This window comes from Eubalaena glacialis, chromosome 4, assembly GCF_028564815.1.
Source record: "Eubalaena glacialis isolate mEubGla1 chromosome 4, mEubGla1.1.hap2.+ XY, whole genome shotgun sequence".
Taxonomy (NCBI): Eukaryota; Metazoa; Chordata; class Mammalia; order Artiodactyla; family Balaenidae; genus Eubalaena; species Eubalaena glacialis.
In genome coordinates, this window is record NC_083719.1 from 176542847 (window position 1) to 176610031 (window position 67185).

At 40.4% G+C, this 67185-nt stretch overlaps 1 protein-coding gene and 1 pseudogene across 1 annotated transcript; both read right to left on the reverse strand.

Moving 5' to 3' along the window:
* Positions 1 to 22937: 22937 nt before the first annotated feature.
* LOC133091242 (zinc finger protein 791-like) lies at positions 22938 to 50294 on the reverse strand. The gene is made up of 6 exons (XM_061190309.1): positions 50209 to 50294; positions 25546 to 25672; positions 25282 to 25342; positions 24677 to 24891; positions 23372 to 24421; positions 22938 to 23122 (listed from the first exon to the last, which is right to left on the reverse strand). Exons 2-6 carry the CDS (start codon positions 25577 to 25579, stop codon positions 22938 to 22940), a joined length of 1545 nt encoding a protein of 514 aa, XP_061046292.1. The 5' UTR covers positions 25580 to 25672; positions 50209 to 50294.
* On the reverse strand, positions 48010 to 60400 carry LOC133090680 (zinc finger protein 709-like; annotated as a pseudogene).
* Between the last annotated feature and the right edge of the window lie 6785 nt (positions 60401 to 67185).

A 67185-nucleotide genomic window follows, 5' to 3' on the forward strand; every position in this document is an offset into this window, starting at 1 on the left:
CATCCCCAGCTTTCCAGGTCTCTGTAGCTTCTCTCGGTACAAAAGTTCCTTCTGTGCTGAGTGTGAGCAGGTAGGACACGTGCAGAGGGGGGCTCCCCAGGAAGAAATTGGGCCTTCAAGTACTTCCCTTTGCAGGCTCAAGGGGGCCTTAGCTTAGAGAAACTGACCTTGGGCTTCTCTTCCCACATAGTTGATCTGGACCACCACTGATACTTTAAATACAGAAACCCAGGGTTTGAACAATACAGAAAAATCATTCAATCCAGTGTTTATGTGTAAAGCATGGAAGGAAACTTTTAGGCAATTTTCTAGTTCAAAAAACCCCCACAAATATCTATTCCTTTCAGAAATTAAATATGTCAGTTAATAATTATTTCTATGCTAAGAAATTGTTTGGAAACTTTGTATGATTTCACTTATATGTGGGATGTAAAAAACAAAACAAACAAAACAGAAACAGATCCATGGATACAGAGAGCAAACTAGTGGTTGCCAGAGGGGACGGGGGTGGGAGATGAGTGAAGTAGGTGAGGGAGATGAAGAGGTACAAACTTACAGTTATAAAATAAGTAAGTCACAGGAATGTAATGTACAGCAGAGGGAATATAGTCGATAATACTAGAATTACTCTATATGATGACAGATGGTCATTAGACTTACCCTGATCATTTTGTAATGCATAAAATATCAAATCTCTATGTTGTAAACCTGAAACCAATATAACATTGTAAGTCAATTATACTTCAATTAAAAAAAGAAAAAGGTGAAAAAAAGAAATTGTTCAGAAAACAATCACATTGAACACACTTCTAGGTGTTACAAGTCTAAGCCCTGATACTGTAATTTGAAATCACCCAAAAGAAATGGGCAGAATTCAGAATGTTCCTACACTGCTAAAGGGGAAAAAAAAAAAAGAAACAAAAATGTAAACAAATGGAATGTAATAATAAAATATTTATTTTTTCTTATCTTCACGACTCTCTTGCTTCTTTGGAAATATTTTATATTTTCTATCAAGATCTATGATTAAATATTTAAATGTTTACTTCAAAACAGAGTTTAAAAAGTGAGTAAGGGGCAAACTCACGCAGGGGCAGTTCTGACCTGGAACTGTGAGGAAAGGACAGATCACCCAGGAAAGTCACCAAAGAGGAACCTCTACCCAAAGGATTCCCATAGAAGGTCTGTGCCCAGGGAGATTCTGGGGACATAGACACTAGGCTTTTAAGCAACATAGTTCCAGGTGGTTAATCTCTGATTTCCTCTCATGTAAAACATCCACAGGCAAAAAATATATCTTTAAAAAGAACCATCCATGGCTCTGTGGAGGAATGATAAACAATACTGCGTACTTCAAAATGCACCACGGAGGACAAATATTAGTAATGAAGCTATGAACTGGAGAGGGGAAGATGGCGTTTGGGAACGTGGGGAAAGATCTGGAAATTTAGGCATTTACTGCCTGCTCTGGGAAGAGCTGGGGTGCAAGAACAGGGTCGTGGATTTGTGACCCTGTTCCTCAAACATTCGGAAAAGTGAGGGGAAGAAGTGTCCCCACACCCCCGCCAGGGAGAAAGGAGGGACTGGGGACCCCACAGACCACAGCTCCACCTATGCATGAAGCCCTGACACCGAGTCCCCGATTGTCCAGTGATCACCCTCCCCGTGGACACCACACAATCTGGAGTAGACACGGCCGCAGCAGTGAGCGGAGAGGCCGCCCTGGGTCCCGACTGCCGTCCGCGCCGCGGGTGGACTCTGGTCTGCAGACTCCGGAGTTGACCGCGGGGAGGCCCGGGTCCCACCACAGCCAGTTCCAACCGGTCCTTCCGCCCCCGTTTTCCCAACTCACCCTTTCCCAGTTTCTCTGGTTCTGCGTTGTCCACCTCACGACTCTCGTGGCAAGTGCAGGTCACAGCAACAGAGGATGCCGCTGAGCCACTTGAGGACTTAAAGGGCAGAAATCAGGCACCCAGGTCGAGGCCCGACTGAAGATCAACAGAGCACGCAGACCACTCGCCCCACGTAGTCATTGGAGCGTCGCCCACACGTCTGTAACCAGTGACTCCCCTGATTGGACAGTTTGCAAGGCCCTGCCCTCCCGTGCCTGAGTGACAGCAAGCGGGAGGTCGGGTCTCAGAGCGGAGCTGGTGCTGACCGTGGGCGGGAACTGTCCCCTCCACTGACACTGCATTGAACCATGAGGCCAAGAAGCCCTCACGGAACTGTGCCACTTCTTCACAAACACGGACACTTACAAGTGATCTCACCATATGTAATAATGAGTCTGGCTCCATTTTGATCTTTGATCATTTCCTGTGGGACCTCAGGGGCACTTGGTTCTGGTGGGAGGGTGAACCCCACAGTCTAGAACAGGCCACTGGGCCTCTCAGATGCTAGGTAACATCATAGTGAATGGCGAAGAGACCTCTTCCAGAACTGTAGCATCTAGAAAGGGACTGAGGGGTAGGGTGCCCCCTCCTGCAGGTAGGCTATGCCAGAGGGCTCAGGTTGCACTCCACCGTCACGTCACGTCTCAAATCTCAGTAGACGTGCTGAGCTCGTGGGGGGCTGTTTCCAGGACCCAAGCCACAACGAGCAGCTGCGTGGAGGGTCAGATGGTCACATCCTAGGACAGCTTATATTTCCAGGAGAGCCTAGTACCTGGTGGAAATTACAGCTTCAATGGCATAAAGTGTGGGCTAAGACGGGGCAGTTTCTTGAATAGAAGTAAAATTGGTAAACAAGGAATATGTTGCCTTCAAACATCATAACAACCTAGGAGATGCTGTGGGTGCTGAAAAGGACGATCTTTCTTCATGGTGTCAGGGAGGGAATTTACCAAATAATTTTTAGAAATTTAACCATGGTGTCAGGACCTCATAGTATGTGTGAGCTAATGGCCCATCCACTTTTCACGAGCTCCCTTTTTCAATATCTGTATGTCCTGAATGAATGTTAAACTTCCTCAAAGAGATGTCATTAATGTAATGTTATACCTCTGCTCATGGAGCCAGGTGGATGCAGGTCAGACTATGCCTGCAGAGACTGTGTGCAGTGGCAATGGTACTGAGGTTACTAGAGGATAACCAGTAAAGGTGTTCATGTCCCTTTAGAGGTGAAGGCTATCCGCAGCTGACAGGCTGTGGAAACAGGCACTGAACAGAAAAGACTTAGCCAACTCCATCCAATCCTGTGACAGCAAGATATTTACCACTTGCTGATTGGATGGAGTTAGTACTTTCCATAATACTGGAAACTAAAAATAGGTGCGTATTCGATGTAACCACAGCCTCAAGTTTGCAGTAATCCATTGTGAGGTGTCATTCATTCTTTCCAGGTTTAAGAATAGGTGAAATTGGCTGTTAAAAGGAGAAGTACCTTTACTTCTCCTTTTAAGAGGGGATAATCACCTCTTCACTAAATAACTTTTGTATAATGTTTTCCAATCCTTCAAGGCTCTGTTTAATTAACCTTGGGCCATGTTACATAATTTACTTGGAGGATAAGGTCTGTGGGGTCCCATTCTGTGAAACCAATTTGGAAGTGGCAAAGACTTAATTTTAATTTTTGAATCATTGGTTCAGAGTTTTCCTATACTTTAGGACAATGCTTGCTATGACCATGAGGAATTTAGGCAAGAGAAGAGCTGGCTGATAGTTAAGGTGAGACATGCCTATTTGTTTCCTATCTTATATTCAGTAATTCCCCTAAGATTATCGGGGGTACCTTCCTTTAATTTAGTAGGATCCCAATATGACTGTAATTTGAGAACTGGTACTGATTAGTTGCATGAAGGTTTGTGAATTAGTGCATTACAGCAGATGGCAAAATTAATTCAGAACGTATGTTGTAGAGGCCCCAGAAACCAAACAGTACCCCTTTATCTTTTTTGTTGTATAAATTCTTTTAGTATATTTTGGATTTCCAATGGGTCAAATTGCAGGCCTTTTCTTTTTTTTTTTTTTTTTTGATTCCCTCTCTCTTGTCTTTCTGTTTTGTTTTTTGTGTCACTGGATATACCTTGGGGGAGGGGTGTCCTCTCTACCCTGGTATTTATATATTTTTCTCCTCTAGAGGGCCTCAAATCAACACCACCTGGATTAGAAGCTTTCCCCGTGACAACTGGTTGCTTTATAGAATTTAAGGACCCCAGGCTTAAGTCAGGTTTGAACTAACCCCTTTGCTGTTCCACAGGGGTGCCATGAGTGTTGTCCCCAATATAACTTGGACTGTCAGGATCTTAGCTGCAGTAGAGGCAGGGGCAGTAGCAGCAGCAGAACTTAAGGGTCCTGGTGAGTCTCTGTTATAAGGAGTATGGACTCAGCCTGCCATCTAATGGCTGCTGTTCCCCTCCCTTCTTTTTCTCATTTTAAATGACAGCAGTTTCGGGAACAAGGACCTGATGGGCCCACCTCTTGCACAGGGTATAGTCCCACTCTCCCACCACCTCCAGGCTACGCTGGGACCAACCCAGCCTCTGTCACAGTTTCTCTCTAACACACAGATATACACTGGCACAGACATCAAGCCAGGATTCCTTCAAGAGCCCCAACCCCATATTCCTGCTCCCAAAGGCTTAGGAATTCTTGAAACTTTCAACACTGGTCAGCTGATCGTAGAACTGAGTCCTGGTGGGGTTAACAGTGGAACAGGACAGCACAGCTCACAGCACGAGCTCCCCAGCACCCAGCAGCCCACAGTGCCGGCCGCCATCAGACAGCAGAGCAGGTGAGCAAGAGAAGACAGACCCACGAGTGGTGGTCGTGTCTGAACATGCCGCTTACGGCACCAACTGTTATGGTTATCTGCAGAGGTGTGGTTCCCATGTTGAGACTGATGCTGGTATATCATACACACACACACACACACACACACAACACACACACACAGAGGGTAGGATGAGGCTTATGACACAACTGGAGTCTCAGAAGAGAGCAGGAACCACCTCTCAAGCAGCTCTGAAATGGCTTCAGCAAGCAAGGAAAGGATCCTGGCCTGGGTTTTTATCATGGCTAGGGGGTGTTAAAGAAAAAATATTCAATGACACTTGTCAAAGAGGGTAAAGCAAATTTTACCCAGAACCACTGGGACAGGTATAGAGATCACAGCGATGGGATTTCACAGGGGGTGAAAAATGAGTTTGGGCTCAACACTGAATACAGTATGGACGAGTGGGAATTCATGGCCAGAGATCAAGGTGGGGATGGAAAATTAAAAGAAATAGTCCGGGGTTAGGGGGTTCTGACTAAAGGGACCTAACAGGATTGTACTGAAGACAGGCCAGGGTGATCACACATCACTTGAGGGGTGGTGAAAGTGGGGGAACGCAATCAGATATGGGGGGGGGTAGGGAGATTCTGGTTCAACTGACAAAGCAGGGTTCTTACTAAAAATGGATCTACAAAGAACTACACAAATAGGCCTAGGAGGTTCAGGAGCCTGTTAATCAGGCTCAAACTTTAATAGTTTGAGCAAGGAAAAAATCTTTGATGCGGGGGGGTGGGGGGGAGGGCAGGGAAAGAGTTCTGCTTGTGCAGTTGGTATCTGAAGCCAGTGCCAGAGGAGGGAGCCCCAGGACTTTCTTAACAGCTTGTCCAGGTGGGGACACAAGGGGAAGAGGGAGAGACGGGGGGGGGGGGGGGGGGGGGGGGGTAAGCTGTCAGCAAACATCAACTCTGCAGATTCCAACTACTCATTACAAAGACAAAGGTGGGCAACAAATATATGCATTCCCAATTGCCTGTTCTTATATAAAAAAACACAGGAGGCTCAATAAATAATCAAAAAGTATATGTTGAGGGTGGCTGGAGTAACAGTGCTGAAGGAGACCAGGGTATGTTGGTGGTGAGTTACAATTCAGAAATAGAATTTCCTATCTTACAGAGTTACTTTGAAATAAACAGAAAAATTTATATATACAATGATTTACTATTTACTAATATTTCTCACCCTTTGTATATAAAAAACCTAATTCTAAGATTTAATTCCTTTAAACACAATTACAAAAGTATAAACCATAAATTTTTCATGAAAGATGAAAAATTTCAAATCTCTGCTAACTAAAACGACAAGGTACATCCTGGTTTATCCTTCCACTCTCTCTCTCATGGGAGTTATTTTTAGGAATAAGTAGAATATTATAATGCAGTAGAGGCTTGGGTTTAGCTCCTTAAACGTAGCAGGATTTTCAAAGATTTACATAAGCTTTGATTAGTTTTCCTCACGTCAATTAAAAAAGGAAATCAGTTGCTTTAGCCTTTTAAATTTCAACGTTCTCTAGGGACATGCCTATACAAACACTGATCTGAAAATCAAATATGTACCTGAAAACTTAAACATTCGTCTCACATCTTGAGGTTCTCTTGCCTAAAAGGAACAAAAATTCTATTTCGTTCCACAATTTTCTTGCCTTGCTGACATCATTTCTCTCAATCAACCTAGATTTTTAAGCCCCCAAAACCAAAAATGTTATTTCTCACACTGGGAATTAATTATATAGTACTAAGGGAAACTAGAGTCAAATGGCTGCACTATTCAATGGATAAAAGAATCCAAAGAAGGAAACACAAATATTGGAATCAGTACAGATAAGTAGCCAGCATCCACAGGACAAAAGGAGCCACATTCAGCAAGTTTAACACACGCTAGTCTCTCCTGGTTGAGACAGAACCGCTGGACCAGGTCAGTCCCTGGTGGAGGAGGGTGGGGGCCACCCGAGCAGCCACAGGAATAAACTCTCTCCCTCCCCTCTCCGGGGAATAATGGAACCACTCCCTTTCTCAGGCTTCCATTCCCACAGTGAGAAAACTCAGCAGGACTCAGTTTAAGGCTGTGACTAAAATAAGCTCCCAAATGCATAAGCTCTAACCCAGGACACAGTGCTTGGAGACACTGACCTCAGGCCTCTGCTCCCAGTCACATTGCTACTGACCACCACTGATATTTTAAATGACACAAACCCAATTTTGAAGAATCCAGCAAAATCATTCAATCTCAGTGTTTATGTGTAAAGGGAGAGAAGAAAACTGTAAGCCATTTTGTTAGTTCAACAAGGAAAACCGTAAGAATCTATTATTTTCAGAAAATAATGATATTAATTATTATTATTTCCATGGCATGTTTTATGAACCATTAATCATACTTGAACACTTCTGGTATTCAAGTTTAAGATTTGGAATTCTATGTGAACTACCCCCCAACCGCCCAAAAAGAACAACCTCAGAATATTACTACACATGCTCAGGGGAGGAAAAAGGAAACAAGAATTTTTAAAACATTCAATATAATACTAGAATATTTTCTTTTTCTGATATTCACCTATTTCTTGCTTCTTTGGAAATATTTTTATACTGTCTTTCAAGCTCTACTGATTACATAAATTTTAAATTTTTGAAAAATTGAGGCTCAAATAAGTGAGTAAAACTTTTCAAAGTAGCAAACCCAAGGAAGGGCAGTGCTGGCAGGTACCTCCACCCAAAGGACATCTGTGCCCAGAAAAGATCCGGGGGAATAGGCACCAGGAGTTCACACACGTAGTTCCACGTGGTTATTTTCTGCTTTCCCTCTCAGGTAAGATATCCAAACACAAAAAATGTCTTGTAAAAAAGAGCCATCCATGACTCCGTGTAAAAATTGTAAACAATATACTGATCCGTTCGAAATGCATCACGGAGAATGAATAGTTGATAGACGCTGTCAATCGGAGAGGGGATGCTGGCGTCTAGGAATGCGGAAAAGATCTGGAAATTTAGACATTTATTCCCAGCCCTAGGGAGAGCTAGGCTTCAAGGACAGGGGTGGGGATTTGAGACACTGTTCCACAAACATTTGGAAAACTCAAGAGAAAACGGCGCCCCCCTGGGGAGAAAGGAGGGACTGGGGACCTCACAGACCACAGCTCCTCCAACGCACGAAGCCGGGACACCCAGTCAGGATTAATCCCTGAAGACCCTCCCCGTGGTCACCGCATAATCTGGAGCAGACGCACCCGCAGCAGTGAGCGGACAGGCCCTGGGGTGCCCGCTGCAGGCCCAGACCCCGCGCTGCGAGCCGGAGGGTACTGCTGCGCTCTGGACCGACTCGGGTCCGCAGACTCGGGAGTTGACCACCGGGAGGCCCGGGTTCCGCCACTGCTCTGTGTCTGTCTGGGAACACCCGGCCCTGCACACTCACCGTTTCTCTATGACCCGGGCAGCGGTGCACGTCATAGCGCGACTGAGGGTCCAGCAGAGACACCTGAGTCCGTTAAGCGTGGGTGAGCCTGGATAATAGCGAGCGCGGAAAGAAGAGTCCACGTGGTTCCGGCGCGTCGCCCCACCCACCTGCCCCTGACGCGCCTGATTAGGCGCAAAACCCAACCCCCTTTCCCAGAGTGACAACAGGGCAGGAGGTCACATGACTGAGCAGAACCAGCTTTTGGCGGTGGGCGGGAACCAGTCCTCTCCAGGGACATTTGCTTTTAAACAAAACTTGTTCTTGGCCCTAGAGGGGCAGCGGTGTCCTCCTGCAGCTCCTTATGAGCGCGGGGCACCTGTGTGCGCAGGGAATTCCAGAGTCAGTTTCCAGATAGAGAGACACCATTGACCAAAGCAAGAGGGGTGCCCAAGTCAGGCCAACTGGGACAAGAGGGTCTGAGGTCCTCGCCGGGTCAGGGGTTGGCATGAGCTGCGAGGCCACTCATGGTACCGTGACTCTTGTTTACAAACACACTTGAAAATGACCTCACCATGTGGCTCCCTTCTGATCTTTGTTAACAGCGTTGAGGCTTCCTTCTCTACTTCCATACATATGGTACTTTAGGTAAAGAATTGCAGAACCTTCCAAGCACTTGGCTCTGGCGGGAAGTTTGAACCCCGCAGCCCTCACCTGGGTGCAGGGACTCGTCTCCGACCAACCGTAAACTATGAGATGTGTTAAATAGAACTCTCAGGTGTACATTTTACACTAAAGGGAAATTTATTTTAGATAGTTTTTGAGTGTGTCCTTGGAGATTTTGAGATTTAAACAGCTATAATATCGCTAAGGCAAGTGAGTTCGTATTTCACCAATATAAGAAAAAAACAATAAAAAGTTATGGAAATGTGGGATGTATCTGAAAACCCTTAATATATTTAACACATTGGTTCAAAACTCTTAATGCATTTATTTATTTGGATAGTTTTGAGATAAAATATACATATCATACACTGCATTCCTTTACTGTGTTCAACAGTTTTCCATATATTCACAGATGTGTGCAATCAGCACCACAATTTTTGAACATTTTTGTTGTCTCAAAAAGAGCCCCTGTAGGGAATTCCCTGGTAGTCCAGTGGTTAAGAATCTGTGCTCCCAATGCAAGGGGCACAGGTTTGATCCCTGGTTGGGGAACTAAGATCCCACATGCCATGTGGTGAGGCCAAAAAAGTATTAAAAAGAAAAAAAAAAAGCCCCTGTACCCTTTAGATATCACTTCCCTGTCTTCCCATCCCCCTGCTCCAAACAACCATCCTAGGCCACTTCTAATCTTTCTGGCTCTGTAGATTTTGAGATTGTTTTGGCTATTTTGGATGCCGTGCAATCCCATATGAATTTTTGAAACAGCTTGCCAATTTCTATAAAGAAGTCACCTGAGATTCTGACAGAAATGGCATTGAACCTGTAGATCATTTTCAAGAGCATTTCCATCTCAAAAATGTTAAGTCTTTCAATGTATGTACACGGGAGGTTATGCCATGTTTTTAGATCTTTATTAATTTCACTCAACAATGTTCTATAGATTTCAGAGCTTTTGTTTTGGTTTCTTTTTTATTAAATTTACTCCTAACTATTTTACTCCCTTTGATGCTTTCGTTAAATTCATTTGTTTTCTTAATTTTATTTTTAGATTGTTTGTTACAACTATGTAGAAATACAATTGATTTTTCCGTATTGATCTTGTATTCTACAACCTTGCCGAACTTGATGATCAATTCTAATTTTTCTTTTTTTTTAGTGGATTCCTTACAACTTTCTATGCACAAGATATGTCATCTGCAAGTAGATATAGTTTTACTTTTTCCTATCCAATTTGGATTAATTTTATTATTGTTTTAATCACAAAATTGTTCTGGGTAAAATCTCCAGGACATTATCAAGTAGAAATCCTTGTTTTCTTCCTGATATTAAGAGGAAAGTACCCAGTCTTCCAACATTAAATATAATCTCAGCTGTGATTTTTTTTTTCATAGATGCTCATTTTCTAATGAAAGAAACTTTCATCCTTACCTGGTTTGCTGAAGGTTTTTACCATGAGAGGGTGTTGGATTATATCAAATACTTTTTATGAGTCTACTGAGATGACCTTGCCATTTTTGCTTATTACTCTATTAATACTTTTTATTGCATTAATTGATTTTGAGATGTTAACCCAACCTAGCATCCTTGCAATTTAGTCACAGTGTATCCTTGTTTTGAGATGTTGCTGGATTCGGTTTTCTAGTATTGGTGATTTTTTAAGGGTGGGGGCATCCATTTTCACAAGTGAAATTAGTCTCTTGATTTTTTTTGTGATACTTTTTCTGGTTTTGGAATCAGAGTAATACTGGTCCCAAAGAATGAGTTTAAAGTGTTGTACACATTCTATTTTGGGGGAGACTTTCTGAAGACTCATATTAAACCTCTGAATGTTTTGGGGAATTCTATGATGAAGCAGTCTGGGTCTGGGTAGTTATTTTGATTAGTAATTCAATCATGTCACATTATAGTTCTAGTCAGATTTTCTATTTTTTATTGAGTTAATTTCAGTAGTTTGTGTATTTTGGGGGATTTTTCCATTTCATCTCAGTTATCTAATTTTTTATTATACAGTTGTTCATTGTATTCCTTTATAATCCTTTTCACTGCTGTAAAGTCATAAGTAATAGTCACACTTTCCGTCTGATCGTAGGAATTTGAGTCTTCCCTCTTTTTCTCTACATTAATCTAGCTAAAGATTTGTCAATTTTATCAATCTTTTCATAGAGTCCTCTTTTGACTTTACTGATTTTCTGTATGATGTTTTTATTCCCTCATTAATTTCTCCTCTAAACGTAATTATTTCCTTCATCTTATTGTTTTGGGTTTGGTTGCTCCTTGTCATGTGTGTAAGATGGAAAGTGAGGTTATTGATTTAAGATCTTCTTTATTAGTATAGGCAATTATACCTATAAGTGTTCCTCTAAGTACTATTTCTGATGCAGCCAGAAACGCTTGTATACTGTGTCCTCAATTCCTCTAACACAAATTATTTTCCTCATTTCTCTATTGATTTCTTCTTTGACACATTAGGAGTGTGTTGTTTAATTTCCTCATAATTTTGAGTTTCCCCAATTTTTCCTAAGTTTGATTTCTAATTTCATTCCATTGTTATCACAGACCATAGATTGTTTTTTTCCAAGTGTTTTAAATTTAATGAAGTTTGTTTTATGTCTTAGCATTTGTTTTACCCTAAAGAAAGTTCCAGGTCCATTTGTGAAGAATACATATACTGTTGTTGTTGGGTGGAATATTCTGTAGATATGTCAGATATATTACACAGTACAAACTAAGAAATGTTTAAATGTTTAGATAATAAGTGAGAAAGGGAAAACAGCACTGGATAACTGGGAGCTGTGTCCCACTCACCAGTAGGCCAAGTCTTATTCTGTTGAAGAGACAAATGTCACATACCTCCACCATCAGACAATGCTATCTGGTGACCGTGATGGATCACAACAAGATCAAGGAAACTCTGTAATCATGTCTCTAAAAATGGTAAAAGCCCTCAGAGTCCAAACCATAAAAATGACCAAACATTCCAAAGGATTATGGTTACTAATCACAGAATTATATTTACCCCCTCACAGCACCCAAAAGAGAGCAACATCTTGCTTCATCAAATATCAACAAAATCACCTAACACCAGTCCAAATTCTATAAGGAGTACTTTTGAGCACCTTTATACTAATACACCCATAGTCATTTATCCCTTACAGTCATGGTTATTACTTCAAGTCAATACACCACTCTCTACAACTATAGGTATGTCTTGCGGTCTTTGGCAAGAGGGTATTGAGACAAACATGATTTAAGGTTTTGGTATTATGAGTGAATGAGAAGTTACTTTTATGACAAAAATTTAAACTACATAAATAAAAAAATTAATTTGCCCTAGTATAATTTCCTGAATTTGTGTGACTTGCTAATATAGATTCAGAATGTATAGACTAAATGGAGTAAATGACAAAGTGGATCTGAAAATACAGGCATATCTTGGAGATACTATGGGTTCAATTCCAGAGCCCAGCAATAAAGTGCTTATCATAATAAAGCAAGTCACACAATTTTTTTTTGTTTCTCAGTGCAGATAAAAGTTATGTTTATACTATACTGTGGTCTATTAAGTATGCAATAGCATTATGTTTTAAAAAAAAACAATGTACATACCTAAATTTAAAGATACTTTATTGCTGGACTTCCCTGGTGGTGCAGTGGTTAAGAATCCACCTGCCAGTGCAGGGGACACAGGTTTGATCCCTGGTCCAGGAAGATCCCACATGCCGCAGAGCAACTAAGCCCATGAACCACAACTACTGAGCCTGCGCTCTAAAGCCCACGTGCCACAACTACTGAGCCCATGTGCCACAACTACTGAAGCCTGCATGCCTAGAGCCATGCTCCACAAGAGAAGCCACAGCAATGAGACAAGCCTGTGCACCGCAACAAAGAGTAGTACCCGCTAGCCGCAACTAGAGAAAGCCCACGCACAGCAACGAAGACCCAACACAGCCAAAAAAAGAAGAAAAAAAAGAGACACACACTTAATGAGACCTCACTAACTGTTATAGAGTCTGGCTCCATTTTAATCTTTGATCCTTGACAGCGTTGAGCCTTCCATCCATCTCTGCCCCTTCCCCACTCATTTGGTACTTAAGAGAAAGAATCCCAGATGTTTGGCTCTGCTGGGAGGTTTGAACCCTGCAGCCCTAGCCCTACCCGGGCCCAAGGACTCTTTTCAGTCAGTCACAGTGCGTGAGATGTGTTCATTAAATTCTCATGTGTACATTTTACATAGGGGAAAATTTATTTTAGATCAGTTTTTGCCTATGTCCTTAGAGAACTTTGAAATGCAAAGGACTAGAATATCTCTAAGGCAATTGATTCCTATTTTCACCGATAAAAAAACAATAAATCATTATGTAAATACGGGATGCACCTGGAAACTCTTCCTTTCCAGCATTATTGAAGTATAACTAATAAAATTGTCTGTATTTAAAGATAACAATGTGACGATTGATATACATATATTGATACTATATCGTATGCTTGAAATTTGCTGAGAGTGGAATAAGCATTCTCAGCAGACACCAAAAAGGTAACTGTGGGAGGAAATTGTTGTGTTAATTAACCTGAAAACTCTAATATGCCTAAGAGACTAAATTGCAACTCCTTTACATTGCAAAGCTCTTTATGCATTTATTTATTTATTTCAACAGCTTTATTGAGAGGTAATGCACCTACTATACACTGCAATTCGTGAATGTGTAAAATTTGCTGTTTTTTTGTATATTTGCAGATATGCCTATTGTCACCACAATTTTTGAACATTTTCATCACCTCACAAAGAAATCCCTCTCCCCTTTAGCTATCACTCCCAATCTTCCCACTGTTAAAAAGAAACAACAGGCCCAAAATGGAGTCACTTGTGCTAAGCCCAAGTAACCAAATCAAAACTAATACCTAACCAAATTGCAGTTTCAACCTCCTTCAGGAATGTAATCCTAACTGGTCAACCTGGAATTTCCTGGTCAACACTAGTGAGGTAATTGGCCTAATAGACTCCTTTTGTGCCCTAAAGGAACATGACTGTGCTTGAAATAATCTTTTTTTTTTTTTTTTTAATGACTTCCTTGTCCACGTCCTCTCTGCCTTTAAAAACCTTTCATTTTTTGTAGCTCTTGGGAGCTCCTTTCTATTTGCTAGAGAGGATGCTGCCTGATTCATAAATTGTTGAATAAGGCCAATCAGATCTTGAAAATTTACTTAGGTGAATTTTTATTATTTAACACCATCTTCCTCAGCCCTGGGCAACCAGCAGTATGAAGTACATTGACATTGTGAAACCAATCTCCAACTATTTTCATCTTGCAAAACTGAAACTCTATATCCATTAGAAAACTCCTCATTAGCCACTTCCCTCAGCCCCAGGCAACAACCACTTTTTCTATGAATTTGACTACTCTATGTCCTCAAACAAATGGAATCATACTGTGTTTGACTATTTTTGACAGGCTACTTTCACTTACAATTACGTCACTGAGATTCAATCATGATGCAGCATTTGTCAGAATTTGCTTTATTCTTAAAGCTGATTTATACTCCATTATATATATGTGCCAAATATTTTTGATCCATTTATCTACTGATGGACACTTGGGTTACTTCCACCTTTTGGCTATAGTAAATAATGCTAATACCTCTATTTGAGTTCCTGTTTTCAATTCTTTTGTGTATAGTTGTCCCAAACTAGAAATAATTTCCAGAAAAGAATCGGGATTATCTTGAAGCAAAAGGACAGCATTATTATTCCTAACGTTTGCAAACCAGGATACACAGTCTGTGTCTCTAAGGGGAAGTACATTGGGGAACGGGGGGATAGGGTGAGAGATTAAAAAAAAAAAAGCCTCAGGAGCTTCCTTGTTGGTGAACACATGGAGATTTGGGGAGACTGGAGCACCTGGAGAGAGCTCCTGGTCCTTTCCCCATACCTTGCCCTATGTATCTCTTCCATCTGGTTGTTCCTGAGTTACTTACATCTTTTTATAATAAATCAGTGATCTAGTAAGTAAAATTTTTAACTAATTAATTAATTAATTTAATTAAAAGTAAAAATAAAAACAAAAACCTCAGAAACCAAAATTGAGAGACTTGTAAGGGGACTGGATGGTCCTTGCAGCCTGACAACAAGTTTTCGATAATTGGCTGTCATCGGAGGTTCTCCTTAGGGGCTCTTCCAGGTAGGATCCTTAGCAGAATCAAGGTCCTTATAGTTTTTGTTTGTGATTTTTCTAAGAACACAGAATACTTGACTGAACCCCAGGTCTGTCAAAACTACCTGGCTTCACTTTATTCTGGGTCCCCGTTAGCAACACTGGTCCACTATTTTCTTTGCTTAGGGAATTTCTCTTATTTTTACTTTTCCTTAGGGGATTTTATGTTACTTTTACAGTACTTACCCATAAGTAGAATGGCAAGATCAGATGGTAACTCAGTACCTAATTTTTTGAGGAACTGCCATGTTGTTTTCCATAACAAAAGTACAATTTATATTCCCAGCAATAGTACACAAGGATTTCAAAGGGTGTTTTCACTTTCTGGATGGTGTCCTTTGAAGCACAAAACTCATTAATTTGATGAAGTTCAAATTACCAATTTTCTTTTTTTATGTAATGCCCTCAATGTCATAGACAACATTTTTTGCCAAATCCAAGTTCAGGAAATTTTTCCTATGTTTTATCTAAGTTTCTTACAGGTTTCCTCTTATGTTAACATCCTTGATCCTTATTGATAAATTACTGTATGTGGTCTGACAAGGGTACAACTTCTTTCTTTTGCATATGGCCATCCAGTTGGCCCAGCACCAATTTATGAAAAGAAATATTCTTTTCCCATTTTCGAAAACTTTGTCAAAGATTAGCTGACCTTAAATGTAGGAGTTTCTTTTTTTTTTAAATTAATTAATTAATTTATTTATTCTTGGCTGCGTTGGGTCTTCGGTGCTGTGTGCGGGCTTTCTCTAGTTGCAGCGAGCGTGGGCTGCTCTTCATTGCGGTGTCCGGGCTTCTCATTGCGGTGGCTTCTCTTGTTGTGGAGCACGGGCTCTAGGCGTGCAGGCTTCAGTAGTTGTGGCTCACAGGCTCAGTAGTTGTGCTCCTGGGCTTTACAGCGCAGGCTCAGTAGTTGTGGCGCACGGGCTTAGTTGCTCCGCGGCATGTGGGATCGTCCCGGACCAGGGCTTGAACCCATGTCCCCTGCATTGGCAGGCGGATTCTTAACCACTGCACCACCAGAGAAGTCCCTGTAGGGGTTTATTTCTCAAATCTCAATCTATACATACATCTCTATATCTATCCTTGTGCAGCCCCACACTACCTTGAGTGCATTTGCTTAAAGTTTTTGAAATCAAGACTTGTTAGTCCTACTACTTTGTTTTTCATTTTCAAGAGTGGCTTGGCTATTCTGGTCCCTTGCAATTCCATATATAAACAACTTGCCAATTTCTTACAAAGATTATAGCTGGCATTACGATAGTTATTACATTGAATCTTCAGATCATTTTGTGGAGTAGTGCCAGTTCAACGATGTTAACTCTTCTGAACCATGAAATTGGGATGTTTTCCCATTTATTTACACTTGTCTTCACTTTTCACCACGTTTTGTAGTTTTAAGAGTACTCACTTTATTTTTTTAAATTTATTTATTTATTTATTTTTGGCTGCGTTGGGTCTCTGTTGCTGTGCGCGGGCTTTTCTCTAGTTGTGGTGAACAGGGGCTACTCTTCGTTGCGGTGCACGGGCTTCTCATTGCGGTGGCTTCTCTTGTTGTGGAGCACGGGCTCTAGGCGCGTGGGCTTCAGTAGTTGCGGCGCATGGGCTCCAGTAGTTGCGACATGTGGGCTCAGCAGTTGCGGCTCGCGAGCTCTAGAGTGCAGGCTCAGTAGTTGTGGCACACGGGCTTAGTTGCTCTGCAGCATGTGGGATCTTCCCGGACCAGGGATCAAACCCATATCCCCTGCATTGGCAGGTGGATTCTCAACCACTGCACCACCAGGGAAGCCCAAGAGTACTCACTTTATATTTTGGGTTTAGCTTGTTCTTTTTCTTGTTCTTTGAGGTATAAATTTCGATCGTTAATTTGGTATCTGTCTTTCTTAATATAGGTGATTATAACTATAAGGTTCACTTTTACTATTTCTTATGCTATATACAACTGTCCTTGTGTATGTCTCTCCTGCCGTGTTTAGGTATCCCTAGAAACTCAATCTTAAGTAGTCTGTGTCTTCAGCTCTCTGTTCTAATCCACTCTTTTTATACTGAGCCCTGTTGGTATGGTAGGAAGGTACTAGTGTGGAAGAATGTTCTCTTGTATTTAAGCCTGTAATGTTTTGGCAGGACAGAATCCCTGGACTATGAACCTCAGAACAGGTTCTTAGTATTCATTCCTTCTCTTTTGTCACAGAGAAAACCTGAAGGGTCAGGCAGTTGTCTGCATGCTCTGTCCCATTTCAGATAAGGTTTTGACAAATTAGTTTTCTTTAAGAGAGAGCCTGAGTTACAGGGAACAGAATGCTTTGTGTACATATCAGAATGGTTTCCCCAGATTCCTGCATGAAGCATGAGGCAGTGTTTTTCCATCGTTCATGATGAGAACCTGGTTGGGCTCTTGCAGAAAAATTGATAAATTTGGGGGAGTTTCCTGAGACTGGACTCCCTAGAGGTTTTATATCTCAAGCTAGTCCAATCTGTGTCTCCAGCAAATTCAAGTTACCAGTTTAAGTGTTCCTAGAGGTTGCTGACTCCAGTTGCTTCACCTCCGGGTGACAATTCTATTTGTCTGTCTCTGATATGGGGAGCATTGTTTGCCATGTAACCTCAACTTTCTCATGACTCTAAGAACAGGTGTTGCTTTCCAGGTTGTTCAGCTTCTTGTCTTGTTGTAAACATAATGATCACTCAGAGCTCTTTACATATCAGAGCAGAACCATCCACTCAGTTGTGTTGCTCTGTATGTTTCCCTTATAAGACTACACCAATTCACTTATTCATTCCTCTGCTGGTGACCATGTTGGTGGTTTCAAAGTTTTTATTCTGTGATCATGCTTGGATCCTGTATTTGAATTTCTTTCCTCACTTCTGAAAATTCCCTATCCTGAATGTTTGTCACCCTGAAGACAATTTCCATGAGTTACCTTCCATTTTATCATTGCCCTTTTGAGGGCAGGATCAACCCCATACCTAAAACAGGATCAGATGTCAACACTAATGTTGTCATGTGCATCAGTAGAAAGATATTTATTACTCAAAGGTACTTTCTAACAAGAGTAGGGCAAAGGTAGCTGGTTCAGAAGGCTTGTGCAAAGAATGGCTTGGCACTTTAATGTGTGTACAAGTGGAGGCTGCAAGTTTTCAAGGTTTGACCCTTCTACCTGCTGACACAAAAAGAAAAGGAGCGTGTGTCACCCTTCCTAACTTAGTTATCCATTGTAGGCCAGACAGGTGAGCAGGTACCCAAAGCCTTAAGAGTGAAATATCAAAAATGAGTTCAGTCCTTTATTAAAGTTCACTTCTGAGGTTTATAGATGTAATGATGCCACATCTCATTTAAATGAATTTGAATATTAATTGAAAAGCCACGTGACACAAGCAACACATAAATAAGATGATGAAGCTTTGAAACAACATTGGAATCTTGTTATCCCCGGGTATTTTGAGGGATCCAGGAAAGTGTGTCAGTATGGTTCTGGAATTCTGTTCAAATATTTCAATAACGTTGTTGTTGTTTATTTTAATTTGCTGTCTCATTTGTGTTACTGGTGGCACCTTGCCAGTGTATTCCACCCACATGCAGCAAGCAGCCCTCCTAAGGGAACAGAACTCTCCCTCCCTGGCTCATAAATAGTGCAAAGCCAAGTGGTCATCAGCTACCATGTCCGCTAGAGAGTTGTCCTTCATGGAAAACACCTGAGGCATTAGCTGACTACTACATGCATTTTGAAAGTTTTTGACATTTCTTGATTGGCATTAATGATATGTTTGTTGAATGACATCATGTGTGCCCAGGTCAGTGCCAGGGGCTCCAACGACAATGAGTCTGTGATTGTAAACTGTAGGAAAAGAGGACATTTGTGTTGGATGGGCCAGAGGGGTTTGAAGGAGGGTGCCCAAAATGAAACACTGACATGTAGGTTACCCAGTCTATGGATGATGTTAGGAGGAAGAACTGGGAGTGGGATACATGTGGTGGCCAGGATGTACTATGACAATAAACCAAAGACCTGTAGGAGTGGCCAGAAATGTCACTGACAGAATGTCTAGTATAGAAAGGCTCTACTCGTAAGATAACAGTAAGCCTGATGACCAGAACAAAGTAACTGGCCCCAAAGACTGTGGATTAAATCTGAATAATGCCCTGAACAGCAGGAAGACCTATGTATAGAAGAAAGCAAGCTTTAAGTAAGCCATTAGGACATCCTATGAGGGTTGTAGACTGGGGTCCTGAGACTGCCACTGAATGCCTTTTTCAACAGCCTGGTTTTTCAGAATTGAGTGGATATCAATAATTTCTACCGTGTGTCAGTAAGTGATTGCATTTTGGTTTCAGAAGGGTTATGTGTGATAGTATAATTTTTGTATATAAGTATCTACCAAGGTTAGAGCATAGCAAGTAGCCAGTAGAGGGGGTGAAGGGCCCTACAAAGTCTGATTGCCATCAGCTGTAGGGACCCCTTCCTTGGTCAGGAAGCTATGTCTATTGAGTTTATTACCAATGGTGTGTTTGTTCACATCAGATGCCTCGGTCAGTCACTAAGGCAGCCATGGCAGAGAAGGGAAGTCCCATGAATATTGCCTAACATTGAGGTTAGAGGTCTCTAAGTGGTTACGGATTGTGGGGGCTCACAGGACCAAGGTTAATACCATCAGATCCCAGGTGAGGGTGTGCCCAGAAGTCAATTTATCGCTCTGAACACTGAGCCTCTGCAGACTGAGGTTTAATATATGCACAGAGTAAGGACTGGCATTGATTTGGACTTGGATATTGTGAGGTGTTACTCTCAGACTTCTTAATGCCAAAAGGGGCACCCTTGGATAAGGAGCTGTGATTGGTGGTTGAGGCACCTAGATCATTGGCAGTGGCCAAAGGATCTGTAACAATGTACAGATGAGTTCCATTCTTGGCTGGGGAATTCTCTATTGCTAGCATGATTGCCTGGAGTTTGACTAATCCATCTAATGCTTGGGTCCAATCTCTCATCCCAGATGGCCTGTTTGATTTAGGGACAGAACACAGCATCTCTGCAGTGGACCCCATCAGGTGTGGTGGCAGCACACTGTATATAAAGTATGTGGACTCCCTGGTCTCTCCTGGGATCCCAAGTGACTCCTCAAGTGGCCATGTGTCCAGAAAGAAGTGACCTACTCCAGAACAAAAGACATTAACTGGGGGGGAACACAGCTCCTTCAGCAAGTGGGATGTGACAGAGGGGCCAATTTTTGCTTTATGCTGCAAGTACCAATGCCTTTTTAACGAGGAAGACTCTGGTTAGCAAAACTGAGGGGTCCTACATTCATGACCCAAGGCAAAATGGGAAATTGGCTGTGGAGGCTCAACTCTGGCCATGGGAGGACCTCCATTTACAGAACAACTCTGTCAGCTGCCAGCAGAGCTGTTCTAATTGTGTGCAGTAACAGTTGAGGAGACTAGTTTCTGGTACAAGAATGCCTTGGATAACTTGTGTCCACCATGGGTGGTTTAGAGACACCTGGATGCATAAACAGAGGCTGCTAAAGCCTTTATGGTAAATGGGTGTGGGGAGGGAGACGATAATGGAGTAACTGTTACTCAAATTCCAGAGCATATGATTCCCCATTCAAACTCAGTAAAAATTGAAGTAGTGTGTGAACAAGCAAGCAAACATATTTTACAAATATGAGACAGCCGGGATTACTGTGGCCGATGGAATGTGCCCATAACATAGGTTCTGCCAACTGTTTCTATTGCCCTCTCAACTCACAGTCACTGGTGTTGCCTCAGGAAATTTTCCAGAGTGGGATATGCATGAATTTCTAAAGATGTTTCCATGTAAGCAGGCACAGAGTAGGCTTGAGAGCTGGAAATAGTCTACAGATGGTGATGGGAGGAAATGATGTGATTTACACGAACGAGGATGTCCCCAGGTAGATCCCACTTGGGATACACCATTAGGTTTCAGAACCACAGTATTCCTGATATGAGGAAGGGGCTTGTTCTCACATGGAAAACATGGGTCAAGGCAGACACTACCCAATGCAGCAGAGAAACAAACCCCCATGTCGATCTCTTTGGCTGCACCCTTCTGAATGTCATGGTGAATCAGGAAAACATACTCACTAGCACTATTAATGGCATAAGGTGTTTCCTATACAAATTAGACATTATAAAGATATAATCTACAGAAGATGGTAATCAGACAATACTCCCAACGATGAAACATGAATTACTTTCCAAGTGGACATAAAAGGCCTTACAGAAAAATTCAAACTCTGATGGATTTTGATGTGGAACTTGTGAAGACATCAGGGGGAAACTAGACTTCTAAGAAAATGGAAATCAAATATTTGTTGGTGGTGTTGGGGATACTCTTAACTACAGGGGCACAGAATCTGGGAAATAAGCTGCAAGACATTGTCCTCAAACCTCTTATTCATCTGTCTCTCTCCCAGTGTGGTGGCTCCAAAATCTGAAGAATACCCTCTTTGCATCTGCCTTTCAATCCAACTCAGGTAATGCAACTGATGACTTCTAACACAGAGTCACAAAGGAGATGAATTCTGGTAAATCTAGCTCCTAACATTACTCACAGGCGATGTATCTCCAACTCTATAGATTTTTTGTCCTATCACAAGTCTCTCTTCTTTTTTTTTTAAATTTAATTTTATTTTTATTTGTTTATTTTTGGCTGGGTTGAGCCTTCGTTGCTGCGTGCGGGCTTTCTGTAGTTGCGGAAAGCAGGGGCTACTCTTCGTTGCGGTGCGCGGGCTTCTCATTGCGGTGGCTTCTCTTGTTGCAGAGCATGGGCTCTAGGTGTGCGGGCTTCAGTAGTTGCGGCACATGGGCCCAGTAGTTGTGGCTCGTGGGCTCTAGAGCGCAGGCTCAGTAGTTGTGGCGCACAGGCTTAGTTGCTCCACAGCATGTGGGATCTTCCCGGACCAGGAATCGAACCCATGTCCCCTGCATTGGCAGGCAGATTCTCAACCACTGCGTCACCAGGGAAGCCCCCCCCCCTTTTTCAGTATTTAGCTGAAATTTGGCTAAATTTGGCTGCTCCAGGTCTTAGTTGCGGCACACGGGACCTAGTTCCCTGACCAGGGATTGAACCTGGGTCCTCTGCATTGGGAGCACGGAGTCTTAACCACTGGACCACCAGGTAAGTCCCATAAGTTTCTCTTCTTAATTCAAATTCTATTCACCAACTACCAGTCAGAAGGAAAGACAAAAAGCAAAGAGGAAAATCATAATTTACGTAAAAGTATACTCTTTGACAACCTTTCCGTACATAAAAATTTATTCCAAGTGTTTAATAGAATGGAAAACTGAAAAAGGCTCCTATACCCATCACCCCCCAAAAAGGATCTTTCTCAGTAAAAAAAGTGCAATATATATAATAGATTAGGGGTATACGGGAACTGCCACCCAAGGCCAGTAGGATAATACCAAACTGCCATTTTCAATGACCCTTTAACAGAGAATGAATAGAATATTATAAAAATTTAAGCCTTCCTGCATATTAGAAATACATTTTAATTCACCCATGGATCCAACAGACTTCAAAACGGAAAGAGAAAAAAAATCATTTGATTAAACTTAAAATCACTACCTTTAAACCTTATGTACTATTGTTGAAAAACAACTTACAGAAAACACATTAATATTATTTTTGAAATTAGTAGAAATCCTATGTCCAAGGATACACTTTAAGAAAGATCCTTGCTAAACACAGCATATTTAAAAACTTTTAAAACAAGTCTTTCATACTGAAGGTTTTCTGGAACATTAGGCATGGATTACTTTCCATCAAGTTATCTCATGTTACATTTATACTTCTTCATAGGCGTTTTCACGTCTAAGGATGTGGGCCAATTGAAGTGTTTCCCAAGCTGTTTACAAACAAGAGGTTTTATCTAGTGAACCTTTTCATGCCTTCATAAATTACTGTGATAAAAAAAGGCTTTCCCACATTCTTCACATTTATATGGTTTCTCTCCAGTGTGCAGTCTCATATGCCGTCGAATGCTTGACAGAGAAATGTAGGCTTTCCCACATTCCTGACATTGATAGGGTTTCTCTCCAGTGTGAGTTCTTTCATGCACTTGAACATAGGTGGAACTGAATGTTTTCCCACATATTTTACATTCATAGGGGTTTTCTCCAGTGTGGGTTCTTTCATGATTTTGAAGAGAACTGTGAGTACTAAATGCTTTAGAACATGTTTTACACACATACGGTTTCTCTCTAGTGTGAGTCCTTTCATGTCTTTGAGAAGAACTGGTAACAAACAATGCTTTCCCATATTGCTTAAATTCATAGGGCTTTTCTCCAGTGTGATTTCTTTCATGATTTTGTAAACCTTTTTGAGAACTAAAACTTAAACCACATTGTTTACATTGATAGGGTTTCTCTCCAGTGTGACTCCATTCATGGATTTTAAGAGAACTGGGATTAATGAACACTTTCTCACATTCTTTACATTTATAAGGTCCATCTCTAGTGTGTGTTATCATGTGATATTGGAAGGTTTTGTACCATGTATAGGTTTTCCCACATATTTTACACTCATAGGGTTTTTCTCCAGTATGGGTTCTTTCATGCATTTGGAAACCTTTTTGAGAACTAAAACTTTTACCACATTGTTTACATTGATAGGGTTTCTCCCCAGTGTGACTCTTTTCATGTATTTTTAGAGAACTAGGATTAAGGAATACTTTCTCACATTCTTCACATTTATAAGGTCCATCTCTAGTATGTGTTATCATGTGATATTGGAAGGTTTTGTGCCAGGTGAAGGCTTTCCCACATTCCTTACACTCATAGGGCTTTTCACCAGTGTGGGTTCTTTCATGATTTCGAAGAGATGTGGCACTACTCAATGCTTTAGAACATGTTTTACACACATATGGTTTCTCTCCAGTGTGATGCCATTTGTGCATTCGGAAGGAACTGAAATAACTGAAGCCTTTACCACACTGCTTACATTCATAGGGTTTCTCTCCTCTGTGACTCCTTTCATGTGCTCGAAAGGTTTGTTTACATCGAAAGGCTTTTCCACACTGTTTACACTGGTAAGGTTTCTCTCCAGTGTGACTCCTTTCATGGGTTCGAAGAGAACTGTGGTATCTGTAGGCTTTCTCACAGTGTTTACATTGATAGGGTTTCTCTCCTGTGTGAATTCTTTCATGTGTTTGAATGCTTTCATGACAACTAAAGGCTTTTCCACACTGTTTACATTCATAGGGTTTCTCTCCAGTGTGAGTTCTTCCATGTACTCGTAAGGAACAGTAATAACTGAAGGCTTTGCCACATTGTTTACATTGATAGGGTTTCTCTCCAGTGTGACTCCTTTCATGTATTTTAAGAGAACTGGGATTAATGAATACCTTCTCACATTCTTTACATTTATAAGGTCCATCTCCACTGTGTGTTATCATGTGTTTTTGAAAGGTTATGAGCCATGTGAAGGCTTTCCCACATGCCTTACACTTATAGGGTTTTTCTCCAGTATGAGTTCTTTCATGTTTTCGAAGACAACTGAGAGTACTCAATGCTTTGGAACATATTTTACATTCATACAGTTTCTCTCCAGTGTGACTTCTTTTGTGCATTAGGAAGGAAGTGAAATGATTAAAGGCTTTACCACAGTGCTTACATTTATATAGCTTGTCACCATATTTTTGACACTTTCCTGGTTCATGTTCAATATGATATTTCATGTGTCTAGTAAGGGATGAACGATCCATGAAGACTTTTCCACATGCACTGCATTCACATGGTTTTAATCCAGTAGTTTTCTTCTTCAGATTGAGAGATGGAATAAGGCTGACGTGTTCTCCACAGGAACTACTGTCTTTACATTCAGAGAGTCTCTCTACCATAGGACTTCTGTGAAAACTGAAAAGCACATTTCTAATGATTTCTTTATTGATCTTATATTTCTTGTATTTATTATGATTTATAGGAATAGTATAGGTTTTCCACCTTGTGTGAACTGTTAGAAATTGAATATACTGAATGTACTGCAATGGGACTTCACCTTTCCTACTATTAAAAGTGATATTCAAATATAGGGTTTATTAATAATATTTGCAAGTGAACTATTTTGCAAACACCTAACATTTATGTCACATTTAAGAAAATGTTTTTGGTAGAAATTTTCTAAGAAGAACCAAATTTGAAGAAGGGGCTATTTGTTTTGTTTGCTGGTTTTTAAAATTTCATAATTTACCAGGATTCTCACTTGAGACAATGCTTTGTATTGTGAGTGTGACATACCTTAGGTTTCCCCCCTGGTTTTTGTACTGATCTCCAATGTCATGATCTTCCCATGTTTTTCCTAAAATGCAGACCCAAAAAATTATTCCAAAATATTAGAAATTAATAAGAATTATTTGATTCTATGTCCATTGTTTAGGGTGACCAAGCCCAGTTGATATCCCAACATCCTCCCTTCCCCAATTCCACATCTTAGAACAATGTCAAGTAGCACAAAGCATTTGTTCTCTAATTGACTAGGTGAAAGAACGTCACCATCCTTACCTACTGAGGCCAGGTTCCAGAAGATTTCCTGCATCACATCTCTGTAGAGTTTCTTCTGTGAAGGATCCAGCAAAGCCCACTCCTCCAGGGTGAAGTTCACAACCACATCCTCAATAGCCAATGAGTCCTAAAACACCCAAAATATGTGTACAGTAAGATGCATGAGACTGACAGCACTAGACATCTATACTCCATTTACAGTAAGGTTACTTATGAATCTGTTGTTTCCAAAGAGTTATTCTATGACTTGATCATGAGAAACTTATTCTCTCCATGCTTCCTCGTAAATTTAACGGCATCATGAACACATGGAAATTATTTACACATTATTTCTGTGATCACATGATAACTTATATCTCATTAATGGTAGAGCCCACAGATTGCTGGGAAACGACAGAAATGCTATACAAGTGAAACAAATATCATTTTTAAAACATTGATTTTGTGTGAGAAAATTCTTTCACCTTCTCCCTTATTATCCACCATTTATAGCACTCCATGAGGAAGAGGGTCAAATCTGCATGAGTTTTCAATGAATGAGTCTCCTGAGGAGAACTGGAAGCTTTTCTTCCTAGTCCTATCACCAAACATGAGAGTCCAGGGGAACTGTAGAAATAAAACTTTTACCAAAGCCCAGCTGGCCCCACTGTTCCAAAGTCCTCCAGGCCTTTAGAAGTAATTAGATGCACCTGACTGAATGTAAATCTCTTTGTGAGGAAGCACTGCTTTTAAGTTGTGCAATAATGATCACAGACTGTGTTCTTCCCTTCTCTCTATGTATAACTTCATGCAGCTAGAAGGTTATTCTAAACTTAGAGCTCAGACCCGAGGAAAAAGGAATAACAACTTAGACCACAAAATCCCTCCACTCATGTGCCTCAGGGATTGTTCCAGCCAAACTGTAGAACACATACAGAGATAATAGCCAGAAAAGCTCTTTCTGATCAAACCCTGTTCCCTTGAGGAACAGGTTAAGAGCTACAGATTGCGAGCGAGTTCACTTAAGTTCATATGGGTTGATGGTGAATTTGTCCATGATTATAAAATATGTAAAGGTTTCATCAGTGGTTTCCTCCAAAACAACATACGATCTCCATTCTGCAATTGCAGGACCTAATGTTTCCTGAGCAGCCACGCTAGCTGCTGCCTGGCCAACTTACACTCTGGAATTTTTGAACCTAAAAGTTGTGATTTTCAATCTTACTAGAAGAGAATGAAAACATCTGAAAGTCTTCCTAGAGCCATGAGACCAATGACTTCAAAAGGCAAACTGGTGTCTCTGGAACTGGGAAAGAGAAAATAAAGACGGTTTGAAATATGCCACAAATATTCTGTTCTTAAGGCCTGTACTGAAAAAAAATGTTTCACCATAGTGTAATGCAAAGACAAAAGGAACAAAACAGATAGAACACACTATCCATAAACCCTAGCATAACTTTTTCTAACAGAAGATTAAAAACACACATAATGAAAATAACTGAAGGAAAAGAGAGATAGAAAGAAACGGAAGATGTAAGTAACAATCACTGAGATTTTTCTAAAATTAATGATAGACAGCAACTGTAGATCCATGAATCTCAGTGAACACTAAACACGAAAACACCTAAAAAGAAGACTAAAGTATATCATTAACTAGAGAAAAATCAAATGCAAAAATAATGTATTTTAAGAAGCCAGAGGGGGAAACAGACCTCAGGTATAGAGAAATTAGAATTAAACTGGACATCTTTTCAGAAAACAAACAAGCAAGAACACAGTGGATTGAAATGCTTAAAGTTCTGAAATTAAAACCACCCTAAGAATACTACATCAAGGACAATTATCCTTAAAAAACAAGGAAGAACTGAGGACTTTCTGAGACAAAAATTGAGGGAATTTGTCATTACTACATCTACTTTGAAACAAAATGTTCAAAATTCATAAGAAAGAATACAAATGATGAAGGTGGATTAGGAGAGGAATAAATAAACATCTTTAATATTATCATACATAACAGATAAGACTTTGTGTAAAATAATATTAGCAACAATGACACTGGTAATGAAAACCTTGTGGATAAGTAAGCTTAAGACAGGAGGGAATTGAGAATAGTGTGGTATGAGATACCTGTACAACCAATGAAGAGGTATAGTGTTACTTGACAGAAGACGTGGGCTAATTCTAAATATATACTAAAAACTCAAGGGCAACCACCAAAAAAAATTTTTTTAAATGTGTAACTGATAGGCTAAGAGAGGATTAAAATGAAGAATCAGGTAAAATGCTCAGTTAAAGCCAGAGAAGGTAGAAAAAAGGGGGAAGGCAAACGAAAGAAAGCACAAGGGCAACAAATAGAAACAGGAGAATGTGCGGTAGATATTAATCCAACTGATTAATCACCATTTCAATCATCAATGGTCTCAATACAAGTGAAAGACAAATACAGTAATATCAGAATTTAAAAACTAATTATATGTTGTCTACAAAAAACCTATTATAAACATGAAGACACAGGTAGATGAAAGGTAAAGGGATAGAGAAAAATGCACTATGCCAAAACTAATCAAAAAAAAGCTGGCATTGGTATATGAATTTCGGATAATGCAGATTTCAGCCCAAGGAAAACTCAGCGATAAAAAGGGGCTTTACATACGGACAAAAAGGTCCATTCTCCAAGAAGGTATAACAATCCTTCATGTGTACATACATAGCAACAAAGGGGCAAAGTACTTAAGGAAAGACATGAAGAAGGCAGGGAGGAATACATGAATCCATTATTATAATTGTACATGAACACCCCCTTATCACAAGCTATAAATTTCAGCAGGCAGAAAATCAGGAAGGACAGAGTTGAGCTGAACAAGCACTATGAAACAACTCAACTTAACTGTAACCTATGGAATGCTTTATGCAACAAGGGCAGAATACACATTCTTCTCAACTTTACATGGAACATTCACTAAGACAGAACACATTCTGGGATATGTAACATACCTTAACAAATCTGAAAGAAGAAAAACCATACAAACTATGCTCTTAGACCTCAAAGGCAATTAATCTAGATATCAATAACAGCAAGAGTTGGAAAACCTCTCAATACCTGGAGATTCAACAACACCCTTCAAAATAATACAGAAGGTCAAAGAAGTCTCAAGAAATATAAAATTTATTTTGAACTAAATGAAATGAAAACATAATGTGTCAAAGGATGTGGGATGCAGCAGAAGCAGTGCCTAGAGGGAAATTTATGCCATAAAACAAATACACTGGAAAAACACCAAGATGTGTAAACAATAACGTAAAAGCATGTACCTTAGGAAACGATAAAAAGAAGAGCATATGAAACACAAAGTAAACAGAATAAAAGAAATAATAAATACTAGAAAAAAAGTAAGGTAACTGTGGGATATCGATGGAGAAAAAAATTTTTAACTCTTGTTCTTTTTTTTTTTTTTTTTTAAATATTTATTTATTTATTTGGCTGCACCGGGTCTTAGTTGCAGTTCGTGGGATCTTCATTGCAGCATGTGGACTCTTAGCTGCAGCATGCATGTGGGATCTAGTTCCCTGACCAGGGATGGAACCCAGGCCCCCTGCATTGGGAGCAAGAAGCCTTAACCACTGGACCACCAGGGAATTCCCTAACTCTAGTTCTTTATCAAGATTAATAACATTAATAAATATCTAGTCAGGCTTCCCTGGTGGTGCAGCGGTTAAGAATCCGCCTGCCAATGCAGGGGACATGGGTTCGAGCCCTGGTCCGGGAAGATCCCACATGCCGCGGAGCAACTAAGCCCATGAGCCACAACTACTGAGCCCTCGTGTCACAACTACTGAAGCCCACGTGCCTAGAGCCCGTGCTCTGCAACAAGAGGAGCCACTGCAATAAGAAGCACACGTACCGCAACGAAGAGTAGCCCCTGCTCGCCGCAACTAGAGAAAGCCTGTGTGCAGCAACGAAGACCCAACACAGCCAAAAATAAATAAATAAATAAATTTATTAAAAAATAAATATATAAATTAAATAAATAAATAAATAAATAAATATCTAGTCAAGATAACTAAGAAAAGAAGGAAGACAAAAAGTACAAATATCAGAAAGGAACAAAGGGCGAAATGAAAATGAAAAAGAATTTGATAAAATCCAACATCCATTTATGAAAACAAACTACTAACAGAGGGAACTTTCACTTCCTGAGAATGAACATCTTCATGAATCCTGTAGCTAAATCTATAACATTTATTTGTATAACATGATTATCCCTGTGAAACATCTGAAAGAACCCACAATGAAAGAGATAGCTCCTGAAATCAATAAGAGACTGAGATTGAGGGTTAATCAGTTGCTTTCCTATAGACCCACACAAATGTATTCAACTGAACTTGGAGAAAGATGGCAAGGAAATTCAAATGAAAAGGGAACCTCTTAAACAAATAGCACTGGAAATAACATATATCCACATAAAACACATGCACACACACAGACACACAAAAATGAATGCAGACACAGGCCTTACACATTTCACAAAAATAACTCAAAACACATCATAGATCTCAATGTGAAATGCAAAAGTAATAAACTCCTAGAAAATAATACAGAAGGAAATGTAGGTGACTCTGGGCTTAGTGATGAATTTTGAAATATAACACCAAATGCAAGGTCTGTAAAAGAAAAAAGTATAATTTCACTTCACTGAAATGAAAACATTCCTGCTCTGAGAAAGAAAAGTGTTAAGAAAATGAAAAGACAAGTCAGAGAGTAGGAAAAATCTTTGCAAAACATTTATCTGATAAATGACTGGTATCCAACAGATGCAAAGAACTCTTAAAGCTCAACAGTAAGAAGAAAAACAACCTAATTAAAAATGGGCGGAGGGGCAAGATGGCGGAAGAATAAGACGCGGAGATCACCTTCCTCCCCACAGATACATGAGAAATACATCTACACGTGGAACTGCTCCTACAGAACACCCACTGAACGCTGGCAGAAGACGTCAGACCTCCCAAAAGGCAAGAAAATCCCCACGTACTTGGGTAGGGCAAAAGAAAAAAGAAATAACAGAGACAAAAGAATAGGGACGGGACCTGCACCAGTGGGAGGGAGCTGTGAAGGAGGAGAGGTTTCCACACACTAGGAAGCCCCTTCGTGGGCAGAGACTGCGGGTAGCAGAGGGGGGAAGCTTCAGAGCCACGGAGGAGAGCGCAGCCACAGTGGTGCGGAGGGCAAAGCGGAGAGATTCCCGCACAGAGGAGCGGTGCTGACCAGCACTCACCAGCCCAAGAGGCTTGTCTGCTCAGCCGCCAGGGCGGGCGGGGGCTGGGAGCTGGGGCTCGGGCTTCGGTGCTAGCCGGGAGGGAGTCCGGGAAAAAGACTGCAGCTGCCGTAGAGGCAAGAGACTTTTTCTTGCCTCTTTGTTTCGCGGCGCGCAAGGAGAGGGGATTCAGAGCGCCGCCTAAACGAGCTCCAGAGACGGGCGCGAGCCGCAGCTATCAGCGCGGATCCCACAGCAACAGGGACGCAGAGGGAAAAACGGAGAGATTCCCGCACAGAGGCTCGGCACCGAGCAGCACTCACCAGCCCGAGAGGCTTGTCTGCTCACCCGCCGGGGCGGGCGGGGGCTGGGAGCTGAGGCGCGGGCTTCGGTCAGATCCCAGGGAGAGGACTGGGGTTGGCTGCGTGAACACAGCCTGAAGGGGCTAGCGCACCACAACTAGCCGGGAGGGTGCCCGAGAAAAAGTCTGCAGCTGCCGAAGAGGCAAGAGACTTTTTCTTGCCTCTTTGTTTCGCGGCGTGCAAGGAGAGGGGATTCAGAGCGCCGCTTAAACGAACTCCAGAGACGGGAGCGAGCCGCGGCTATCAGCGCGGACCCCAGAGACGGGCATGAGACGCTAAGGCTGCTGCTGTCGCCACCAAAAAGCCTGTGGGCGAGCACAGGTCATTCTCCACACCGCCCCTCCCGGGAGCCTGTGCAGCCCTCCACGGCCAGGCTCCCGTAATCTGGGGACAACTTCCCTGGGAGAGCGCACGGCGCGCCTCAGGCTGCTGCAACGTCACGCCGGCTTCTGCCGCCGCAGGCTCGCCCCGCCTCCTCCATACCGCTCCCTCCCCCTGGCCTGACTGAGCCAGAGCCCCCGCATCAGCTGCTCCTTTAACCCCGTTCTGTCTGGGCGGGGAACAGACGCCCTCAGGCGACCTACATGCAGAGGCGGGTCCAAATCCAAAGCTGAACCCCGGGAGCTGTATGAACAAAGAAGAGAAAGGGAAATCTCTCCCAGCAGCCTCAGAAGCAGCGGATTAAAGCTCCACAAACAACTTGATGTGCCTGCATCTGTTGAATACCTGAATAGACAACGAATCATCCCAAATTTAGGAGGTGGACTTTGGGAGCAGGATATATTAACTTTTCCCCTTTTCCTTTTTTTGTGAGTGTATATGTGTATGCTTCTGGGTGAGATTTTGTCTGTATAGCTTTGCTCTCACCGTTAGTCCTAGGGTTAGGTCCGTCCTTTTTTTTTTTTTTTTTTTACTTAAAAAAATTTTTTTTCCCTAATAAATGTTTTCTTAATAATTTTTTCCTTATTTTCTATTTTTAAAAAAATTAAAAAAAAATTTTTAATAAGTTTTTTCATATTTTTTATTTTAAAAAATTAAAAAAAATTTTTTTCTTAATAAATTTTTTCTTAATAATTTTTTTCTTATTTTTAGTATAAAAAATTAATAAATCTATTTTTAAAAATTAAAAAAAGTTTTTTCTTAATAAATTTATTCTTAATAATTTTTTTTCTTATTTTTTATTATAATTGCTTTATTTTATTTTATTTTATCCTCTTTCTTTCTTTCTTTCCATTTTTTCTCCCTTTTATTCTGAGCCGTGTGGATGAAAGGCTCTTGGTGCTCCAGCCAGGCATCAGGGCTATGCCTCTGAGGTGGGAGAGCCAACTTCAGGACACTGGTCCACAAGAGACCTCCCAGCTCCACGTAATACCAAATGGCGAAAATCTCTCAGAGATCTCCATCTCAACATCAAGACCCAGCTTCACTCAATGACCAGCAAGCTACAGTGCTGGACACCCTATGCCAAACAACTAGCAAGACAGGAACACAGCCCCATCCATTAACAGAGAGGCTGCCTAAAATCATAATAAGGCCACAGACACCCCAAAACACACCACCAGACGTGGACGTGCCCACAAGCAAGACAAGATCCAGCCTCATCCACCAGAACACAGGCACTAGTTCCCTCCACCAGGAAACCTACACAACCCACTGAACCAACCTTAGCCACTGGGGACAGATACCAAAAACAACGGGAACTACGAACCTGCAGCCTGTGAAAAGGAGACCCCAAACACAGTAAGATAAGCGAAATGAGAAGACAGAAAAACACACAGCAGATGAAGGAGCAGGGTCAAAACACACCAGACCTAACAAATGAAGAGGAAATAGGTAGTTTACCTGAAAAAGAATTCAGAATAATGATAGTAAGGATGATCCAAAATCTTGGAAATAGAATAGACAAAATGCAAGAAACATTTAACAAGGACGTAGAAGAACTAAAGAGGAACCAAGCAACGATGAAAAGCACAATAAATGAAATTAAAAATACTCTAGATGGGATCAATAGCAGAATAACTGAGGCAGAAGAACGGATAAGTGACCTGGAAGATAAAATGGTGGAAATAACTACTGCAGAGCAGAATAAAGAAAAAAGAATGAAAAGAACTGAGGACAGTCTCAGAGACCTCTGGGACAACATTAAATGCACCAACATTCGAATTATAGGGGTCCCAGAAGAAGAAGAGAAAAAGAAAGGGACTGAGAAAATATTTGAAGAGATTATAGTTGAAAACTTCCCTAATATGGGAAAGGAAATAGATAATCAAGTCCTGGAAGCACAGAGAGTCCCATACAGGATAAATCCAAAGAGAAACACACCAAGACACATATTAATCAAACTATCAAAAATTAAATATAAAGAAAACATATTAAAAGCAGCAAGGGAAAAACAACAAATAACACACAAGGGCATCCCCATAAGGTTAACAGCTGATCTTTCAGCAGAAACTCTGCAAGCCAGAAGGGAGTGGCAGGATATACTTAAAGTGATGAAGGAGAAAAACCTACAACCAAGATTACTCTACCCAGCAAGGATCTCATTCAGATTTGATGGAGAAATTAAAACCTTTACAGACAAGCAAAAGCTGAGAGAGTTCAGCACCACCAAACCAGCTTTACAACAAATGCTAAAGGAACTTCTCTAGGCAAGAAACACAAGAGAAGGAAAACACCTACAATAACAAACCCAAAACATTTAAGAAAATGGGAATAGGAACATACATATCGATAATTACCTTAAATGTAAATGGATTAAATGCTCCCACCAAAAGACACAGACTGGCTGAATGGATACAAAAACAAGACCCATATATATGCTGTCTACAAGAGACCCACTTCAGACCTAGAGACACATACAGACTGAAAGTGAGGGGATGGAAAAAGATATTCCATGCAAATGGAAATCAAAAGAAAGCTGGAGTAGCAATTCTCATATCAGACAAAATAGACTTTAAAATAAAGACTATTACAAGAGACAAAGAAGGACACTATATAATGATCAAGGGATCGATCCAAGAGGAAGGTATAACAATTGTAAATATTTATGCACCCAACATAGGAGCACCTCAATACATAAGGCAAATACTAACAGCCATAAAAGGGGAAATCGACAGCAACACAATCATAGTAGGGGACTTTAACACCCCACTTTCACCGATGGACAGATCATCCAAAATGAAAATAAATAAGGAAACACAAGCTTTAAATGATACATTAAACAAGATGGACTTAATTGATATTTATAGGACATTCCACCCAAAAACAACAGAATACACATTTTTCTCAAGTGCTCATGGAACATTCTCCAGGATAGATCATATCTTGGGTCACAAATCAAGCCTTGGTAAATTTAAGAAAATTGAAATTGTATCAAGTATCTTTTCCGACCACAACGCTATGAGACTAGATATCAATTACAGGAAAAGATCTGTAAAAAATACAAACACATGGAGGCTACACAATACACTACTTAATAACGAAGTGATCACTGAAGAAATCAAAGGGGAAATCAAAAAATACCTAGAAACAAATGACAATGGAGACACGATGATCCAAAACCTATGGGATGCAGCAAAAGCAGTTCTAAGAGGGAAGTTTATAGCAATACAAGCCTACATCAAGAAACAGGAAACATCTCGAATAAACAACCTAACCTTGCACCTAAAGCAATTAGAGAAAGAAGAACAAAAAAACCCCAAAGCTAGCAGAAGGAAAGAAATCATAAAGATCAGGTCAGAAATAAATGAAAAAGAAATGAAGGAAACAATAGCAAAAATCAATGAAACTAAAAGCTGGTTCTTTGAGAAGATAAACAAAATTGATAAACCATTAGCCAGACTCATCAAGAGAAAAAGAGAGAAGACTCAAATTAATAGAATTAGAAATGAAAAAGGAGAAGTAACCACTGACACTGCAGAAATACAAACGATCATGAGAGATTACTACAAGCAACTGTATGCCAATAAAATGGACAACCTGGAAGAAATGGACAGATTCTTAGAAATGCACAACCTGCCAAGACTGAACCAGGAAGAAATAGAAAATATGAACAGACCAATCACAAGCACTGAAATTGAAACTGTGATTAAAAATCTTCCAACACACAAAAGCCCAGGACCAGATGGCTTCCCAGGCGAATTCTATCAAACATTTAGAGAAGAACTAACACCTATCCTTCTCAAACTCTTCCAAAATATTGCAGAGGGAGGAACACTCCCAAACTCATTCTACGAGGCCACCATCACCCTGATACCAAAACCAGACAAAGATGACACAAAGAAAGAAAACTACAGGCCAATATCACTGATGAACATAGATGCAAAAATCCTCAACAAAATACTAGCAAACAGAATCCAACAGCACATTAAAAGGATTATACACCATGATCAAGTGGGGTTTATTCCAGGAATGCAAGGATTCTTCAATATACGCAAATCAATCAACGTGATACATCATATTAACAAATTGAAGGAGAAAAACCATATGATCATCTCAATAGATGCAGAGAAAGCTTTCGACAAAATTCAACACCCATTTATGATAAAAGTCCTGCAGAAAGTAGGCATAGAGGGAACTTTCCTCAACATAATAAAGGCCGTATATGACAAACCCACAGCCAACATTGTCCTCAATGGTGAAAAACTGAAACCATTTCCACTAAGATCAGGAACAAGACAAGGTTGCCCACTCTCACCACTATTATTCAACATAGTTTTGGAAGTGTTAGCCACAGCAATCAGAGAAGAAAAAGAAATAAAAGGAATCCAAATCGGAAAAGAAGAAGTAAAGCTGTCACTGTTTGCAGATGACATGATACTATACATAGAGAATCCAAAAGATGCTACCAGAAAACTACTAGAGCTAATCAATGAATTTGGTAAAGTAGCAGGATACAAAATTAATGCACAGAAATCTCTTGCATTCCTGTATACTAATGATGAAAAATCTGAAAGTGAAATTAAGAAAACACTCCCGTTTACCATTGCAACAAAAAGAATAAAATATCTAGGAATAAACCTACCTAAGGAGACAAAAGACCTGTATGCAGAAAATTATAGGACACTGATGAAAGAAATTAAAGATGATACAAATAGATGGAGAGATATACCATGTTCTTGGATTGGAAGAATCAACATTGTGAAAATGACTCTGCTACCCAAAGCAATCTACAGATTCAATGCAATCCCTATCAAACTTCCACTGGCATTTTTCACAGAACTAGAACAAAAAATTTCACAATTTGTATGGAAACACAAAAGACCCCGAATAGCCAAAGCAATCTTGAGAACGAAAAATGGAGCTGGAGGAATCAGGCTCCCTGACTTCAGACTATATTACAAAGCTACAGTAATCAAGACAGTTTGGTACTGGCACAAAAACAGAAATATAGATCAATGGAACAGGATAGAAAGCCCAGAGATAAGCCCATGCACATATGGTCACCTTATCTTTGATAAAGGAGGCAAGCATATACAGTGGAGAAAAGACAGCCTCTTCAATAAGTGGTGCTGGGAAAATTGGACAGGTACATGTAAAAGTATGAAATTAGAACACTCCCTAACACCATACACAAAAATAAACTCAAAATGGATTAAAGACCTAAGTGTAAGGCCAGACACTATCAAACTCTTAGAGGAAAACATAGGCAGAACACTCTATGACATAAATCACAGCAAGATCCTTTTTGACCCAGCTCCTAGAGAAATGGAAATAAAAACAAAAATAAACAAATGGGACCTAATGAAACTTAAAAGCTTTTGCACAGCAAAGGAAACCATAAACAAGACCAAAAGACAACCCTCAGAATGGGAGAAAATATTTGCAAATGAAGCAACTGACAAAGGATTAATCTCCAAGATTTACAAGCAGCTCATGCAGCTCAATAACAAAAAAACAAACAACCCAGTCCAAAAATGGGCAGAAGACCTAAATAGACATTTCTCCAAAGAAGATATACAGATTGCAAACAGACACATGAAAGAATGCTCAACATCATTAATCATTAGAGAAATGCAAATCAAAACTACAATGAGGTATCATCTCACACCGGTCAGAATGGCCATCATCAAAAAATCTAGAAACAATAAATGCTGGAGAGGGTGTGGAGAAAAGGGAACACTCTTGCACTGTTGGTGGGAATGTAAATTGATACAGCCACTATGGAGAACAATATGGAGGTTCCTTAAAAAACTAAAAATAGAACTACCATACGACCCAGCAATCCCACTACTGGGCATATACCCTGAGAAAACCATAATTCAGAAAGAGTCATGTACCAAAATATTCATTGCAGCTTTGTTTACAATAGCCAGGACATGGAAGCAACCTAGGTGTCCATCATCGGATGAATGGATAAAGAAGATGTGGCACATATATACAATGGAATATTACTCAGTCATAAAAAGAAATGAAATGGAGGTGTTTGTAATGAGGTGGATGGAATTAGAGTCTGTCATACAGAGTGAAGTAAGTCAGAAAGAGAAAAAGAAATACAGTATGCTAACACATTTATATGGAATCTAAGGAAAAAAAAAAAAGGTCATGAAGAACCTAGTGGCAAGATGGGAATAAAGACACAGACCTACTAGAGAATGGACTTGAGGATATGGGGAGGGGGAGGGGTGAGATGTGACAGGGTGAGAGAGTGTCATGGACATATATACACTACCAAATGTAAAATAGATAGCTAGTGGGAAGCAGCCGCATAGCACAGGGAGATCAGCTCGGTGCTTTGTGACCACCTAGAAGTGGGATAGGGAGGGTGGGAGGGAGGGAGATGCAAGAGGGAAGAGATATGGGAACATATGTATATGTATAACTGATTCACTTTGTTATAAAGCAGAAGCTAACACACCATTGTAAAGCAATTATACTTCAATAAAGATGTTTTAAAAAAAAAAAAAAATGGGCAAAAGATCTGAACAAACAGCTCCCCAAGGAAGACACACCAAAAAGAAATATGCTACATGAAAACATACTCCACATCAAATGTCAATGGGAAATTGAGTAAACAACAACGAGGTATCACGACACACTTATAAATAGCTATAATTCAAAATACTCAGAACGGCAAATATTGGTGAAGATGCGAAGATAATCCTCATTCATTGCTGAGGTGAAAGGAAATTGGTACCCTAACAATGAAAGACAGAAGCTTTCTTTCAAAAAATATACTATTATGTATAGTAAGATTCAGCAATTACACTCCTTGCTATTTGTCCAAATGAATTCAAATCTTACGTTCACAGAAAACCTGTACACAAAAATCTGTAGAGGCTTTATTCATAATTGGCAAGAGTTAGAGTTAAGCAAGATATACTTCAAGAGTCTAATAAATAAATGATCAGTGCAATGAAATACTCTTTGGTGATAAAAAGAAATGAGGTATCAAGCCCTGAAAATACATGGAGGAAGCTTATATTGCTAAGTGAAAGAAGCCAATCTAACAAGGTTATATACTGTATGGTGCCAAGTATATGAGGTTCTGGAAAAAACAAAAGCATGAGACCGTAAAAAGATCTTTGGCTGTGAAGATTTTTGGCTTTGGTTTTAAAGGATTTGAGGGTCAGAGAAAGAGATGAATCAACAGGTTGAGCACAGAGTATTTTTACGTAAGTAAAATTACACTACATGTGCATAAATGATGGACACATTGTATATTTGCCAAATCCATACATTACATAACACAATACAAAAGGTCCACACTAATACAACCTGTGCACTTTTAATGCATCAGTATTGGTTCAGCAATTCTAACAAATGTAGCAGTCCTACAAGATTTAAAAAACAGTGAATACTGTACGGATGGAGAAGGGTTATGTGAGATCTCTCTATAATTTCTGTTCAATTCTTCTCTAACCCTAAAACTGATCTAAAAACGCTTAAGTCTACACCAAAAGAAGAAGACAGATCTGTACAGCTCACCCCTGAGGACTTCCTGATTTTTCCCTAGGTGTGATGAACCATGGGTGTGCTTATCTACCAAGGATGTCCCAATTGAGGGATGAAGGGCAGCAACTCTCCACTGAGTTCCAATACACCCTGACAATACCTCAGGGTGTACTGTCATCCTTAGTCTATGCACTTCCCCAGACCTGTGCATTCAGTTAATCCCAAGCAACTACCCAGGGAAACAAGGTGTTGGAGACAATAGCTCCTCCACCACCACAGCGTGTTTCAAAGGACTGTAGAAAGAAATGTCATCTCTCCACCGGAGGCATAAGCCAGAGGGCCAAGGTTTAGCTCCATCATATAACAAGTAGGTGTGAGTAGTCAGTCTGAGCTGACTGGGGTGGTCTTTCCAGTACCAAAGCCTTAACAGGCACCTCAGTGGAGCCCTCTATTTTTAAGAGATCCCAGTACATGGAGACAATTACAGCTTTAATAGCTTATTAAGATGGGACCTAGGCAGTGCCTTGCATCAGAAGCCTATGGTCAACTTAAGGCCCCCTCCAGAGAGCCTCCCATCACTGCCAGCAGGGTTAGAGGCCTCCTCATGACACTGACTGCTTTATAGAATTTAAGGAACTCAATTATGTTGGGTTTGAACTAATCTCTTTGCAGTGCCAAACTGAGACAGTGGGTGTTGTCCATCATAACCCAGAGGGTAAGGATCCTTGTTGTAATAGATGAAGGGGCAACAGCCTCTTAAAAGTTATTTTTAAAGTTTTGGTGAGGGCTTCCCTGGTGGCGCAGTGGTTGAGAATCTGCCTGCCAATGCAGGGGACACGGGTTCGAGCCCTGGTCTGGGAAAATCCCACATGCCGCGGAGCAACTAGGCCCGTGAGCCCAACTACTGAGCCTGCGCGTCTGGAGCCTGTGCTCCGCAACAAGAGAGGCCACGATAGTGAGAGGCCCGCGCACCGCGATGAAGAGTGGCCCCCAATTGCCGCAACTAGAGAAAGCCCTCGCACAGAAACGAAGACCCAACACAGCCAAAAATAAATAATAAATAAATAAATAAATAAATAAAAGTTTTGGTTAGCCTTCTGGAATCTCACCACCTACTGGCTGCCTTTCCCTGTCTCTTCTCTTTCACTTTCTCTGAAATAACGGCCCTTTAAGTAGTGACTGTCTTTTGGACTCACCTCATTCACAGGGTGTAATTCTCCTCCTACTCCCCCAGTCCTCCCCTCAACACTAATGTCTGGGCAAACCCAGCTTCAGTCACACCTTCCCTCTAAACACAGATAGGTTCCAGCTGAGACATCAACCCAGGACCACTGGAAGGAGGGCCCCATTCTCATACTCCTGCTCCCAAAGTACAAGGGATTAACAGAAACTGCCAACTCGGAGTTCTCCGTGTATACAACCCAGGCTTGGTGGGGTCAACAATGCAATACAGGGCAGCACAGGGCACCGGAGGAGACCGCAGCAAACAGCAGCTCACAGGGCAGGAGCCTCCAGGCTTTCTTATCAGCCCGTCCAGGTAAGAAGCACCAGGGGAAAAGGGAGGGGTAAGGCTTAACTTTCAGTAGTCAAACATCAAATATGCCGATCCCAAGTAATCATTCCAAGAACAAAAACTGTAAGAAAAACAGGCATTCGTACTGGATTGTTTGTGTATAAAGAAACACTAAAAGGATGACGAAGTAGTAATCAAAACTAGTTATCTGAGGGTGGCTGGAGTTAACAGCGGAAGAGTGGAGGAGGATATGCGGGCAGGGAGTCCTGAGATACTTTCCTCCCTTCGGAGTTTACACTTTTCTACAAAGGAAACGACTGCAAGATCTGATCCTTTAAACAGTAATGGATATAAACTTGTAATCCATAAAAAATGAAAACCTCTTTCAAACTAAAAGGACAAGGGACATTATAGTTGGTCTCTCTACTATAGTAAACAGAATGGTCCCTTAATGACCCTCCCCGTGGTCAACGCACAATCTGGAAGAGACACGGGGCTGCGGGTGCAGAGTTGCCCAGAGAGGCTCCGGGGTCGGGCTGAAGACGCCACCCGCATGGACCGGGTCCCGGCTGCCGGCTCAGCCCCCATGCTGCGAATCGGAGGGGACTGAGGTCCGCGCGGCGCTCCCGGTGGATTCAGGTCCGCAGACTCCGGAGTTAACCGCGAAGAGGCCGGTTCCGGGCGCTTCCGACCAGTCCCTCCGCCCCGTCTCCGCTCCCCGGGGCAGCACACTCGCCATTGCGAGGTTTCCTAGGTCTTCCTGCGTCCTTCCCTCGACTCCAACCACCAGAGCAGAACAGAAGAGACGGAAGCGCTACCAAACACCCTGAAGGGTAGGTAAGCCGCCAGCCCTACGCGGTGGGAAAAACCGACGTCCACGCCGGTGCGCCGCGTCGCCCCGCCCACCTGCCTCAGCGGCCTCCTGGTTGGACAGGTCCCAGTGCCACACCCCCTCATGCCTGAGTGACAGCCTGTGGGAGGAAGCCTGAGTCAGCGGAACCACTTTCCGCGGTTGGGCGGGGACCTGTCCCCGCCTGGCACGTTTGGTTTGTGGCAGAAATTTTTCCTTCCCCGGGATTGCCTCTGCTATCTTCCGCAGTTCCTCGTGCACTGGAATTCCTGATTCAGTTTCAAGACGGAGCAAGTACAGATAAGAGGATGGCTCCGGCCTGCCCTGCCTGGAACAAGGTTTTATGTCCACCAGGGCTCAAGGGCTTGGTGTAAGGCTGTATGGCCATTCGTGGAGCTGTGCTTCTTGTTAAGAAACGCAGACACTTAAATGTGAACTCACCGTCTGTAGTAAAGGGCCGGCTCCATTTTCATCTTTGGTCCTTGACAGCGCTGAACCGTCCACCCATCCCTGCCCCATCCCCACTCATTAAGTACTTAAGGTACCTAATCCCAGCGCACTTGGCTCTGGTAGGAGGTCTGAATCAGTCAGCTGGGTGCCAGGACAAATCTCAGTCAAACCACAGGCTGTGAGGTGTGTGCATTAACTTCTCAGGTGTACATTTTACATTGGAAGGAAATTTATTTTAGATCAGTGTTCCCTGTGTGCCTAGAAAACCTTGAAATGTCAACAGCTATAATATATATATAAGGCAATTGTGTTCCTATTTCCACTGACAGAAGAAAAACTATAAATTGTACTTAAAATTGGAATGCACCTAGAAACTCTTCCTGCCCCCCATCTTTATTGAAATATAACTAATAAAATTGCATCTAAAGATTAAAACATGATGATTCTGATACTTACACTGTATTGTACAATTGATATTTGCTGAGAGTGGATCTTAAGCATACTCACCATGCAAACAAAAATAAAGGTGACTGAGGTGATGGATGTGTTTAACCTGGAAAGTCTTATATCTTGAGGCAAGATCTTAGATCTTGAGGCAAGAGGAGAAAGTCCTCCTTCTTTCTGTTGGGCTCAGCTATCCTCATAGGGTGTGATAGCTTCCCAAGAGATTGAACTGCAAAACTCTTTTACATTGCAAAATACTTCATGCACTGATTTATTTGAACAGCTTTATGGAGATATAATGCACATACTTTAGAAGGCATCCATTAAGTGTACATTTTAATGGTTTCAGTATATTTGCAGATACACACAATTATCACAATTTTTGAGGATTTTTGTTACTTCAAAAAGAAACTCCTCCGCCCTTTAGCTATCACTGCTAATCTTCTTATCCTCCTCCTCCAATCCCCCAGCCTAAAAAACCACTACTCTTTCTATTTCCATATCTGCTCTTTCATTTTAAAAGAATTATATATGGCCTTTTGAAGGACTTCATTCACTCAGCATAATTTCTTCAAGAGACAACTATGCGTGAATATTTCCTTCGTTTTGTGTCAGAATAATATTCTACTGATTGGATAAAACATGTTGTGTTTATCTATTCACCTGTTAATGGACATTTGGATGTTTCTCCCTTTTGCTTACTATGAATCACATTACTATAAAATTCATATATGTTTTGATCAAACATGTGTTTTCATTTTCTTGAGCATGTACCTAGGTGGGATTGATGGGTCATTTGATAATTCTAGGTTTAATATTTGAGGATCTCCCAGACCTTTATCCAGAGCAGTTTCGCCATTTTATCTTCATTCCACCCCATATGAGAGTTCAAATTTCTCCATGTATCCTCGATAAAACTTATTGCCTCACTTTTTTTTTTTAACTTTTGGGTTTATTTATTTATTTATTTATTTATTTTATGGCTGTGTTGGGTCTTCGTTTCTGTGCGAGGGCTTTCTCCAGTTGCGGCAAGTGGGGGCCACTCTTCATCGCAGTGCGCGGGCCTCTCATTATCGCGACCTCTCTTGTTGCGGAGCACAGGCTCCAGACGCGCAGGCTCAGTAATTGTGGCTCACAGGCCTAGTTGCTCCGCGGCATGTGGGATCTTCCCAGACCAGGGCTCGAACCCATGTACCGTGCATTGGCAGGCAGATTCTCAACCACTGCGCCACCAGGGAAGCCCCGTGCCTCACTTTTTAATTTTAGCCATCCTAATTGTTGTCAAGTGGAATCTCACTGTGGTTTTGATTTGCATGTCCTTGATGACGAATGATATCCAGAATCTTTTCATATGCCCTTGAACATTTGTGTATTTTACTTGGAAAAAATGTGTATTCAGATCCTTTGCCATATTTAAATTGAATTATTTGATTTTTATAAATTATGTTATGTCCAGATATTTTCATTACAAGTTCCTTTTCAGATATAAGATTGGCAAAATTTTCTTCCATTCTGTGGGTTGTGTTTTCACTCTCTTGCCCTAAAAATTTTACTTACAATTGTAGTAATATACACATACCATAAAATGTACATGTTCACCATTTTTAAGTGTATAGTTCAGTACTATGTAATACATTGCCATTGTGAAACCAATCTCCAATTTTCATCTTCCACAAACATGTTGAGATAAACAAATAGACTGTCAGTTATTTCTCCAGCAAAATATGGGTTTATCCAGGACGAGCAAAGAATTGTAATTTGGGATCTGCAACCTTGGCATGCAAGATCCCTGGAGCAAGGAGAGGACTCTTTTAAAGAAGGGAAAAGGATGTTGGGAGGGCTATAGTAAACAAAGAATGATCTGAGCAAACTGAGGGTTCAAAGTACAGTGGCTTTTCATTGGCTGAGTTATGACAGTTTCTCATTGGCCAAGATCTTGAGGCAAGAGGAGAAAGTCCTCCTTTCTGTTGGGCTCCGCTATCCTCATAGGGTGTGATAGCTTCTCTTCTGGTCTATTTAATTTAGGTTTCTGTTTATTAATTTTTTACATCCATAAGGCAACAAGTCCTCATTCTCCCATTGCCCAGCCCCTGGCAAAAACTATTCTACTTTTTGTCTCTAGGAATTCAACAACTCTAGGTACCTCATACCAATGAAACCATACAGTGCCATTTCAACAGTGTTAAATATTCTGATCCAAGAAATTAGGATGTTTTCACATTTATCTCACATTCATTTATTTATGTTGACCATGCTTTGTAGTTTTCTGAGTATTCATTTTGTATTCCTTTTGCTAAATTTATTCCTAATTATTTTATTCCTTTTCATGTTATTAGAAGTTCATGTCTTAGTTTCATTATATCATTGCAAGTGTATAGAAATACACTAAAAAAAAATTATTATATTTTGATCTTGTATATTATCACTCTGCTGAACTCAATAATGAGTTCTAATACTTCTTTTAAAAATTCTTTAGTTTTTTCTGAATAGAAGATATCTCATCTGGAAATGGAAATAGTTTTTCATCTTCCTAACCAATCTTTAAGCATTTTATTGCCTTTTCTTGTATAATAGTTTTGGCTAAAATCTCTAGTACATTCTCAAACAGAAGTGGCAAGACCAGATATCCTTGTTTTGTTCCATATCTTCAGATGAAAGCATCCAATCTTTCACCATTAAAAATATTAGCTTTGGGTTTTCCACAGATGTTCATTATGAGGTTAAGAAATTTCTTTCTATTCCTGTTATTCTGAGTGTTTTAATCGTGGTGTATATCATAGGTGTATATCACTACAACCTTCCCTTTTACTACTCCTTATGCTGCATACAACTGTCCTTGTATATTTCTCCCCTGGTTTTTACTTAACACTAAATACCATGGAAAATATTTAATTTCCTCTGCTCTTTAATAAAAATTGAAGTTGTTACTTTTATTTTCCAGGCTTCCAGAAAATGTGCTGGAAGTCTAAGCATATGGAAATGAAACCTGTGAACAGCAAAATGCGCTGTGGGCTTTGTGGATCATCGAAACGAGGGGCGTCCTGCTTAAAGGAAAAAACATTAAAAATTTCCCATATCTCCTTTTATACTCAATTATGACATTACATGAAATGACACAAATTACCTAAATTAATAGGCCTCAGTTGAGTCATAACGGAAATATTAAAAATATTACATAGTATACTAAACAGTAAACTTATATATTATAACTGAGGTACTGCATGGTACCTCAGGAAATACATCAGTGTTTACATAACAAGTAGGAAAGGCAAAAACTGTTCCAAAGGACCAGGAGCTGGCCTGTATTCTTTGTAAGGCCAAGTCTTTTCCTGTTGAAAAGAAAAATGTCACACACCTCCTTCATCAAGGCACTCAGTGGCCATGAAGGACCAAGACATTTATATGGATATTTTGTAACACTACCTCTAAAAATGGTAAAAGATAAAAGTTCCAAATCATAAAAATGACCGGTACTTTCCTTTTCTTACTAATATGACTGACTGGAATGTCTTTTGAAAAAACTTTCGCTCTAATTCTCGTTTTTACCTTCTAGAAAACAACAATTATGATCACCAATGAGAGAAAAGTTTACCTCCTCACAGCATTCAATACAGAAAAACACCTTGCTTGCTTAAATAGCAATCATATCCTCTAACAAGAGTCAAAATCCTATAAGAAGTCCATTTCAGCATACTGTTGCTATTATACTTCACAGTCCTTTGCAGTCTGTGTTCATTCTTAATAAAATTCATTATACTCCCCTCTTTGACTACAGGTGTGATCCTATGGGTCAGTGGTGGAGGGCACTGAAAAGTTTTTACATTTTTGGTATTAAGAGTGAATGAGAAATTAATTTCAAATCAAAAATTTTAACTACAAAAAAAGGAAAATTTCTCTGAGAAAAAAATACTTGAACATGATTATACTAATGCAAAAATATAATGATTAAATGAAGAAAATTGCAAATTTATCTGAATATCCATAATTAAATGGGTATTTTAATATATATTCTGAGGAAAGAAAAACCACAGTATTTGTTAGCATACGAAAGCTTAGGAAAGAGTTGATAAAATCTCTCTCTGAAACAACTACAGAATTATTTCTTTCACTAAAAAATGAACATACTTTTAATCATGTACAATCAAACATAACTGAAAACAAAGAGGGATTATATTCAGCTACAAGTAACAGAAAGCACCCATACTTTTCCTGATATGAGGAAGGGGCTTATTCTCACATAGAAGGAGTGGGTCAAGGCAGCCACTGCACAATGCAGCAAACTCCCATGTCATTGTTTATCGCTGCACCATTGTGAATGTCATGGTGAATCAGGAAAACATACTCACTAGCAATGTTAACAGCATAAGGTGTTTCCTACACAAGTTAGACATGATGAAGCTATAATCTACAGAAGAGGGTAATAAAACAATACTCCAAATCACGAAATTCTGAATTATTTTCCAAGTGGACACAGGAGGCGTCACAGAAAAATTCAAACTCTAACAGATTTTGATGTAGAATTGTGAAGACATCAGAGGAAAACTACACTTCTGATAATAGAAATCAAACAGTTGGTGGTGGTTTTGAGGATACTCTTGAATACAAAAGCACAGAATCTGGAAAATAGGATGAAAGGTGGTGTCCTCAAACCTCCTAGGTATCTGTCTCTCTCCCAGCATGGTGGCTCCAAAATCTGAAGTATGCCTTCTTCTCATCTGCCTTTAAATTGCACACAGGTGACGCTACTGGTGAATTCTAACATGGAACCACGAAGGGGATAGATTGTGGAAAATTTAGGTCCTAATATTACTCACAGGCAGGATATCTCCAACTCTAGATTTTTTGTCCTATCACAAGTCTCTCTTCTTCAAAGTCTTTTCACCAAATACCAGTCAGAAGGAATGAAGAAGCAAATGGAAAAACATAATTTACGTGAATGTACACCCTTTGACAACCTTGTCATAGGTTGTCAATTTTGTCAAATAGGTTGTCAAAATGACAATTTTGTCATACAGAAAAAATTATTCCAAGTGTTTAATAGTATGGAAAATGGAAAAAGGTTCCTATACTCACCACCACCCAGAAAAGATCTTTCTGTAATAAAGGTACAGTATATATAATAGATTAAGGATATCTGAGAACTGCCACCCAAGGCCAGTAGGAAAATCCCAACAAATACCAAGCCTAATTGCATATTAGAACTACACTTTATGGGGTATATATATATGTATAGCTGATTCACTGTGTTATAAAGCAGAAACTAACACACCATTGTAAAGCAATTCTACTCCAATAAAGATGTTAAAAAAAAAAAAGAACTACACTTTAATCACCCATAGGTCCAACAGACTTAAAAACGGAAAAAGAAAATATCATTATCTGATTAAAGGAAAAATCACTACCTTTTAACCTTATGAACTATTATTAAAAGATGACTTCCAGAATTACCTCACCTAAATATTCACTTCTGAAGGTAACTAGTACAAATCCAACGTCAAGAAAGGCACTTTCATAAAGATCCTTAGTAAACACATATATTTATAAATTTTTATAACAAGTCTTTCATATTGAAGATTTTCTGAAACATTATTCTTGGATTACTTTCCAACAAATTACCTCATGTTACTGACATTTATATTTGTTTCTCATGGGAGTTTTCACATATAAGTATGTGGGCCCACTGAAGTCTTTCCTAGGCTCTTTAAAAACTATACCTATTATCTAGTGAACCCTTTCATGCTTTTGCAAAGTAGAGAGATCAGAAAAGGTTTTCCCACATTTTTCATATTTACATGGTTTCTCTGTAGTATGCATGTGTCTCTGAATGCCTAAGACAGAAATGTAGGCTTTCCCACGTTCCTACGTTCATAAGGCTTCTCTCCAGGGTGAGTTCTTTCATGCACTTGAACGTAAGTGGAAGCAAAAGTTTTCCCACATATTTTACAGTCATAGGGTTTTTCTAGTATGAGTTCTTTCATGTTTTTGAAGAGAACTGGAAAAACGAAATGCTTTAGAACATATTTTACACACACACGGTTTCTCACCAGTGTGAGTCCTTTCATGTGTTTGAAGAAAACTGGGAATAATAAATGCTTTCCCACATTCTACACATTTATATGGTTTCTCTCCAGTGTGCAGTCTCATGTGTCTTTGAATGCCTGAGAGAGAAATGTACGCTTTCCCACATTCCTTACATTTATAGGGTCTCTCTCCAGTGTGAATTCTTTCATGCACTTGAACATAGGTGGAACTGAAGGTTTTCCCACATATTTTACATTCATAGGGTTTTTCTCCAGTATGGGTTTTCTCATGTTTTCGAAGATATCTGGGAATACTAAATGCTTTAGAACATGTTTTACACATATACGGTTTCTCTCTAGTGTGAGTCCTTTTGTGTATGTGAAGAGAACTGGGATTATTGAATGCTTTCCCACATTCTTCACATTTATATGGTTTCTCTCCAGTGTGCAGTCTCATGTGCCTTCGAATGCCTGAGGAACAAATGAAGGCTTTCCCACATTCCTGACATTGATAGGGTTTCTGTCCAGTGTGAGCTCTTTCATGCACTTGAACATAAGTGGAAGCGAAAGCTTTCCCACATACTTTACATTCATAGGGTTTTTCTCCAGTATGGGTTCTTTCATGTTCTCGAAGGGATCTGGGAATACTAAATGCTTTACAACATGTTTTACATACATATGGTTTCTCTCCACTGTGACTCCTTTCATGTATTTGAAGAGAACTGGGGTTAATGAATGCTTCCTCACATTCCTTACATTCATAGGGTTTTTCTCCAGTGTGATCTCTTTCGTGTTTTTGGAAAGCTTTTTGAGAACATAAACCTTTACCCCATTGCTTACATTCATAGGGCTTCTCTCCAGAGTGAATTATTTCATGTGTTTGGAAACCTTGATGATTACTGAAACTTTTTCCACATTGCTGGAATTCATACAGTTTCTCTCCTGTGTGAGTTCTTTTGTGCCTCTGTAAGGAACTGTAATATTTGTAAACTCTCCCACATTCCTTACATTTATATGTATTATACAGTCCCTGATCATATTTTTTAAAATCTTGAGGTTTGTGTTCAATGTGACATTTCATGTGCCTATTAAGAGATGAATGATGCATGAAGACTTTTCCACATACACTGCATTCACATGGTTTTAATCCAGGAGTTTTCTTGTCCTGATCGAGAGGTGGAATAAGGCTGAAGTTTCCTCCACATGGACTACGGTCTTTACGCTCAGAGAATCTCACTACCATATGATTTCTGAAAATGTGAGAAGCACATTATTAATGGTTTCTTAATCATTTTATATGTATTGCATTTATTACAATTGATAGGAATAGTGTGGTTTTCTAATTTGTGTGAATTGTTAGGAATTGAATATACTGACTGCTCTGCAACAGGACTGCACCCTTTCTATTGAAAAGCGATATTCAAATACAGGGTTTATTAATACTGCTTGCAAGTGAATTATTTTGCAAATACTGGACATTTATATAACATTTAAGAAAATACTTTTGAAAGAAACTTTCTAAGAATAACTAAATTAGAAGAAAGGGCTATTTGTTTTGTTTGCACGTTTTTAAAATTTCATAATATACCAGGATTCTCACGTGAGTCAATGCTTTCTATTGTCAGTGTGACTTACCTTAGTTTTCCCCCCTGGTTTTTGTAGTGCTCTTCAATGTCATCATCATCCCATTTTGTTCCTAAAATGCAGACCCAGTAAAATAATTCCAAAGATTGGAAATTAAAGAAATATTATTTGACTCTATGTACATTGTTATCTGTGATCATGCCTGGTTTATATACCAACATCCTCCCTTCTCACATTACACAACTTAGAACAACATCAATGAACAAGAAGCATTTGATCTCTACCTGAGTAACTGACGGAAAGTCCCCATCCTTACCTACTGAGGCCAGGTTCCTAAAGGTTTCCTGCATCACATCTCTGTAGAGTTTCTTCTGTGTAGGATTCAGTAGAGCCCACTCCTCCAGGGTGAAGTTCACAGCCACATCCTCACAGGTCACTGAGTCCTAAAACATCCCAAGTATGTGTACAGTAGGATGAGTGACAGCACTGGACACCTATATTCCATTTATGGGAAGGTTATGTATGATTCTGTCCTTTCCAAACATTTACTCACCCTCTGTCCACACTTTCTTCCTCATTAATTTATCAGTACCATAAAGACATGAAAATTATTTACACATTTGTACTGTGATCACATTACATTTTATTTCTCTCTAGTGGCAGGGCCCAGAGAATACTGGGAAATGACAGAAATGCTATACAAATGAAACCAATATTATCATTTTAAGACCATCAATTCCTTATGAGAAAAATTCTTTTATTTCCTTCCTTATTACCCACCAATTCCAGCACTCCAAGAGACAAGGGGTCAAATCTCTGTGAGGTTTTAATGCGTAAACCACTGTGAATAACTACAAGCTTTTTCTTCTCTTCCCATTACCAAGCATGAGAGTCCAGGAGGCCTCTGGCATGTAACATTTAACAAGGTCCAGCTAGTCACAGATCCTACAGTACTCCAGGACATTAAAAGTGACAAGATGCAACTGGCTGAATGAAAATATTCTTGGGGAGAAGCACTGCTTTTGCCCTGTGTCATATGTATTACAGACTCAGTACCTCCTTTGTCTCTCTGTCCAATTTAATGGACTAGAAAGTTATTTGGAACATAAGAGTTCAGACATGACAAAGAAGGCATGACAACTTAGACCACAAAATCTCTACACTCCTGTGCCTCAGGGCAGCTTCCTGCCAATTCTGGGAACACATAGGCATACACACTGAGATAATAATGTCAGAAGAGCCCATGTGGCACACCATGACAGTTGATCCTCGTCCCTGCTGACATTAAAAAACAATTTAAGGAGAGAACAAGATGGCGGAGTGGAGGGACATGGAACTCACCTCCTCCTGTCAGTACATCTACATGTGGAACAATTTTTTTAGAATACCTATTGAAAGCTTGCAGAAGATCTCATATAACCAAAGCTGCAAGAAAGATTCTCACATAACTGGGTAGGATGAAGGGAGAAGAGAGCAGAGGAATTGAGATGGGACCTGCGCTGCTGGGAGGGAGCTGTGAAAGAGAAAAGGTCCCCTAAGCCAGGGAACCTCCTTCACCAGCTGGGAGGTCCACCAGGATAGATAGGGAGCTTCAAAGGCTGGAAAGGAGAGTGTGGCAGCTGGCCTGCAGCCTGGCAGGGTAGAGAGAGATCAGAACTGAAGGTCCTGGTAACATGCCCACACTTCTCAGCCCAAGACATGTGCCTGCTGGTGTGTGCAATGACTGGGTGCAGAAACGTGGCTTCAGCGGACAGACCCGGGGAGAGGACTCAGTTTGGCTGCACAGAGACAGCCCACAGGGCCTGGACTGTGGCCTGGGTCGCAACTGGGGGCATGAGCAGGACGGAGAGTGGGTCTGCCATAGGAGCCCCATTGTCAACACGGGCAGGAGGGGAACAGGTCTGCCATAGCAGCCTCATTGTCAGCATGCTCATAGCAGGGATCTATCTGCAGTGGGTTCTTTGAACTTTGTGGGCCTGAACAAGCAGAGGCAGGGCTGAAATCTGAGCCAATTGCAGGCAGTCCTACTGCAGGTGCTGGGATGCAGCTCCAGCGGGTTCTCGTTCCAGCAGATTTTGGGACCAGGACTGCTTGTGCTTACCTGAGAGCCACCTGAGCCGATTATCTGCTGGCTCAGGGGACATGACTCTGTGGGTTTAAACACTGGTGGCCCTGTGCATGCGCATACATGCCTAAGGAACCTCTAACCTGATTACCAGAACCCCCAAGTGAAGGCGGCCATCAAGGGCAGTGCCAGCAGCAGTGATCTTTGTGGGTACGCACACCAGGTGGCAAGCAGCATCGCAGAATCACACATCCCACAGACATCTCCTGGGGATGAAGATGAAGTGGCTCCTTTCCCAGTGGGAGGGCTCCAGTGTCACCTACCTCACACCACAGCTTAGAACCGGATCTAGGAGCTTCTATTCCAACAACTAGAGAGCAGACCCTGCCCCCAACAGACCTGTGACAATCACAGAGCAAAGAGGAGGCCCCACCAAACATCCAGTGCAGTCTCTGATCACCACAAGGCCAAACACACCAAAAAGGGCGAGCAGAGCCTGATGAGACACATGGCAAGCATACATACTAAAAACAGCCCTTGCACCATGAATACTGGACTCAAGCAGTCTACACAGGGACACTCCCACAGAACATCACCCCTGCGAGACCACAGTAGATAACTGTTTCTCCTAAACTGACAGAGTCAGAGAAATATAAGAAAAATGAAAAAGCAGAGGAACTACTCCCAATTAAAAGAACAAGAGAAATCCCCTTAAAGAACAAACAATGAAACAGACCTCTCCAGTCTACCAGACCCCAAGTTCAAAAAGGAGGTAATAAAAATGCTGAAGGTATTAAGAAAGGCTACCAATAAAAATGTGGATCACTGCAACAAGGAACTAGAAACTATAAAGATGAGCCAATCAACATTAGACAACTCCATTGCCAATATGAATACTGAGTTAGACAATAAATAGCAAACTTAATAATGCAGAACAACGAACAAGTGACCTGGAAGAAAGAATAACGGAAATCACCCAATCAGAACAGCAGACAGAAAAACAAATGAAAAATATGAAAGCAACATATGAGATGTATGGAACAATATAAAGCATGCCAATTTACGCATAATAGAATCCAAGAAGGAGTAGAAAGAGAAAAGGGGATTGAAAAAGCATTGAATAAATTATGGCTGAAAACGTCCCAAACCTAAAGAAAGAAACAGATATCCAGGTACAGGAAGCACAAAGGGTCCCAAACAAGATGAACCCAAACAGACCTGCTCTAAAATATATCATAACTAAAATAGAAAGAAGTAAAGATAAAGAGAGGATTCTAAAGGCAACAAGAGAAAACCAAAGAGTCAATCACAAGGGAATCCACATAAGGCTATCGGCTGATTTCTCTACAGAAGCTTTGCAGGGCAGAAGGAGTGGCAAGATACACTGAAAGTCCTGAAAGGTAAAAACCTGGAACCTAGGATACTCCACCCAGCAAGATTATCATTTAAAATAGAAGGAGAGATATAGAATTTCTCAGAAAAGAAAAAACTAAAAGAATACAGCAGTACTAAGCCTATCTTACAAGAAATATAGAAAGGTCCTCTCTAAATGGAAAAGCAAGAATCTATATGAATGGGAAAATCAAAATAGTGAAGGTAAATATATAAGAGGATTGAAGATCACTTAAATAAACCAGTACATAGATTTAAAAAGAATCAAAAGAATACTGTGAAAGCAATTATAACTATAAGGAACAACAAAAGGGTAATAAACATGAAGATGTAAAATAGGACATCAAAATCACAAAATGTGTGGGAGGGGGGAGTAAGAATGTAGATCTTTTACAATGTGTTTGAGCTTATATGACTACCAGTCTAAAGCAAGTACATACATTTACGGGTTAACAAACTTGAAAACCAGGCTAACCACAAACCAAAAACAAACAATAGATTCACAAAAACCAAAATGAAAGAAACTCAAGCATAATACAAAGAAAACCATCAAACTACAAAGGGAAAAAGAAGAAAGGAACAAATAAGAAATATAAAATCAACTGGAAAACAAGGTTTTAAATGTCAATAAATACATACTTATCAAAAACTACTTTATGTGTCAATAGAATAAATGCTCTGATCAAAAGACAGAGTGGTAAATTGGATAATAAAACAAGAACTTTCAGTATGCTGCCTACAAGAGATCCAATTTACGGCAAAAGAAACATAAACATTGAAAGTAAGGGAATGGAAAAAGATATTTCAAACAAATGGAAATTAAAAGAAAGCAGGGTTAGCAATACTCATATCAGACAAAATAGACTTTAAAACAAAAGCAATAAAGAAAGACAAAGAAGGACACTAGATAATGATAAAAGGATCCACAAGAAGAGGATATTGCACTCATTAACATACATGCACCCAATGTAGGAACATCTAAATACATAAAACAAATATGAGCAGACATAAAAGGAGAAATTGATGGGAATACAGTAATAGGAGAGTTTCACACCCCAGTGGCATCAATGGACAGATCTTCCAGACAGAAAATCAGTAAGGCAACAGAGATTCTGAATGACACAATAGAATAGTTAGACGTAATAGCTATTTATAGGACACTACATCCAAAGAAACCAGAATACACATTCTTTTCAAGCACACATAGAACATTCTCTAGGATAAACCACACAGTAGAACAAAAAACAAGGCTCAACAAATTTAAGAGGACAGAAATTATTTCAAGCATCTTTTCTGACCACAACAGCATGAAACCAGAAATCAACCACAGAAAGAAAAGCGAGAAAAAAATGATTACATGGAGACTAAAAACAACATGTCCCTAAAAAAACCAATGGGTCAACAATGAAATCCAAGAGGAAATTAAAAATTACCTCAAGAAAAATGAAAATGAAAACACAACCATACGTAATCTATGAGATGCAGCAAAAGCAGTTCTATGAGGGAATTTCATAGCGATACAGAGCTTCTTTAAACAAAAACAATAAATCCCAAATAAATAACCTAACCTACCTCTAAAAGGATTAGAAAAAGAACAACAAAACCTAAAGTCACAGAAAGAGGGAAATAATAGAGATCAGAGAGGAAGTAAATAGAGATTAAAAAAAAAAAAACATTAGAAAAGACCAATAAAACTGAGACCTGGTTTTTTGAAAAGATAAAAAAAAATCAACAACCCTCTAGCCAAGCTCACCAAAAGGAAAAGAGAGAGGACCCAAAGAAACAAAATGAGAAATGAAAGGGGAAAAACAACAACCAATACCACAGCAATACAAAAAAATCATAAGAGAATAGTATAAACAAGTATATGCCCACAAAATGGACAACCTACAAGAAAGGTACAAGTTTCTAAAAATATACAGCCTACCCAAATTGAGTCAAGAAGAAAGAGATAATTTGAACAGACCAAGCACTAGAAGTTAAATGGAAACTGTGCGAATCCCCTGGTGGTCCAGTGGTTAGGACTCAACACTTTCACTGCTGTGGCCTGGGTTCAACCTCTGGTCGGGGAACTAAGATCCCGCAAGCCATGTGGTGTGGCCAAAAATAAATAAATAAATTTAATTTAATTTTAAAAAATTGAAGCTGCAATATAAAAACAAAAACAAAAAACTCCCTGCAAACAAAAGTCTAGGACCAGAGAGCTTCCCTGGGGAATTCTACCAAACATACAAAGAACTTATACTGATCCTTATCAAACTATTCCAAAAGACTGAAAAGGCGGGTACACTCCCAAAGTCATTCTATGAAGCAACCATCACCCTGATGCCAAAACCAAAGACACTACACAAAAAAGAAAATTACTGGCCAATATCTTTGATGACTACAGATGCAAAAGTCCTCAACAAAATGTGATCAAATCAAATCCAAGTACACACAGAAAGGATCATACAACATGATCAAGTTGGATTCAACCCAGGCTCACAAGGATGGTTCAACACACACAAATCAATCAATGTGATACATGACATCAACAAAAGAAAAGACAAAAACCACATGATCATCTCAACAGGTGAAGACAAAGTATCTGATAAAATTTAACATGCATTCATGATAAAAACTCTCACCAAAGTGGTTACAGAAAGAACATATCTCAACATAATAAAAGCCAATTTTGGCAAACCCACAGCCAACGTAACACTCAATGGTGAAAAGCTGAAAGCATTCCCAGTAAATTCTGGAATGAGACAAGGATGCCCACTTCCACCACTTCTACTCAACAGAGTATTGGAAGTCCTAGCCACAGCAATCACAGAAGAAAAAGAAATGAAATCCAAATCAGAAGGGAAAAGGTAAAATTGTCATTATATGAAGATGACATGATACTGTATATAAAAACCCTAAAGACTCCACACAAAAACTACTAGAACTGACAAATGAATTCAGCAAGGCATCAGAATATGAGATAAATATACAGAAATCTGTTGCATTTCTTTACACCAAAAAAGAAATATAAAAAAGAGAAAGTAAAAAAACAATCCCATTTAAAATCACATCAGGGACTTCCCTGGTGGCGCAGTGGTTAAGAATCCGTCTGCCAATGCAGGGCATACATGTTCAAACTCTGGTCCGGGAAGATCCCACATGCTGCAGAGCAACTAAGCCTGTGTGCCACAGCTACTGAGCCTGCACTCTAGAGCCTGCAAGCCACAACTACTGAGCCCGCATGCACAACCTCTGAAGCCCACATGCCTAGAGCCTGGGCTCCACAACAAGAGAAGCCACCGCAATGAGAAGCCCACGCACTGCAACGAAGAGTAGCCCCCACTCGCCACAACTAGAGAAAGCCTGTGCAGCAACGAAGACCCAATGCAGCCAAAAATAAATTAACTAATTAAAAAATAAATAAATAAAATAAAATAAAATCACACCAAAAAAAATTGAAATACCTAGGAATATGCCTAACCAAGGAGGTGAAAGACTTATATGCTGAGAACTATAAAATATTGATAAAGGAAACCAAAGATGATTCAAGGAAATGGAAAGATACCCTATGTTCTAGGATTGAAAGAATTAATATTGTTAAAATGGCCACACTACCCAAAGCAATCTACAGATTTAATGCAATCCCCATCAAATTACTCATGACATTTTTCAAAGAACTAGAACAAATAATCCTAAAATTTATATGGAACTGTAAAAGACCCAGAATTATCAAAGCAATTCTGAGGAAAAAGAACAAAGTTGGAGGAATAACGCTCCCAGCCTTCAGACAAAACTACAAAGCTACAGTAATTAAAACAGTGTGGTACTGAACAAAAACAGACATAGAGATCAATGCAACAAAATAGACAGCCCAGAAATAAACTCACACACCTATGATCAATTAATCTTTGACAAAGGAGGCAAGAATAAACAATGGAGAAAAGATATTCTCCTCAGCAAGTGGTGTTGGGAAAACAGGACAGCCCCATGTAAATCAATGAAGTTAGAACATTCCCACATACCATACACAAAAATAAACTCAAAATGGCTTAAAGACTTAAATATAACACCTAATACCATAAAACCCCTAGAAGAAAATATAGGCAAAACATTCTTTTGCATAAATTGTAGCAGTGTTTTCTCAGGTAAACCTACCGAGACAATAGAAATAAAAGCAAAAATAAACAAATGGGACCTAATCAAACGTATGAGCTTTTGCACAGCACAGGAAACCATACACAAAACAAGAAGACAACCTATGGACTAGGAGAAAATATTTGCAAAGGATGTGAGTGACAAGGGCTTAATTTCTAAAATATACAAACAGGGCTTCCCTGGTGGCGCAGTGGTTAAGAATCCGCCTGACAATGCAGGGGACACAGGTTCGAGCCCTGGTCCAGGAAGATCCCACATGCCACAGAGCAATTAAGCCTGTGGGCCACAACTACTGAGCCTGCGCTCTAGAGCCGGTGAGCCACAATTACTGAGTCCATGTGCCACAACTACTGAAGCCCGTGCACATAGAGCCCGTGCTCTGCAACAAAGAGAAGCCACCGCAATAAGAAGCCCGTGCACCACAATGAAGAGTAGCCCCCGCTCACCACAACTAGAAAAAAGCCCACACACAGCAACGAAGACCCAACGCAGCCATAAATTAATTAATTAATTAATTAATTATTTTTTTAAAAGGGACCTAAATAGACATTCCTCCAAAGAAGACATACAGATGATCAATAGGCACATGAAAAGATGCTCAGCATCACAAATTATTAGTGAAATGCAAATCAAAACTACACTGAGGTAACAACTCACACCAGTCAGAATGGGCATCATCAGTCTACAAATAATAAATGCTGGAGAAGATGTGGAGAAAAGGGAACCCTCCTACACTGTTGGTAGGAATGTAAATTGGTGCAGTATGCAGGTTCCCTAAAAAACTAAAAAGAGTTACCATATGATGCAGCAATCCCACTCCTGGGCTTATATCAGGAAAAGAGGAAAGCTCTAATTCGAAAAGATACATGCATCCCAATGTTCACAGTGGCACAATTTACAACAGCCAAGACATGGAAACAACCTATGTGTCCATCAACAAATGAACGGATTCCAAAGATGTGGTTTATATATGCAATGTATTATTACTAGGCCATAAAAAAGAAGGAAATAATGCCATTTGCAGCAACATGGATGGACCTAGACATTATTAGACTAAGTAAATCAAACATTGATAGACAAATATATGATATCTCTTATATGTGGAATCTAAAAAAGAGTACAAATGAACTTATTTACAAAACAGACAAGCTCACAGACATAGAAAACAAACTTATGGTTACCAAAAGGTAAGGGGGGAAAAGGGATAAATGAGGAGTATGGGATTAACACATGCAGTTTACTACATAGTAAATAGATAAACAACAAGGATTTGCGTATAGTATAAGGGATTTATAAATTGACAAAAAAATTTAAGAGCTGCAGATTGTAAGGGAGCTCACTGAAGTCCGTGATGTTTTCATGGTGAATATTCCCATGATTGTAAAATAAATAAACCTGTCCACAGTGTTTTCCTCCCAAAGAACATAAAATCACCATCCTCTAATCAGAAGGAAGTCCTCTGTGACCAGCCACTGTAGAGGTGTCCTTCCTTCCTCTGCCATTGTCAAGCTCCTCTAGGGAGAAAAGGAACATGCAGTTCAACCCCTAAGCATAAGAATCCCTTAGCTGAAGACAGCACACACTGCCAGTAGGCTATAAAAGGGTATATTCCTCCATAATTGAGGTCTCTGGCGAGTGTAAGGCAGGCCTCTCAAGCAGGCGTGAAATAGCTTGAGAGAGCAAGGAAACGTGTGTGGACTTTTTTATTTTGGTTTTGTGGTGGGATACAGTGAGAGTTTACACACAAGGGCAGAGCATGTGTGGATTCAATCTTTTCCTGCGCCAAAGGTAGGAGCAAAGCCTTTCTCACTGTCTTGGATACATGTGGGTCACAGGGGAAAAAGGAGGGATGAGGCTCTAAAGCTGTCCACAGTCAACTGTCAAAAAATTGGAGTCAGAAGCTTCTACTTCCAGCTCTGGCATTTAATAACGTAGAAGCTATCATTCCCAACCTCGCAAGAAAAAAGCAAAATAACTTGAAATAAACTTCTTTTCTTAGATTCTTCACAGCATTTAGGTCACAGGGCAACCCACGATCTTTAAAATTGGGAAAGAGAAAATAAATACAACATTATTAATATTCCCCAAATATTCTGTTCTTACCATGGCCTGTCAAAAAATTCTATTTCAGCAGAGTTTAATGGAAACACAAAAAAGACAGAACAATATCCATGAACCCTAACATAAACTGTCTTAAAAAGAAGATTTATAACCATCATGGGATTACGAAAGGAAAAGACAGAAAAGAACAGAAGAAATTAGTGTAGTAACAATCATTGAGATTTTCCTAAAATTAATGATACACGACACACTGTAGATCCAGGAAGCTCAGAGGACACTAAACACATAAACAATAAAAACGGACAACCAAGTAGCTCGTATTCAAACTAGACAAAAACCAAAGACAAGGTGAATATATATGGAAAGAAGCCAGAGGGGAAAACACCTTAGTTATACAGAAACAAAGATTAGAATTAAATCAGACTTCTTTTCAGAAACCACACAAGAAATAAAGAGTGGAGTGAAATATTTAACGTTTTGAAACAAAAAACAACTCTCCTAGAATTTTGTGTCAAGCGAAATTATCTTCCAGGAATAAAGGAGGAATAAAGACGTTCTCAGAAAAAAATTGAGACTTTGTCTTAATAGACCTACTTTGAAAGAAACGTTCAGAAACTCATCAGAAAGAATGTAAATGATGAAGATGTAGGATTAGAAAAACAATATATGAAGGTAAAATATCTACTGTAATTCTTATAATTAATATGGCAGATAACCACTTTGTTTCAAATATGAACAAGAATGTATTTGGCAATTATAAACTTATGGATAAGTGAAATAAATGAGAGCCATGTGGCAAGGGACCAGAGATGGGGGAAGTGGGAACAACTTCGTATGAGGTTACCTGCATGCCCAATGAAGTGGTATAGTGGACTTGACAAATGATGTGGCTTAGTTGTAAGTGTATACTGAAAACTCAAGGGCAAGCACTAAAAAAGTGAAAAAATATGTGTAATTGATATACTAACAGAGGATTAAGAAAAACAATCAGGTAAAATGCTCAATTAAAGCCAGAGATGGCAGAAAAAGTGGGAAGACAAAAAGAAACAAAGTACAAGGGTAACAAATAAAAACAATAAAAGGTGTGGTAGGTATTAATCCAACTGTATTAGCCACCACTTTAATCAAGGTCCCAATACAACTGAAAGACAAATACAGTAATGACAGATTTTTTAAATCACACTTAATCGTATGTTGTCCACAAGAAATCCACTTTAAACCTAAAGACACAGACAGACGAATGTTAAAAGGATGAAGAAAAGTGTCCTATGACAAAGCCAGAGAGGGGCAAGGCTGACAGATCAACCAGGAAAGCTTCCAAAGAGGACCACCACCGGCAGGATTTCGGATAGGATGTCTGTGCCCAGAAAAGATCCTGAGGGAGAGGCATGAGGATTCAAACGGTAGTTCCACGTAGTTATTCATGGCTGTCCTCTCATGTCAAATATCCACAACGAATATAAATCTATAAAAAGGAGTCATCCATGACGCTGTGGGGAAAAAAAAATTAAAACAAAAAAAATTGGGTCTGCTTGAAATGCACCACGGAAGACAAATAGTTGATAATGATGCTGTGAATCGAAGAGGAGAAGCTGGAGTTTTAGAATTCGGGAAGGAATGTGGAAGTTGAGGCATTTATTGCCACTCTAGGAAGAGCTAGGCTAGAAGGACAGGGTCGTGGATTTGAGACCCTGCTCCCCAACCATTTGGAAAACTCAGGAGAAAACGGGTCCCGCCCTGGGGAGGAAGGAGGGACTGGGGACCCCACACAGCTCCTCATACACAGGTACCCCGGGGACCGAGTCAGTATTGTTCCCTGATGACCCGCCTCGTGGTCACCGCACATGCTGGGGGAGACGCGGGGCTGCGGGCGCAGAGCTGCACAGAGAGGCTAGGGGCCGGGGCCGAAGTCGTGGCGCGCAGTGACGGGACAGGACGCCCGGGGTCCCGACTGCAGGCCCTGCCCCCACGCTGCGAGCCGGAGGGAATGAGGTCCCAGTGGCTGTCCAAGTGGACACGGGTCCGCAGACTCCGGAGTTGAACGCGGGGAGGCCCGGGTCCCGCCTCGGCCTGTTCCCGCCGGCTCCTACCAATTTCTCCGCTCCGTCTCCACACGCCGGGTAGGCACACTCACCATATCCAGCTTTTCTGGGTCTCCCCGAGTCCCTCCTACGCCTCCCACGACCAGTGCAGAAACAACTGGGACCGTTAAGGGCGGGGAACGCCTGATATCCTCCGTGGGATGCCGGAGTCCGTGGCGACTTTCTTGCTGGTGCTGTGCGTCGCCCCGCCCACCTCCACCAGCGGCGACCCTGATTGGACAGTTCGCAAGTCCCGCCACTTCGTGCCTGAGTGACTGCAGAGCAGGAGGGCTGGGCTCCGCCCAAACATCTTCGCCTCTAGGTGGTAACCTGACGAGCCAGCTCCATTTGCATTTAAACAGAACGTTTTCCTGGCCTGAGGCTGCCTATGGTGTTTTCACCCAGCTTTTTGTGAAAGTGTGGGCTCAGGTGTGCGCCGGGAATTCCCGATTCAGTCTCAGGTTGGAGAAATACAGAACAAGAGGATGGCCCAGGCCAGGTCTGCTTGTAACAAATGGGCTATCTGTCCTCTGCAGGTCAAGAGCTTGGCGTAAGGCTGCGGCGAACCACTCATGGAACTATGACCCTTGTTTAGAATGTCAACCATAAGGACCACCAATTATAAAGAGGCAAAATGGCAGTCTATTGGGGGATCTTAGAATTGCAATTCAGGGGTCACAGATTCTGGAGAGACCCAGCATGGTGTCCCACCCGAGGAAAATGGGTAAAAGTTTTTCTAGGAAAAAGGGGGTTGTTCATTCAGGCTTACAAAACTTCTTTACCAAGAATTTGGATTGGAGGGTAAAATTCGTCTATACATACCATTGGGTTACGGAACACATCTCATCCGTTACTAGGGAAAGGTATGATTTCTTTAGTCCAGAATAAGTCCAGTTATCATCATCATCATCATTATTTGGCAACTCAGCAACTATTCAGCCATTTTATTTAGAGAGCTCAGCAAAATTCCAACGCGGGAAGCAAAGATGGGGGTCCTTTGGTCACATCTCACTCATTCCTGACAGTTCTTTTCACAAGAAACACACTTAAGTGTGACCTCACCGTCTGTAACAGAGGCTGGTCCATTTTAGTCTTTGATCTTAGCGAGCACTGAGATTTCCCTCATCCCTTTCCCACCCCCACTCTTTTGTTACTTAAAGTAAAGAATCCCAGAACACTTGGCCCTGGTGAGAAATCTGAAGCCCGCAGTCCTATCTGGGCGCAAGGACTCTGCTCAGTCTAACCATAGGGTGTGAGATGTGTTCATTAAGTTCTCATGTCTACATTTACACTGAAAGGAAATTTATTTCACATCAGTTTTTGCTTCAAACCCTAGTGAACTTTGAAATGTAAACGACTATGACATCCCTAAGGCAATTGATTCCTATTATCTCTGTTACAAGAAAAACAATAAATCATTCTGTAAACTTGGGATTCATCTGGAAACTCTTCCCCCACAGCTTTCTTGAGGTATCATTGACTAACAAAATTGTCTATCCTTCTGTTACTACCACAATATCTTGATTACCTTTGTTTAGTACAAAGTTTTGAAATCAAGAAATGTTAATCCTACAATTTTTTTTCTTTTTCAAGAATGGTGTGGCTATTCTGGTTTCCTTAAATTCCCTATAAATTTATGAAACAGATTGCCAATCAAATTACTGTTCGGATTATGATTATTGAATCTTAGATCATTTTACAGAGAAGTGCCATTTCAACAACGCTAAGTCTTCCGATCCATGAAACTGGGATGTTTTCCCATTTGTTTATACATTAATTAATTTCTTTCAAACGTGTTTGTAGTTTTCAGAGTATTTGTTTTATACTTCTTTTGTTATATTTATTCCTGTTTTATTGCCTTTGATTCTATAGTAAATACATTTCTTTTCTGAATTTCATTATCAGAATGTTCATTGCAAGTGTATAAAAATACAGATGTTTTTATTTTGATCTTGTATCATACAACCTTGTTAAATTCAATTACTAGTTCCTATAGGTTTTTTTAGCAGACCCTAGAGTTTATTATATATAAGATACCTGACTGGAAGTAGAGACAGTTTTACATCTTCCTAACCAATATGCACGCGTTTTAATCCTTTTTTGCCTAATGGTTCTTGGCTAAAATCTCCAATAAACTGTCAAACAGAAGTGACAATAGTAGACATCTTTTGCTAGTTATGGCTGGGGGTAAGCATTCACTCTTTCACCATTAAATATAATATTAGCTGTGGGTTTTCCATAGATGCTCAATATGAGGTTAGGACATTTCCTTCTATTTTATTTTATTTTTTTATTTTTGGCCACGTTGGGTCTTCGTTGCTGCGCGAGGACTTTCTCTAGTTGCCGTGAGCGGGGGCTACTCTTCGTTGCGGTGCGTGGGCTTCTCATTGCCGTGGCTTCTCTTGTTGCGGAGCACGGGCTCTAGGTACCCGGGCTTCAGTAGTTGTGGTATGTGGGCTCAGTAGTTGTGGCTCGCAGGCTCTAGAGCACAGACTCAGTAGTTGTGGCGCACGGGCTTAGTTGCTCTGCAGCATGTGGGATCTTCCCGGACCAGAGTTTGAACATGTGTGCCCTGCATTGGCAGACGGATTCTTAACCACTGCGCCACCAGGGAAGCCCTCCTATTTTTGGTGAGTGTTTTAATCATGAAGGGGTATTATTTCTTTTGTCAATTATTTCTTTGAGTCTATTTAGAAGACCTTGCATTTTTGCTTTTTACTCTATTGACCTCATTCATTACATTAATGATTTTGAGACGTTAATCCAAACTTTCATCCCAGGAACAAATCCCACTTGGTCATGATGTATAATTCTTTTTATCTGTGGCTGTATTGGGTTTGCTAGTATTTGTTGGGGTTTTTTGCATCCATATTCACAAAAGAAATAGGTGTGTCTTTTTTTTTGGTACTTCACGTGTTGGCTTTGGTATGAGTAGTTCTGGGCTCACAAAATGAGTGTGAAGTATAGTCTTCATTCTATTATTTACAAGACTTTGTGAAAATCAGTAATAAACCTGTCACCCAGAGGAGCAACCAGACGGTCCCTAACCCACCATGCCTAAATTGTCTCTATAAACAAGTACACCTGTCTTAGGCAAGGAGGCAAGGAAGCCAACCGCCCCGCCCCCCCCCCCCCCATTCTAATAAAAACCTCCCTCCTGGCAAACTTTCAGAAAACCAGAACTAACTGTATCTACTAGTTGTGTTTACATGACAGCAAAAAGAGGGCTTAACCATAAGAATCCAGGATAATCTGACTGAACTTCAAAATTGGGATAAAGGTCACTCTACAGCTGATTACCATCTCATTGTGATAATAAAATCTCCACCCCTCACCCCCCTGCCACATTGGTTCTACCTGCTTCTGACCCAGACCCAGAAGGGCCACCACACAGGAGCAGAAAAGAGAACTGAATTGCATTCCAGGAAACCTCCATCCATTTCCATGAGTCAGGATGACAAAAGACACTTGTCCCCTGTAACCTCCTTCACCATTTTCTATAAAAAGCTTATCCCTGCTTGTAATCAGAGAGAAGGTGTCTTTAGAGCATTAGCTCCCCTTCTCTTTCTCTGGCCATTGAAGAAAAGCCTGTCGTCCTTGTACCAAACTCAGTTTCTTTATTGGCAGCTCAAACCTGAGCGGGAAAGAACTCCCTGACCCAGCCAGGGGGTCTTTGCTTCAGCTAGAGGCCCGGGAGGGGAGTCTCCAGTCTAATTCAGTAACAAATCTTCTTTAAAATTTTTGGAGAACTTTGTGTAGAAGCGATCTACGCAAAGGTAGAGTCTAGGTTTATTTTATGGGTGGATTTTGTTTACTAACTCAACCACTTCACCTTTTATAGTTCTATTCTGATTTTCTGGGTTTTTTTCTTTTTCCGTTATTTTTTTCTTTTTACTAATATGTATTTTTTAAAATTATTGAAATATGGCTGATTTACACTGTTGTGTTAGTTTCTGCTGTACAGCAAAGTGATTCAGTTATACATATACATTTTTTATATTCTTTTCCTTTATGATTTATTACACGATATTGAATCTAGATATACAGTAGGACCTTATTGTTTATCCATTCTATATATAATAGTTTGCATCTGCTAATTCTCTACTAATATGTTTTGTTTTCTAGTCTATTTTGCCTGGTATTTATATAATCTCTCCAGTTTTCATGTTGGTGCTGTTCACAGATGTACCTATCATACGCTTTTACTTTCAATCTGTTGGTATCTTTGCATCTAACGTGTGCTTCCTCTCAGGTAGAAGGTAGATGGGCCCCTGGGCTGAGCAGCTGGGAGTTTGTCAAGCAGAGTAGATTGGAGCTTTGTTTTCCTTAGACACGCCAAGGACAAAGTTAATGGCAGAAGCTGAGCTCTGCTGGAGTAACGAGATAAGAGGATCACATCTATCAATCCTGAGGTCAAGGAAACCTCCCTATCTGCACATGTGCAGGAAGGCTCCTTGGAGGTCAAAAAGGGAGGGGGCACCACCCCATAAAAAGTGTGGACATACTCCTGCAGTCCTCTGTGTTGGAATCCGTTTTGGCAAAAAGTTGCGCACGCATAGTGGGGAGAGCTCTAGGACAGGTCAAGTGTGGAAAACATATGAGATAACTGGCCAAACGTAAACAAAGACCCAGAAGAACTGCCCTATATAAACGATTTAACCACCTCTTTACTGTGCTCCTCCTCATTAGGGAGGACCCCACACCCCTTCTCTCCGGGTATGTATTTCTGCCTTGCTTCTGTCTTAAACAAACTGTTTCTCTGTGTGCTCTCCCACATCTTATGCTGTGTCTCTGATAATAAACTTTGTACCTGTTTTTACAGTTTTTGCCTCTTTGAGAAATCCATTTTTCAAATGGGGCAAGAGCCAGGGGAACTTTGCTTCTAGCCTGGTGGTCTAGCAGCTAGGATTCCTGGTTTTTCATCCAGGCTACCCAGGTTCAATTCCTGGGCAGGGAACTAAAACCCAGTTTCAAGACCGCTTGCTGTTGTCTCTCTGAGATCACCTCTACATAGAATATAAATTTAGATCATAGTTTGTTTGTTTAATCTGGGGTGACAATCTCTTCCTCCTGTTTGTTTCATGTAATCCATTCACATTTAGTATTTTTGACATAGTTGCAATTATACCTGCCATTTTATTTTTTGTTTTCTACAATTCTCATGTTGTTTTTAGTTTAGACCTCCTTTACAATTTTCTTTTGCATTAAGTGAATATTTTCAAGTGTAACACTTTCATTTTCAAATGACTTCTCCATTATATATTTTAAAAAATTTCAGAGGTTGCCCTTTTAACATAGATGTACTAAATTACTAAAATGAGACTCAGATTTATACTAGCTTAATTCCAGCGATACATGGAAATGTTATTCATAGAAAGCTCTATTCCCTTTTGCCATTTTTGTGTTATTATTGTTATGCAGATTATTTCAACTTATGAAATAACCCCCAAAGTATTTTCTTACACTTACTTACCATCTGTGGTCATCTCCTTAGCCCAGTACAGCTTTACTCCCACCTTTGTGCTCTTTAATGGCAAATGCAGTACACAGATAT

Coding starts and splice junctions, on each gene's coding strand:
- LOC133091242 (XM_061190309.1), bottom strand. CDS start 25,579: ATGCAGGAAATCTTCTGGAACCTGGCCTCAGTAG. Junction 25,343..25,545: donor CTGGAACCTGGCCTCAGTAG/GTAAGGATGGTG, acceptor TCTGCATTTTAG/GAAAAACATGGGAAGATCAT. Junction 24,892..25,281: donor AACCAGGGGGGAAACCTAAG/GTATGTCACACT, acceptor CAGTTTTCACAG/AAGTCCTATGGTAGAGAGAC.